Source organism: Rhinatrema bivittatum, chromosome 4, assembly GCF_901001135.1.
Source record: "Rhinatrema bivittatum chromosome 4, aRhiBiv1.1, whole genome shotgun sequence".
NCBI lineage: Eukaryota > Metazoa > Chordata > Amphibia > Gymnophiona > Rhinatrematidae > Rhinatrema > Rhinatrema bivittatum.
In genome coordinates this window covers 471,394,879-471,466,967 of record NC_042618.1, presented here as the reverse complement: position 1 = coordinate 471,466,967, position 72,089 = coordinate 471,394,879, and the positions used below count along the sequence as shown (strand labels likewise).

The window sequence follows — 72,089 nt, the reverse complement described above, 5'->3', positions numbered from 1 at the left end:
TGTGTGTGTGTGAGGGAGCCTGTGAGAGTGAGAGCCTGTGTGAGTGTCTGTGTGAGTGAGAGAGAGCACATGGGAGTGAGTGTGTGTGTGTGAGGGAGCCTGTGAGAGTGAGAGCCTGTAGGAGTGTCTGTGTGAGTGAGAGAGAGCACACATGGGAGTAAGTGTGTGTGTGTGTGTGAGGGAGCCTGTGAGAGTGAGAGCCTGTAGGAGTGTCTGTGTGAGTGAGAGAGAGCACATGGGAGTGAGTGTGTGTGTGTGAGGGAGCCTGTGAGAGTGAGAGCCTGTAGGAGTGTCTGTGTGAGTGAGAGAGAGCACATGGGAGTGAGTGTGTGTGTGTGTGTGTGTGTGAGGGAGCCTGTGAGAGTGAGAGCCTGTAGGAGTGTGCGTGGGAGGGAGCCTATGAGGCTGAGAACATATATATGTGCGTAACCTTTACTGGAGGTTTTAATCCCAAGGGCACACAAACAAATTTATTTTTCTTCGGGACTGCTCTGGCAAGCAATTTACTCCCATACTTAACTCTTTGTCCTGATGGGATTCCTTTTTATGGGGGAAAGCTCTCGTTTATGGCCCTGATGTGGGTGTCTTGGGAGTGAGTGCCAAGGTGGTGGCATGGATAACAAACTGGTTGAAGGACAGAAGTCAATGTGTGATGGTAAATGGAACTTACTCGGAAGAGAGAGCGGTGATGAGCGGAGTGCCGCAAGGGTCGGTGTTGGGACCGGTCATGTTCAATATCTTTGTGAGCGACATCGCGGACAGGATAGAAGGCAAGATCTGCAACAGAGTGGACACGCCGGAAGGAGTGGAGAGAATGAGACGGGATTTAAGGAAGCTGGAAGAATGGTTGAAGATATGGCAGCTGAGATTCAATGCCAAGAAGTGCAGAGTCATGCATATGGGCTGTGGAAATCCGAAAGAAATGTATTTGATGGGAGATGAAGGACTGATGTGCACAGAGCATATTGGTGTTTTAGGTCCTAGCGTAATATTTGTAGTGTTGCTTTTTCATAGGTAGTGTTGCTACTATTTGAGTCTGGCAGTCAGGATGTTATGGTATGGCAGGTTTTCTATAGGTTCTGAGTAAACAGTTGTATTATTATGCAATGCTCAAGATAGTGAATATTTATTTTATTTATTTAAGAGTTTTTATATACCGTCATTAAGTAATACACCATCATAACGGTTTACAGATGGGCACCTATAACAAAGTAAATATAGTTTATAAATAACATGGGTGGTGCCGTTAGAAATCGGTAACATATAAGAGTTTATATCAAGCGACATTGATTGTGGTTGGGTGTTTTATAGATATTCATCTTATTGGTTGTCTACAGTTAAAATAAGTTGAAACTAATTCCATTGAGCGCTGGAATTAAGACGTTGGGTGCTTTGAGCCACTTAACCTTAAATTGTTCTCTTTAGTTGCCTGTGTCGTTCTCCTTTTTGAAGGCTTTTTTGAAGAGCCAGGTTTTGAGTTGTGTTTTGAAGAATTTATGATTGCTCTGAAGTCTGAGGTCAAGGGGCATGGAGTTCCATAATGTGGGACTGGCTAGAGATAAAGCGCGTTCCCGCACCTGGGTAAGTCTTGCTGTTTTTACAGATGGAATAGGTAGGAGTGCTCTGTTTGCAGACCTTAAATTTCTGTGTGGGACGTGTACTTTAAGTGCGGTGTTAAGCCACTCTGCTTTTTCATCGTGAATGAGTTTGTGTAATAGGCACAGTGCTTTGAATTGGATTCTTTGTTCTATGGGTAGCCAATGTAGGGTGGCAAGTGTGTCGGATATGTGATCTCTTTTGCCTTTTCCAGAGAGAACTCTGGCTGCAGCATTCTGTAGAATCTGAAGTGGTCTTAGTGTAGTGTTGGGAAGTCCTAGTAGTAATGCATTGCAGTAGTCTGTGCTGGCAAATATCAGGGATTGAAGGACAGTGCGAAAGTTTGGCAGGGATAGTAATGGTTTAAGTTTTCTAAGTGTCAGTAGTTTTGCGTATCCTTCCTTTACCTTTAGTGCTATGTGTTGTTTGAGATTTAGTTCATTGTCAATAATTACTCCGAGGTTGCAAACTTTCTTAGTTAAGTCAATTTTTTGGGTGTTACTGGGAAATATTGGAGTTTGTGAAATATTCGTGCTTTTCCTTTCTAAGTGTATGAATTCGGTCTTGTCAATGTTGATTATCAGCTCCATTTGGTTTAGTAGTTGCTTTATTATGTCCAGGTACATCAGGGCTAAGCCTATTGTTTTTTCAATGGTTTCATCAATTGGTAGGATTAACTGGATGTCATCGGCGTAAATGTAGTGTGTGATTCCAAGTCCAGCAAGAAGGTGGCATAGTGGCAGTAGGTATATATTAAACAGTGTAGCAGATAGTGCTGACCACTGTGGGACACCAGTTTTTAGGGTGATTTTATCGGATAGGTTGTTTTTGATTTGGACTTGAATAGAGTTTGTGTTGCTGAATATTATGTTTCTATGGTGAGTGGTAAGGGGAAGTGTCTTCGTTCTGCTCTGCAGCCTTTGTTGAGGGAGTTCCTGTGAACTCAGAGTATTGTAGAACTCGAGGTGCAGGTTTTATATTGGAATTCTGTCCTATCCTGTATGGATCCCAGGCTTCCCTGGCCAGAGGTTTCTTTGCTATTTAGAAGGTTCTTCTATCTACAGATTGCTGTGTGGGAACGTAGAACAGAGATATTTGTGGGATGTCCAATTATGTGTTTTTATAGGATTGTTCATGGGGAGAGGGGAAGCTGCTGATCACGATTGAGTTAATTATCAAAATCTGAGAGGGAGGGAAAAGAAGGGCTTATGGGTCTGTGCCCTGGATCTCTTAGGTACCTGGCAACACCTCTGCTGACAGTGCTGGTGCCACCAACACTTCTACCCCCACCTCACACCTCCCAATCCCCTCCATCCTCTACACCTGCTTCCTCCTCCTCCAGAACAGACCTTGGAATAACCTCCTCCACCCTGTAGATCTCGGAATATTTCCCCCATTCCACAAACCTTCTCCAGAGCGGACCTCTGATCATTGCTGGAGCCCGCCACGGACTTCCCATCATATTGCTCTCTTTCCCATCCATCCCACCACCCCCTGCTGACCACGTGGCTCTGGTGGTAGTATCAACAGCAGGCTGAGTATGCACAGGGACCGAGTAAGCTTGCACTCATGGGCCCCAAACCCCCCTGTCCCCTTTGACCTGTGACCCTCGAGAGGAAGGGACCACAGAGGTGCAGTAAGTTTGGGCCTTTTCACTCCCCATACTCAGCCTGCTCTTGATACCTCTGCAGGAGCCAGAGCCATGAGGTCAGTAGGGGGCAGTGGGGTGAAAGTGACATGAGATCCAGGGCACGAGGCGAGGGGAGAAGACGTTTGGAAGAAGTGATTCGAGGTTGGTGGGGGGAGGAATTTTGACATTCTCAGAATGTAGCCGTCCTAGGTACAGGCTTAGTAAAGCAATGCACAAATCCCGACCTGGAACGCCTCACATATGTTTTTCTCTTAAAGAACCTCTGTAACGTTCTCTCCCTACCTTCCCCTGTGTTCCAGAAGCCTTTCACCCTTCACTGTACCGGAGGGCTCTGAAAGAAATTGAAACAGGCCTTTGGCAGCCATTTTAGAAGTTACAAGTCTCGTGGCTGCACAGAAATAATGCTGCAATTAGCTGAAAGCTGCACTTTTGCAAAAGCTGACCCATAACAGATTAGGGAATGCCTTGTACAAGTATGGTGTCATTATAGCATAGGGCAGGACGCTCCAAACGTCCCGTCGGGTTTTCAGGATATGCACAATGAATATGCGGGAGACAAATAAGCACACACCGGAGGCTCAGTATCTGCAAATGTATCTCATGCACATTTAGTGCGGATACCCTGAAAGCCCAATTAGCTGTGGGGTCCCTAGGAAAGGTTTGGAAAATCCTGATATTTCCAAAAAGCACTCAGTGTTTCACATAAGCGCCTCGGTTTTCAGCTGAAACTTTCCTAAATGCAGGTTCCTAAAATTGGGTACATTTACTTTTTCCGCACCCTAACTCCATCTCTGTGCTCTCCCACTCATTAGGAGCCTAAATTTTGGTGCCTGGTGAAAACAGACAAATACATTTAGTCACTGACTAGAGGTTTTCAAAGGGGCCGGTTTGGGCACATAAGCCCCTAAGTTAGGCTCCTAGAGCCTTTGAAAATGGATCCCCTACGGGATATGTTGGCCAAGTTTCCTGGGTCCGGTCGTGTGCATCTATGACGTGAAAACAGAAGTAGCCCTTCCCTAGACTGTAAGGCTTTCTGGATGGGTCCTGCTGTCCAGGGTTAAGGAGGTCTCTCGGGCCCTCTGCAAACATCCCTGTGAGGAGGGGGATGCGGCCATGCTGGTTGCAGAGCTCATGCAGGCCTGCTCTCCCTCCCTTAACCCTTCCTGGGGCGGGGGATAGGAGAGTAGTGAAGGCTGAGATAAGGTAGAAGATTCGTTCCCGCCTCGTGGAGATGGGTGGGGTATGAGAATCTCCATAAGGTGCCCCTCAGGGACCGAGGGTTGTTGTTCTCAGCAGTCCTGGGAACAGAAAAGGCTTCTGAGGTGTTCGGGTCTGGTGCAGCAAGGAGCAGAAGAAATTCCAAGTTGCAGTTTTAATGTCAGGATAAGAAGCCCCCTGAAGGAAAAAGGGCAGAATCATTCCTGGGACTGCTCCAGCAGAGTGAATAAGCTGCCCGGAAGGATTAAGGGCTTCAGGTATTCGTGAGAGGGCTCCTTCCTAAGAGTGAAGACTGGGAGTTTCACTGAAGGAGGCCAGCAGTACAAGATTCATCCGATCGTTTGATCCCTTTTCGGATTAACAATAAACCTTTCTTTGGAACCAACCCTTGGTGTGGGCAGTGACCTTGGTGGAATCCGGCTGAGTCTTCCCCTAGGCCTCCCAGATTAATTTCTGATCCCCGAGCAGCGATCCCTGGTGGACCCTGACTGATCCCGGGGCTGCAGGAGGAAGCACAACTCACCTGCAGTCCCTGAGGGCGACCTCCGGAAAGATTCGATGACTCTCTGGGTCAGTGCAAGTGCCAGTGCTTTCTCCGTACCTTCTTCTTCCTCTCCTCCTCCTCTCCCTTAGGACTCTAGCCCTCTCCTTCGCTCTTGTGAACTGACATGGTGACCCGCTTACAGTTTTGGCTCACGACGCTGTTCCCCTAACCAAGCAATACCCAATGAAGAACCTAGAGCAATGCGTTCTGCCATATTTAAACCAATAAACCTGCACCCAGCTGGCAGGTAGGGTTTACAGTCCCAGGCCTAGACCAGCTAGGAGATGGGTGGGGTATGAGAATCTCCATAAGGTTTTCAGACCATCTCGAGTGTAAAAAATTGCCTGTTTTATATTTGCTGCAGTAGAATTCAAAGTGGTAATTATTCTAACCTTATCATCTTTCCCGAAATCTTTAGATTGTTTTTCTTGTGCTATGGCTTTTCTTAATGTATTCTTCCTTGAAAGTAATGATCTAGATGATTTAATTCTATCATAGGCCATTTCACAATTTTATAAGTGTATTCCTTTCTGCTAAGCCTTATACATTAAATCCTTTAGCTCAAAGATACGATCTTTTGAGCAGCTCAGTCTATAGCACAATGGGTGTATTGGAGATGACAGAATAGCTTGACCACCGTCAGGGTTACTCTGATAACAAGTCTAACTAAGGCCCCAAGGATGGAGATATTAGCTTTGTACGTTTTGGCTTTCCTTCCACACCTCGGGCATAGATTTATACCTTTACTGTGGCTTAGAGCGACTCTGCATATTATGGGCCGATGCAATCTCAGCGTGCGAAAAGCGTGCGCTCTCCCAACACGCACCGCTCGACCGATGCAATATCCGAATGAGCTGCCGCTGAAAAAAGGCGTCACTAGGGGAAACGGAGCACCCCTGGCGCCTCCTCGGCAGCGGGCACCCAGGAGAGGTCGGCTGTCAGCCGGTTAGGAAAATGGAAGATCAGTTTTACGAGCATCGGTTTTCCTAACCAGAGCCCCAGAACACTTTTGTATTATTATTATTATTTTCTGGACAGTTCTAATCTTTCAGTTCCTCCGACTTAATTTCGCCACTTTTTGGGCGTCTCAAAAATGAATGTCTACCCTGGGGAAGACATTACTTTTGCCACACGTTTTTTGTTTTTTTTGCATCGGGGGAAATAGGTAATAGCCTCATCAACATGACTTAACAGGTGATGAGTGCTACTGGCTACGCGCGCGATTGGACGTGCGTTTTGGATGCGCTAACCCCCGTCTTGCATCGGGGTTTATGGATGCGCCTCCAGTCGCGCATCGAGCCGTGCGTTATTGCATCGGCCCAATAATATCTAACTCTTCCACAAAATTGTCCTGTCTGGTATATTTGGTAACCCAGCTACCGGTGTCACAGTTGGAGGTTTGCATTAAACAAGTCGTGCAGCGCAGCTTTAAATATGATATCCACCTGGGATAATTTTGTGGCTCCTCGGTTCAGGAATTACTTCCTGCAGTCTGTCGCTGCTGTGTGACACTGGATTTGGATTTAATCACCTTTCTGCATACAAGCTCAAGGTGAATTACACATTCAGGTAGAGGAGGGTTTACAATCTAAAACTGTGCGGCAGTCATCTCTTCTCCAAGCTGATCAGCCCTAACCTCCTTAGTCTTTCCTCATAGGGGAGTTGTTCCATTCCCTTTATCACTTTGGTTGACCTTCTCTGTACCTTCTCTATTGCAATTATATCTTTTTTGAGATGCGGCGACCAGAATTGTACACAGTATTCAAGGTGCGGTCTCACCATGGAGCGATACAGAGGCATTATGACATTTTCTGTTTTATTCATCATTCCCTTCCTAATAATTCCCAACATTCTGTTTGCTTTTTTGACTGCCGCAGCACACTGAGCCGACGATTTCAATGTGTTATCCACTATGACACCTAGATCTCTTTCCTGGGTGGTAGCTCCTAATGTGGAACCCAACATTGTGTAATTATAGCATGGGTTATTTTTCCCTATATGCATCACCTTGCACTTATCCACATTAAATTTCATCTGCCATTTGGATGCCCAATCTTCCAGTCTTGCAAGGTCCTCCTGCAATTTATCACAATCTGCTTGTGATTTATTTTGTATCATCTGCAAATTTGATAACCTCACTCGTCGTATTGCTTTCCAGATCATTTGTAAATACATTGAAAAGCACCAGTCCAAGTATAGATCTCTGAGGCACTCCACTGCCCACTCCCTTCCACTGAGAAAATTGTCCATTTAATCCTACTCTCTGTTTCCTGTCCTTTAGCCAGTTTGTAATCCACGAAAGGACATCGCCACCTATCCCATGACTTTTTACTTTTCCTAGAAGCCTCTCATGAGGAACTTTGTCAAACGCCTTCTGAAAATCCAAGTATACTATATCTACCGGTTCACCTTTATCCACATGTTTATTAACTCCTTCAAAAAAGTGAAGCAGATTTGTGAGGCAAGACTTGCCCTGGGTAAAGCCATGCTGACTTTGTTCCATTAAACCATGCCTTTCTATATGTTCTGTGATTTTGATGTTTAGAACACTTTCCACTATTTTTCCCTGCACTGAAGTCAGCCTCACTGGTCTGTAGTTTCCCGGATCGCCCCTGGAGCCCTTTTTAAATATTAGGGGACATTTATTATATTGAAAATGTAATTCAATTTACTCATGGCTTTCTGAGGCCAAGCCCACACCCAATGCATGTTAAGCCTAATACTAATTCCAAGGGTCTTTTATAGGTTCTTTTTGTTGTGTTTTCTGGTTGGCACCACAGAAGTGCATATAAATGTAATATACATATTGTGATATTTGTAACTCAGAAGACTGTACTTTGAATGTTCTTGTTCATGTAAAATCTATTGTAGATGCATAATTTTTAATTGTGTGTGGGGAGGGAGTAACGAGGGTGGGGGGGGGGGGTAGGCCGACTGTAAGTTTCACCTAGGGTGCCTAATACCCTTGCACCGGCCCAACCCTCCCCTAACTTTGAGCCTTTATAAAGAGTTTCAGATTGCTCAGGATGGTCTTACACAGGACCATCACCAGGCTAGGTAGTGCCCTGAATGATGGGGTTGGGGATTCCCTCCCCAGAGTCACAGCCAGCTCTCTGATAGCATCTCCAGAAGGTTGGCAAGTCCCCTTCTAATAACACAGTCACTTCTGACGCCTCTGTCATGATGGTGGTGGCAGCAGTAGTGTGGCTCCCTCTCCCAGCCTAGAACCCTGGGCTGTGCCCTCCTCTTCCAACAGCCCTGGTGTTATAAACCCACGCAACCTCTTATAGACTCAGAGACTTACTCAACAACTCAATAGAAACTCAATGGTGCCCTGCAGCCACCAGTTGTATTACCAGGACAAATTTTGCGACATTTCCAAATGTCAGCAAGGCTGATTACCATCAGGCACTGAGAATCATTGGAGGCAGCAGGTATGATGGACTGCAGACCGTTTCCACTTTGGCCACTGTCACATAGTCCACTTCATGGTCACTTGCATGGCTAGATTCAAATTAGTGTGACAATCCTCAGTCATCCAGCTCCCCATCCCCTCCTCCTTCACCATAAGTCTTGAAGGTACATAAAACAGGAAGTTAACACAAACTCTGTAGAGTCTGCCAGCATGGATAAATAAAATCCCCAGTATAGTTATTTTCAGTAATGACTGTGTCAACAGAATGCTATAATTACCTGATGGGAGATTAACACATGTGCTATTATGATGCACTGTTGTTGTTATTTATGGGGTCCTCGCTGAGCACCTAGCGTCTGTTCTGCATTGAATGTTCACACCTCAGCAATCAAATAACTTCTTGCAGCAACACATTCACTGCAGGCTTTATTTATCACTGCTCAGCTCTACCTGCAGGTTGGCCAAAAGGGCCACTAGCCAATTAGAAAGCTTCATTGCTTTGTGTGTCTGAGAACCTCGTGTTTCTTAAACCCTTCTCATATAAGTTATTCACATCACAAGTAAGTGCAGGACAGACCCCCTTTAGCATGGAATTGCAAGTCTGCATAATTGCATTCAAAGGACACATGCAATTCTGGAAAGCCCCGGAGAAGCACAGAGGATCCTTTGTTGTGAGGAAGTAGGAAGGCGAAAGCCAGAGATGCAGTGGGTAATTTGGCAGGAGGCAGACCAGAAGGATCTTGCTGACTTGGGTTTATTTCTATTCCAACTTTCATGACCGGTCAGTCACTGCAAAGCATTTTTTTTTCCATAGACACAGAATGGGAGAAAGCCTTCGTAAATCAGGCTCTAAATCTGACCTGAGGCAGCAAAAGTTAAAGTGACTTGCCCAAGGTCACATGGAGCGTCAGCACAGCTTATGGAAACGGCTTTTCGCCTTTAACCCAGCACACAAACCAGAGTCAGAGGAAATAGCAAAAGATGACTTGAAAAGAGCTGTGGTAAAGGTCAAAGGAGAATCACTGAGATGAGAAGGGAGCTGCACTATAACTGCATATTTAGCACACTTCCGTTTAAATTCAATCACTTCAGACGAAGCATTAGCCCTCCAGGCTGGGCTTCTAAATGACGTTTGCTGTGACTATGCAGGATGGAGCAGGATTGGAAGACTCTGCCCCCCCGCCCCCCCTTCCAGTGCATCCATGTGTAACCTCCTTTCTGTACCAGACCTGGACAAGGGGGCACCGCTGGGAGTTGCTGGGTCATCGTGGAGCTCCCATGGTTTCCTCTGACAGGGCACTTTGGGGCTTGGGCACTCTCTTGGAATCCAGGAACAAAAGACACGTCCGCAATAGCATGGGTTGTTTGAAAAAAAAAAAAGACAATTTACTGAGCCCAGTAATCAGGTGACAAAACACGTTTCTTCTGGGTGATATCCATACATGAAATGCAACAGACACAAAAACAGTTCTTAAACAAGCAGTGGCCTTCCTTGTACTCCACACCCCTTCAGGCTGTTCCCAGGGAACTTCAACGCCTGGCAGGAATCCCCTTTCTGGGTAAAATATCCTCCTCTCCTGAAACTTCTGAAAGACCACAGTAGGACTCTTGTGTTAGCCTTTTCACTCTTGTGGCTCCTCCAGCGAATCTCCACTGGAAGGTCTTTTCTGTAGAGTCACTCGCCTGGGTCGCAGTCCCTCAGCAGTGATTGACACGCTGTATACATTCCTCGCCATCACGACGCACATGTAAACCCGCCACCCGCCTTTGCGAGGGTGGCGGGTTTACATGTGCACACATCGAAATCCCGCTGAGCCTTCCTGATCCACCTGCTACAGGGTTGGGGACATGGGTTCTATGATGGGGACAGGATAAACCTGAGGGACCCTAAAATGGATCAGACTCCAAAAATAGTCCACAGATACAAAAATAAACACAGTCCACATTACAAAAAAACCACAAGCAAGAAAACAGTTTCTTAATGTGGGATCCTACAAGGTGTGGAGGAGGAGGAGGAAGAACGTATCATCTGTGCCCCAGCACCCCCATGTCAGGCTGCTGTAATGGTTGCTTCTTGGACCTGTAGTAGAGAGAGACCCCCTTCACGGAGAGGGTGGTGGATGCCTGGGATGCCCTTCCGGAGGAGGTGGTGAAGACAATAACAGTGAAGGAATTCAGAGGGGCATGGGATAAGATAAACACCGTGGATCCCTAAAGGCCAGAGGACGGAAATGAAGAAAAGAGTGCATGGGGGTAACTTGCTGGTGTGGTTATTACCCTTAACCAATAAGCCTTGATACTGTTGATGCAACTCCATCACAGCTCTCTGCTTCAACGGCAGGGGGAAAAGGGGAATTGGATTCGTTCAGCAACCGAGGCCCCGACTTTTACCATCTGGGTTAACAAGTATAGGGGTAACTTGCTGATGTGGCGGTTACTGCCCTTAACCAATAAGGCTGATACTTTGATGCAACTCAAACATTGCTCTCTGCTTCAACAGCAGGGGGAAAAGGGGAATTGGAATCAACAGCAACCAACAAGGGCCTGACTTTTATGGACTGGGAAACAGAGAAGCATGGGGTAACCTACACGGCACAGCAGGCACTACCATAAGCTTACTGGGCAGACTGGATGGACCATTTGGTCCTTTTCTGCCGTCATTTCTATGTTTAGAACAGATATGGATTTTTTAGTTGAAAATCTAAGAGAGAGGAGTGGTTCTTTTCAGTTTCCTTTATCCTGTAGAAATCCTGGGCCCAGGATAAAGGAAACTGATTTTGCCTTTCGAGGTCAGAGAAGACTTCTTCATTTTGGAGCCTCAGTGTGAAAGGACGTTTTTTTTCCCACTTTTCCTTGCTCTTTTGTTTGGGGACTTGTCCATCACCCGTCTGATTCACTTAAGCCAGCGGTACGACTCTTGGAGAACGTGAGGAGACTCGCCCAGGATCCAGAGGAAGCAGGAGAGAGAAAGGTGGCAAACACCAGAGAGCTAAGGAGGCACCTCCCTGACCGGTGAGAGAGCTAAGGAGGCACCTCCCTGACCGGTGCTGTAACAGTGCGACTGGAGCACATATAAAATTACTTGGAAAAAAAACCCCCTGAGTAACAAAAAGTGGTGTTTGAAGCCCTGGAGGAGTTGGAGCACTTGGGCCCAAGTAAATGTTGGATGCTCTGAATAGTTTTATTTATCCCCTAAAGAGTTAAAGAGAATTTTTTTCAGGGGGGGGGGGGGGGGTTAATACAACTTTGTGAAGCGTGGGCACTGTTTGGGGTGGTGTTCACCGCACAGAGTAAGAGAAAACAAAGCAGGGGTCTGGCGTGCGGCTTAACTGAAACCATGGGTGGCAGAGAAATTGTGCGGGATCCCCCTGGCTAAGAGGAAGAACAGACAGAGAAGGAAGGAAGGGCTTTGCAGTGAATGCTGTGGGAATTGGCTGGTGTAACCGAGAGGTAGAAGAAACTGGGTCCGGGTTTGAAAAGAAGCTGTCTGAATTGTCCCTTAAGAAGCTGTTTAATGAAAAAGTACAATTTTGACTTTCTGGAGAAAGAGAATTTTGTGTTCATTCAAAGCTTGGGTTTGAATGTGTGCACGACTGCCTGTGAAATGTGCTCTCTAACACATTGTGGATAGAGCAGATAAAGTAAATTGGAGCAGCCTGCAGGATGTAATCCCTGCTCCATTTTAGAGTTTGCTTGAGAACGTGTGGAAGCTAAATGAAAAGTCAAAAGTGGGAAGCTGACCAGATAAATACTGCTAATCCATATTAAGAGAAGTCCAGAGTGATTTTTTCTTTTACATCTCTTTAGGAGCAATTGCCTACTCCCCTAGGAAATCATTTGTCCAGCACAGAGAGAAGGGGAACACTGTAACATTTGTTCTCTTTGGGAGAGATGATTCTAGAGGTCTTTTTGCAGTGCCTGCTGCCTTAATGCAAAGCTGTTTTTTGTTGTCTGTACACTGAAGGTACAGGCTACAGACTCAGGTAACAGTGTCAGGCTACAGTCTGTAGATACCTGCCAGAGATCATTCCCATCAATAGTTCCAGAAACAAAAGATAAGCTTGGGGTTTGAGTGGTTGGATGAAAGATTGCTCTAAAGAGGAAGCTAAGAGATGTAGAGTGGGAGAGTGCCCATATAAGTTGTACCAATATCCTTTGCGGAAAAAATTCTTTACTAGTGTTGTGAGGTTTACCTGAAATAAATACCAGAGAAAAAAGACAGAGATTACACTCCTTTTATTGTTTATTTCGTAACTAGCTATTAGAACTCACAATTCAACAAGGTTCCAGATTTATGTTAACAATATTCATACAAAGCTTTTTTTGCAGAATATTGGCACAAATAGCATAGCAGAGGTTTTGCTTCTTTTATTTCTGTAAAGTCAGGGAGTAGGTACCCAAGGAGAAATGGACCAAACATTATACTGAGACAAGTCTGCATTCCAGAGGTCGCTGCATCCAGAGGAGGCAAGGTAACTGCAGAGAGAATCAGGACAGAAATAAATGTGTACACACTTGACACACATGTTTTTTTTGTCTGCCCAGACTTCAGAAACAGACTATTAGTGCTAATACTACAGACTATGAATGACAGAAACACAGTCAAATAATACTGATTAGTGACAGAGCAGATACATAGACTGGATGAAATGAAACATTTTGTTTGTCAAACATATACTTACTTGCCTGTGTGAGTTTTCTGGATTCTCTTGCAATAGGAAGGAAAAACACTGGAAGAAAAACAAGGACTGAAAGGATCAATCTTTATAATACTGGAGTGTCACTAAGGATCTTAAATTTTGCAACCAGATAAGATAATAAACAAGATTCTTACCTTTATTTAGTTTTAGGTGAAGGACTTTCAGTTTGTAGTGCTCTTTGAAAGATTTCAGCTAAAATCAGAAAGCAACAAAGGGAAGAGAGTTTTTTTGTGCATACTTTTACTACTTGGTGTCATTTTTATTATTATTGTTGTTATTGTTCATTTATATTACACATTTTGACATTTCAGTAATATAACTGATAATTCTTACATTGTTTGATCTCTGTGTATTTGTGCTATCAAATATTATGAAGTATATTTTATCCAATGCACTAAGCTCACTGGTTTCTTGTTTCTAAATTTTTTATAAATATTCAAAAACATTTTTTATTTTTTATTTTTTATTAATTATTCTTCTTCAAGGTTCACATGTGTACTGCCTAACTATCCACATTGTACTGTCTTTTTTTTTTTCTTCCACTTTCTCGCATGATCAATGCATCAATAGTATCACTACCACATGAATACAATTAATTACATTCACTTGTATTTTCAATGAAAAGGAAAAACCTCATACAGCACTTGCACTAGAGACTCAAGAAACATTAGGATAAATGGTGGGACGTATTGTTCTGAACAATGGATATTTTAAGTATTCAAATGGATCGAAGAGGTTGGTCAAAAGAAGTTGACTCAGAAATTTGATCATTAATTGGCTGAAAAATTCTATTTGGTGATTGGTTGGGATTTTATTTCTAGAAAAAGGAAAGAAGCTGAATGGGGTAGTAGAGAAAAACATCACAATAAGCAGTAGAATTGATTCTCCAATTGGTCCAGGTGGATCATATGTTAAAATTCAAGCTGATGATTGGTAGAGAGGTTAGCTGTAAAGAGCCATTAAAAATTAACATTCTAGGGAGAAAGGGAGGAGACTGAGTGCCGGAGAGAGAAATACTTTTCGCTTTCTATTTCCTGCAGCTTAATCAAGCTTTGATATCGGAGGTGAGGACCCGGTTCGAGGGGGGAACCCGGAAGTGACGTCAGCGGGAGGCGTCCCACAGGACTGATAAAAGCAAGCGTCCTGCGATGCTCAGATGGTAGAAAGGGAGGAGACTGAGTGCCGGAGAGAGAAATACCTTTCGCTTTCTATTTCCTGCAGCTTAATCGAGCTTTGATATCAGAGCTTAATCAAGCTTTGATATTGGAGGTGAGGACCCAGTTCGAGGGCGGAACCCGGAAGTGACGTCAGCGGGAAGCGTCCCACGGGGCTGATAAAAGCAAGCGCCCTGCAGTGTGCAGCCGCCGGTGCGCGGCCAAAGCCGCGCGACAAAGGGGCATGCCCCTTATAAAGAAAATATTATGGGCAGAAAATGCAAGTAAAAAAAAAATTATACTTCATCCCCTATCTCTCCACAGTCAAAAAGGATTGGACCAATGGACTCCCACATAATAAGAGTGAGGGAGTCCATTCAGGGGGGGATGGCGGAGGGGAACTCTTCTTTAGGAGCACCTCTGACCCCCAAGTCCAAACAACATTCTTCCCTAAATCCCACTATGGAAGGTACAATGGTTGAAGGTAGTAATATTGTACCTCAAGTGAATGGAAACCACACTGTGACAAGAGTGGTTGACAACACTGGGGGCAATATAGAAGTAGGTATAGATAATATGGGAAGTGAGACTACCACGCGAAATAATATTGTTCCATGTCCATCAGTCCTTGATTTGGGAAGCATGGTAGAAGAAAATCTGTCTGAACTTGAAAACGTATCAATGTTAGACTTGTGGAGGTTGGTAATGAATATTAGGGATGTGAATCGGGCATAGGATGATTGAAAATATTGGACAATATTTTCAAAATCGTCAGAAATCGGGGGCTCCCCCAAAATGATAGGAAAACCGCATGATATTGATCGTGGGGGTTCTCTTATCATTTTGGGGGAGGGCGGGAAAAACAGCACACAAAATAACCCCTAAACCCACCCCGACCCTTTAAAACTAATTCCTTAGCTTCCCCCACCCTCCCGACCCCCCCAAAAAACTTTTTTACAGGTACCTGGTGGTCCAGTGTGGGTCCCTGGAGTGATCTCCCACTCCTGGGCCGTCGACTGCCACTAATCAAAATGGCTCCGATGGCCCTTTGCCCTTACCATGTGACAGGGTATCCATGCCATTGGCCGGACCCTGTCACATGGTAGGAGCACTGGATGGCCAGCGCCATCTTGTGCTCTTACCATGTGACAGGGACTGACCATTGGCACCGGTAGCCCCTGTGACATAGTAAGGGCAAAGGCTATCGGCGCCATTTTGAATACTGGCAGCCGACGGTCCGAGTGCAGGAGGTCGCTCCCAGACCCCCGCTGGACTTTTGGCAAGTCTTGTGGGGGTCAGGAGGGTCCCCCAAGACTTGCCAAAAGCCCCTGGTGGTCCAGCGGGGGTCCAGGAGCGATCTCCTGCACTCGGGCCATCGGCTGCCAGTAATCAAAACGGCGCCGATAGCCTTTGCCCTTACTGTGTCACAGGGGCTACCGGTGCCATTGATCAGCCCCTGTCACATGGTAGGAGCACAAGATGGCGTGGGCCATCCAGTGCTCCTACCACGTGACAGGGTCCGGCCAATGGCACGGATACCCTGTCACATGGTAAGGGCAAAGGGCCATCGGCGCCATTTTGATTAGTGGCAGCCGACGGAGTGGGAGATCGCTCCAGGGACCCCCACTGGACCACCAGGTACCTGTAAAAAGTTTTTGGGGGGTTGGGAGGGTGGGGGAAGCTAAGGTATTAGTTTTAAAGGGTCAGGGTGGGTTTTTTGTTTATCGGCTCGGGCGCAGCCGATAAACAAAACCACGATCGAGCCCGATGGAAAAAAAAACCACATGTGAATTGGAATCGGAATCCGAACCGATTCCGGTTCCGATTCACATCTCTAATGAATATAGACAAGAAATTGTCAGATATTGTTTCTAAAGTTCATATGTATTCAGTAGAGACAAGGGAGAAACTGGTGGACCTAGATCAGGGGTCAGGAACCTTTTTGGCTGAGAGAGCCATAAACGCCACATATTTTAAAATGTAATTCCATGAGAGCCATACAATATGTTTAAAATTAAATACAAGTAAATGTGTGCATTTTATGTAAGATCACACTTTTAAAGTACAATAAGTCTCTGAAAATATTACACCAGGCCTTAAGACCCCAATACATCTCCTATTAGGAAAACGGACCAAGTCAGGCTGCTATAGAGTCCTACACAGAAACTATACGCCAGCAGAAAACCACACCTGAATCACGTGCTGTCCCTCACCAAAAATAGAATAAAGAGACCAAAACGCATAACAAGAAGCATGCAGAAAAAACTGAATTGGAAACTGCAACAAGCCAGAGTCTCTGTATGCAGTGTAACAAAGGAAAAAAGAAACATCACCCATCCTTATAAAACAAATCAAGAAATATAAAATCATCAGCAGTAAAACTGTACTAACAAAAAGAACATATTTCGAAACAGCTGATGAGTGGAATATCCAATAATTAAAAACTCATATAAAACATTTCCAGATACCAACAAAATATTTCAAAATAGCAGACACAAAGACCCAGTAATGAAAAATAATAAGGATACAAACATTTTTTTGCTCTGCATACCTGGGAACGTTTGATATCCAGGTGTCCTGAGATTGTTCTGAATTAGCAGGAGGCGGGGTGGTTTGCTTGGAACTTTCTCCTCTCTCAGTCACATACCAGCACTCTCTCTCACACTGGCTCTCAATGACACGCCTATACACACATGCTCTCAGTACTCACATATACACATGTTTTTTCTCTCTCACTTATATAGGCTCTTAATTACACATTTACACACATGCTGTCTATCTTTTCACGCTTACACACACACACAGGCTTTCAATCACATAAATACATGCTGTCTTTTTCTCTAACACACAGACTCTCATTCACATGCTTACAAACATGTCCTCTCTTTCTCTCATTTACACACAGGCTCTCAATCACATACTCACATGCTCCCTCACCTAAATCAGCTCTCAATCACACACAGACACACATGATCTCTCTCTTACTTATACACACGGGCTCTTAATCATACATACACATGATTTCTCTCACACACAAAGGATCTCAATCATACACACATACGCTTTCACACAAACAGGTTTTCAATCACAAACTTACACATACAAGTTCCCAATGGTAAACTTACATTCATGCTCTCTCTCTCTCTCACAGGCAGGCTCTCAATCACAGACATACTCTCTTTCACATATACAGGCTCTCAATCATTCACATACATGCAATCTCTCTCACACACACACACACACAGCCCCCCCCCCCCCGCGGCCCGGAAGAGGAAGTGGAGAGTATCGGGTGCGTGCGCGGCAAGAAGAGGCCACGCTAGTGCGCTCGGCATCGGCCCGAAGAAAAGAAGACTGCAGCGCGGCTCGAGGAAAATGAAGAGGTTCAGCCGCGGCCGATGGGACTCCGCCTCCGCGAGGGCTGAGCTTGCTCGCTCATTCACTCTCTCTCTCTCCCCCACCCCGGGAACTCGCGGCAGCAGCAGCCTCCTCCCAACGCTAACCTCTTCATTTTCAGCCCTCGCTGAGGCGGAGTCCCATCGGCCGCGGCTGAACCTCTTCATTTTCCTCGAGCCGCGCGGCAGTCTTCTTTTCTTCGGGCCGATGCCGAGCGCACTAGCGTGGCCTCTTCTTGTCGCGCACGCACCCGATACTCTCCACTTCCTCTTCCGGGCCGCGGGGGGGGGGCGGGAAGAAGAGAGCTCGCCGGTGCCGCTGACTCCAGCTGTCCTGCCGCGTTCCGCCCGGGCTGACAGCATTTTAAGCCCGGGCGGAGGAGGACCGGGGAGCAGCTGGGTCAGCGGGAAAGTGTGGCGACTGTCTGCGAGCCAGATGCAGCCCTCAAAAGAGCCATATCTGGCTCGCGAGCCATGGGTTCCCGACCCCTGACCTAGATGATAGAACTGATAAAGTGGAGCAGGCATTGGCAAGTTTGAATCCTATGGTAAAAAATATGCAAGCAACCAATGTATCCTTCATAAAAGATAATTTGGTATTACATACTAGAATGGAATTAATAGAAAATGAAATGAGATCTCATAATTTACGAATATTAAATTTTCCAATATCTAGATTGATGTCAGATTACGAACTTTTCAAGAAATACATAGTTGAAATTGTTTCCTATGAAAATCAGAATATTCCAGTGATTTCTAAAATGTATTATTTACCCCAAAGGAAAACACCTCAAGTTGTTGAAGGAGGTGTTGATACACTACGGAGTCCTGGAGTGTCAACTTTCCTGGAGGATTCATTGGACAATATAGCATCCCGAGCTACCTTGCTGGTTACCTTTTTGTTAAAAAAAAGATAAGGATCTATTTTTCAGCAAATACTTTCAAAATAAAACCTTTGGGGCAGATTTTCAAAGGCCCGCGCGCGTAAATCCTGAAGGATTTACGCGCGCAGGGCCCTCGCGCGCCGGCGCGCCTATTTTGCATAGGCCGCCGGCGCGCATAAAGCCCCAGGACGCGCTTAAGTCCCGGGGCTTTTGACAAGGGGCGGGAGGGGGCGTGTCCAGGGGCGTCCCCGAAACGATGCGGCGTTTTGGGGGCGGGCCCCGGCGTTTCGGGGGCGGGCCCGGGGCGTGGCGCCGGCCCGGGGGCGTGGTCGAGGCCTCCGGACCACGCCCCTGGGACCGGAGGACGGAGCAGGGCTGCCGGCGACGCGCGCAAAGGTAAGGGGGGGTTTAGATAGGGCCGGGGGGGGGGTTAGGTAGGGGAAGGGAGGGGAAGGTGGGGGGAGGGCAAAGAAAAGTTCCCTCCGAGGCCGCTCCGAAATCGGAGCAGCCTCGGAGGGAACAGGCAGGCCGCGCTGGGCTCGGCGCGCGCAGGTTGCACAAATGTGCACCCCCTTGCGCGCGCCGACCCCGGATTTTATAAGATACGCGCGACTACGCGCATATCTTATAAAATCTGGTGTACTTTTGTTCGCGCCACTGGCGCGAACAAAAGTACCGGCACTCATAGGGGTAGATTTTCAAATACCGCGAATAGGCGTACTTTTGCTGGCGCATCAGGCGCAAGCAAAAGTACATGGGATTTTAGTAGATACGCGCGTAGCCGCTAAAATCCTGGATCGGCGCGCGCAAGGCTATCGATTTCGTATAGCCGGCGCGCGCCGAGCCGCGCAGCCTACCCCCGTTCCCTCCGAGGCCGCTCCAAAATCGGAGTGGCCTCGGAGGGAACTTCCTTTTGCCCTCCCCTCACCTTCCCCTCCCTTCCCCTACCTAACCCACCCGCCCGGCCCTGTCTAAACCCCCCCCTTACCTTTGTCAGGGGATTTACGCCTCCCGGAGGGAGGCGTAAATCCCCGTGCGCCAGCGGGCCCCTAGCGCGCCGGGATGCGACCTGGGGGCGGGTACGGAGGGTGCGGCCATGCCCCCGGACCGCCCCGGGCCATAACCACGCCCCCGGGCCCGCCCCCAAAACGCTGCCGACACGCCCCGAAAACGGCACGGCGCTCAGCCCCGCCCCCGACACGCCCCCCCTCCGAAAACCCCGGGACTTACGTGAGTCCCGGGGCTCTGCATGCGCCGGTAGGCCTATGTAAAATAGGCTCACCGGCATGCAGGGCCCTGCTCGCCTAAATCCGCCCGGATTTGGGCGGATTTAGGCGAGCAGGGCTCTTAAAATCCGTCCCATAGTGTTTGAAAATCCTCCCCTTTGATTTTTGTGGTCAAAAAATTCAGGTTTTTCCTGATATATCTCGGGCCACACAAGCAAGACGGAAACAATTCCTGTCTTTAAAGCAAGCAGCTTTGGATATAGGTGCTACATACTTTTTAAAGTTTCCGTGTAAGTGTCAAATTACTTACGAAACAAATACATTTATTTTCTTTGATCCTTCACAACTTCAGCGTTTCATAAGGGATAAGACTCATAATTCTTAGACAGGATATAGGAGTAGGATGTGATGATAAAATGACAAGCACTCGTGTTCTTTTTTCTTTTTCTCCCCTAGACGTGGGCTAGATCAGATGTTTTTAGTTATTGTAGTAGTCATGTACTGAAATATCTTTATACACGATTATATCATTTTGTTATAAATGTTATAAGTGATAAAAATAAAATTAAAAAAAAAAAATTACCATGCTTCTCCTTTGCAGATAAAAGATAGCAGCTGACGCATAGACAGAAGGTGGTCCACCTAAAAATGCCAAAATGACCGTTGTGAAGTAAAGCCCTGAGGCAGCTGATTTATGAGTGAAACATGGCCATGTTAGCATTATAAAAGTACTGGCATTGCAAAGATACAAGGCTAAGCACTGGACCTTCATCCAAAAGGAAAACAGCAGTTGGTAATGTCACACTGTCGTAGTATAGCAGAATATAAATCACAAACATTCAAGTTGATTAAATTATGAAAATATAAGAAACCGCAGCAGCACAATGCTTGAAAGGGTGTTTTTTTTTTTTTTTACATTAAGCGCTGGGAGAAACAGAGATCTTTGTAAGAGTGCTGTCTGAGGTTTTTCCCTTTTATTGAAACTATAAGTGAATTGAATTCATTGTATTAACCTGGTAGTGAGGCTATTGATACATTGATGATGCAAGAAAGGAAAAACAGAAAATACAATTTGGATGGTTAGGCAGTATATGTGTGGTCCTTAAAGAAGATTAATTTTAAAAATATATAGAAACATAAAAAATGGGGAAAAAAAGTGTTGTGAACATTTATAAAAACTATAGAAAAGAGAGACCGGTGAGCTTAGTGCATTGGGCGCGATATTGTAACACTGGGATATTAACATTGATAGTTGGTGATGAAGTATATTCTGCCAACTCTTTTATTAAAATTTCTTCATCTTAAAATAAAAGGAAAAATATATTTGAAGTGTTACAATAATAAATTGTCATTCTTCCATCCAAAATGTGTGTGGCTCTTGTTCCCCCTCCCTACTTCCGGGAGACTAGATCTGGTGGGTTTCCGGGTTCCTTTAATTTACAGAACCTAACAGGGAAAAGGAGGGGTTTATTGTGGCAGCCAGCGAGAGAATGCAAACCTCTCAGATTAATGACCATAACAATTTCCCCAGTCACTGTTATGTGGGAGGGCTTTTCTGTCCCTCTCTGCCTTACAGTCTAAAGAGAAACAGAGGCAATAAAGAGGATTCAGCTAGACCCTCAGCGTTACTTAAGTACTGTTTACCAAGGAACTCTAAACTGAAGGGAGTGTCCATCGTACACAGTCCTGACAGACCTTAAATTCCAGTTAGAATAGCTAGTGGAGGCTCTAAATTTCAGAAAGTACATAAGAACATGAAAATTGCCATAACAGGTCAAACCGAGGGTCCATCAACCATCCTGTTTCCGACAGTGGCCAGTCCAGGTCACATGTACCTGGCAGGATGCCAGACAGTAAATAGATCCCATGCTGCTAACGCCCAGGGATAAGTAGTGGCTTTCCCAACTCTCTGGTTAATAGCAGTTTATAGACTTCTCCTCCAGGAACTTGTCCAAGTCTTTTTTAAACCCAGCTATGTTAGCTGCCTTTACCACGTCCTCCAGCAATGAATTCCAGAGCTTAATTGTGCATTGAGAGAAAAATAATTTACTCTGATTTGTTTTAAATGTGCTACTTACTAACCCCTACATTTTGTATTTTTTGAAGAGTAAATAACCAATATACATTTACCCATTCTATTCCACTCAAGATTTTGTAGACCTCTATCATATCCCCCTCAGCCGTCTCTTCTCCAAGCTGAACAGACCTAACTTCTTTAGCCTTTCCTCATAGGGCAGTCGATAAATGGTCAATAAATGGTGAATCACCATTTATTGCTGATCCAACCCCCTGAGGATGAACCCACCTGTCATGACTCCCATGACCACCACTCTCTGGGAATATTCCTAAAGAAAGTCCATGGGGAAAACCCTAATCCAACCTAATTCTAAACCCCCCCCCCCTAAAATAAAAGAGCTTGGGATAGGCTTCCTTTCAGTAGGAATCGTATGAAGATCCAGCTTGAAGCCCCTCATGGCTTCTCTAGTACATCCAGGGGCTCCGACCTTGAGCTCGGTTTTATTCAGTCTCCCAATCTTTCAGGCACCTTTGAGCCCTCTGCTGAATGTGTCTGCGGAGGCATAAACCCCCTTACACATGTCCATGGGCAGGACCACTGCGAGGGTATCAGGCACCCTGGGTGAACTCCAATCTTGCGCCCTCTCTGGCACAGCATCCCCCCTCTCTCACCCCATTCAGCATCCACCCTCAGCCAAGTCCTGCATCTCTCTCCCTTTATCCCCTGTCCACAGTGCCCATCAACCCTTCTTTCCATCCCCCCGTCCAGCATCTGATCTCTCTTCCCCCCCCCCCCCCCATCCTCCTTTTTACTCCCTGCTCAGTACAGCAGTATCACCCTAATCTCTTTGCCTCCTTGTTGCAAGGCCCAGCATCCTCCTATCTCCACATCTACCTGACCAGAATCCTCTTTCTCCCTCTCCACTCCACACTCACCTGCCCAGCACCCTCCCTCCACAGCCCACCCCCCCACCACTACACTATCTCTCTGTCTGTACCCCAGCATCTGTTCCCTTCTCTATTGTGCTGCTCTTTCTTAGAAGTGGGTTAGAAAACTCCTGGAGATTTTTGCCACTCCCATGGCGAGCATGGAGTTCACTTGCTGGTGTGGCAGATACCACCCTTAACCAATAAGCCTCGATACTTTTGATGCAACTCCAACATTTCTCTCTGTTTCAACGGATTCAGACAGTAACCAGTGAGGGTCCCGACTTTTACGGTCTGTGGAACTGATAAGCACGAGGGTAACCTGCAGGGAGCAGCAGTTACCACCCTTACCAGAAGGCATGGGATCACTACCCTTAACCAATAAGCCTCGATGCTTTTGATGCAACTACAACATTGCTCTCGGCTTCGAAGGAGGGGGTTGGAGGATTAAAGGAAAGAGGACTTTGGATTCAGAGACAACCAACACGAGCCCTGACTTTTACAGTCTGAGGTACTGATGCTCAGACATTAAGGAAAAAACACAGGACTGCTTCTTCAGCCAAGTCCATAAGCAAAGCCCGTCAAGCAGCACTGACTGATGCATGGGGATAACCTGCACGGCTCAGCAGATACTGCCATGGGAAGCTTGCTGGGCAGTCTGGATGGACCTCTGGTCCTTTTCTTCCATCATTTCTATGTTTCTATAAGCCTGGCAGCTGCACCTTCCAGAGCCCCCCTAATACAACACAAGGGCCGGGCAGCTGCACCTTCCAGAGATCCCCAGTCCTAACCAGCCGTCCTCACTCGTGACATTCCCCAAAGCGTTCTGCTTCCTCTTTCTGAATTGTTCTTTTTTTTTGTTTGTTTTTGGTGGGTCCATGCTGGGAGATAAGCAGGTTTATAACTGGGAAATGCTATTTAAGCCTCAAGTAGCAGGAGAGGGTCTTATAAGCCAAACGCTCCTCGGCATCCAGATAAGTCACACCGCAGCCTCGGTGGCCAGAATCGGCCAGACATGTCCCTGGCTCCCGCTTCCCCCCCTCCCTCCCAGAAGGAGAAATGCCTGGCACCCACTGCTTCCCCTTAGATAATCCTACCAGGATGGTGGCAGAGAGATTGGGACATTTCAGATGGAGTGTTTCAGGCAGATTGTCTGAGGAACTCACCCAAGCAAAAATAAAGTTGATCTGCCAGCTCATTAACTTTTTAATTACTGAAGTCTGGAATTTGTTTTTCAGCCTATGCGAAAGCAAGCCAGAGCCCGGATTAGGGGGGGAGGGGAGAAGCTTCCCTCTCGGTGGCTACTGGTAAGCACGAGAGTGCCAGCCCAGAAATACTAAGTCGGCAACGCTTCTCGCTTGCCCGCAGGCATGGTTTAACCAGTGGCAATTTTCTAAACAGAACTGGTACCGGATCGGGTCCAGCGGCGCACTCCACATAAGAACATAAAACTTGCCGTACTGGATCAGAGGTCCATCAAACCCAGTATCTTGTTTCCAACAGTGGCCAATCCAGGTCACAAGGAACTGGGGTAAACAGATTCCAGGCTTTTTTTTCCAAAGAATAAGCAGTGGATTTCTGCACCTCTACCTTAATAACTGTTTATGGACTTTTCCTCCAGGAACTTGTTCAAATCTTTTTTTAAATGCAGCTACACTAATAGCAATGAATTCCAGAGCTTAATTATGCGTTGAGAAAAAAAATTATTTTCTCTTATTAGTTTTAAATGTATCACCCAGGAACTTCATTGTGTGTCCCCTGGTCTTTGTACTTTTCGAAAGAGTAAACAACTGATTAATGTTTACTCGTTCTATTCCACTCATTATTTTAGAGTCCTCTGTAATGTCTCCCCTCAGCCGTCTCTTCTCCAAGCTGAAGAGTCCTAACCTATTTAGCTTTTCCTCTTAGGGGAATTGTTCCATCCCCTTTATCATTTTGGTTGCCCTTCTCTGTACCTTTTCTAATTCTGCTGTATCTTTTTTGAGATGTGGTGACCAGAACTGCACACAATACTCAAGATGAGGTTGCACCATGGAGCGATACAGATGCATTCTCTGTTTTATTCTCCATTCCTTCCTAATAATCCCGAGCATTCTTGGCTGCTCTGCACACTGAGCAGAAGATTTCAACATATAATCAATGTTGATACCTAGATCCTTTTTCTGAATGGCGACTCCTAATGTGGAACCTTGCATTGTGTAGCTATAATTTGGGTTATTCTTCCCGAAGGGGTGGATTTTCGAAGGGTTACGCGTGTAATCCCACTCCTGCGCGCACCGAGCCTATTTTGCATAACCCCTCTGGCAGGCATAACTTGCGTGCGCTGGCAGCCTGCCAGCACGTGAACTTCCGGCATTGCCAATGTGCTGGAGGATTTGGGAACGCTCCTGGCCCACCGCCACACCCTAGCCTGCCCAGTTTTGAAAGCCCTGGGACATACGCACATCCCGGGGCTTGTGCGCACCGCGGAGACTATGCAAAATAGGCTTGGTGTGCGCAGGGGTAGATAGATAGGTATTTATATCTCTATGGGAGGCCCACCTAGTAACTCGAGGTGAGGTTTAAGTATTAGTGTAGGGGTTAGGGGCCAGTTGGACATTCAAAGTGAGACGTATGAACAAAACAGTGCTCTCTTGTGAAGATTTGATGACCTTCAGAGAGAGGAAACTCACCCAAAGATGAGATTTGTGCAATGTTCTCTCAACCTAGCTTGATGGACTCTCTACCTAGGTCTTTTGAGGCCTTGTAATTCGCATGAAGCACCGTTCACTGCAGAGATAAAGAGTGACTGCAGTACTGTATTTTTACAGACACTTTAGCTCACCATTATATATTTTTTACATATTTGTTTATTTAATTTCAATATCCTTTTTAAAGTCCGTTTTTAACAGCAAATCATTTTTAAAGCCAGCTTGCTTTTTAAGTTTGACCTCTAATACCACTTTTAGTTTCATTTTTAAGTAACCACTTAAGTTTAACTATATTTAAAAAAAAAAAGTTCGTTCTTAACTGTACATTATTTTTCAAGTTTGCCTTTTAAGTTTGCTTTTAATACTTGCTAGTTTCATTTTTTAAGTAACTGCGGTAGTTTAATTTTACAGATATTTTAACATCTTTCAATATTTAACACACCACTTTTTTATATTTTCTTTTATTTTTATAGTCTGTTTTTAACTGTCCATTATTTTCTATATCTTTTAATTTTGTTTTTGTTTTAATTTTAATATCTTGTCATTTCATTTTTTAAAGTTTCTTATGAGAAATATATTATTTAAAGATCGTTTAAATAATTGTTACACATCATGTACAAATAAATCCATCTCACTCAACAGATAGCACATAAGAATCATTGAGTTCCAGTGAAGATTCCTATGGAACTAAAAAATCCTTGTTGCCCATTTTTGTAGGAGTAGCCACTAAATCATACAACAAGTGACTAAACAAGGTAACACAAATATTTTTATTTTATTTTTCCTTTATTTTTTCTTTATTTGCTACTTTCCAATTTTCTATTATTTCCACATTGTGCTTTTTCAACTTTGTATTTTCATTTTTAGTGAATACATCCCATAATCATATATGGTGCCCGGACATATACTCTGTATTTTATAAAAAATCAAGTTAATTTTTATAAATATAAGGTATTTTCTCTGTTCTTGATTTAAACATGTAACCTGTTGTCCTCTTTGCTCATTCATTTTAACTGTATTTTATTTTACTCTATCTTATTGTTTAAATTATTTCTTATTTTATCTTTTATTATTTTCTATTGGGTTTTGTTTGAAATTTATTATTATTATTTATTATTAATATTAAAATTTTGTATTCCCAGAGCCCCTGATGCAGCCATAAAAGGCAAAACTTTGGCCAGAGTCAGGCTGATTATATCCAATTGATTAAATTCTCTTTCCAAGGCTCCGGTCTTGCTTTGTTTTTTCACATACCTACCTGAAATGGCAGTGTGTTGGAAAAGGAGGCAGGTGACTCTGCAGGCAATCAGAGAATTCCCACTTGAATGTGTCTGACAGGGGTGACAAGCGTCACAGATTTCCTTTTTCTGAAGTTCATTTGGACTGTCTTTGAGTCTAATTGCTACTAGCAATGGCCTCTTTATCTTAGCATACAGTTCCATGCACAGTGTTTAGGCTGCAGTGTTTTTTCCGTATTTTCATAGTTTCTATGTTGGAATACAGTGCTGGCTGTTTTTTGCATAATTACTTATGCTGGATGATCTGGGGGGGGGGGCTCGGCTCTATTTCCATTTTGGTTGGATCACTTATGTTCCCCAGGAGACGGTGGATCTGCCGAAGAAGTTGGGTGGATTGAATACAGGGTTTTTGGTATTTTTTGGGTGTATTTACATTTGATTTTCCTTTCTGTATGTATAGTTTTCAAAGGGGTTGCTTGCACTACTTGTCTATATCACCAGGGTACAGTTTATGAGGTTTTGCAACTTGGTTTAAGCAAATAAAAATGATGAACAGGTTTTTCTCCTTGAACGTAAAGGGTCTTCTTGTCTTTCGGAAATGTCAACTTTTATTTGCAGAACTCACACAATATAACGCAGCTATTGCTTTTCTACAAGAGACCCATTTACAGAGACAATATGAACGTCTTCTTTTCCATAAAGATTATCCACATCAATTTTTTGCTGCTAGCACTATGGGGACTAAATACTCGGGGGTGGCTATATTGATCTCAAACTCTCTTACTCATGAGGTAGTTTTCCAACTTTCAGATCCAGGTGGCAGATATCTTTTGCAAAAAATCAGAGTGGGTAGTGACACCTTGACTTTAGTAAATCTATATTCCCCTAATTCAGATCAGATTTCCTTTTTTAAAATTCTGGATGAAGTATTACTTTCCCATATGGAAGGACTTTTGATTATATGGGAGGACTTCAATCTCACTAAAAGTCCAGCACTAGATAATTCACACCAGACTTGCACACAGCCACATGGCACAAGGAAATTACTCTGTTCTTTGATTTCTCAATGGGGCGTTGTGGATATTTTGAGACAGAAATGTCCTAACTTCCGAGTTTATACTTTTTTCTCCTCTCCCCATGGGTTGTACTCCCATATCGACAGCTTTCTTACTGATAAACTAAACTATTGCAGGGGCTGATATAGGGAGTATTACCTGGTCCAACCATGCTGCTCTTTGATTTGATGTTTCATTTACAGACTTGGATTATGGCCAGCGATTTTGGCATCTTAATGAAAGTTTATTGAAAGTTGTTATCTGTACTGATATTTTGGGCCAGCAGATGCAGGAGTACTTCCGATTACATGCTCACACCTGTGATGTGAGAGTGCTCTAAGGCAGTTATGAGGGGTCTCTATCTCATGCCACACATTGCATAAAGGTAAAAGAATCTAAATGCTCTGAATGTTTAACAGAGGTGGCACAGTTATCACAAGAGGACGCAATCTAAATTGGCATATCGTAAGTTATCTTCAGCCTGTTTAGAGCTACAGTCATTAGATGATGCTAAAATAGCCCATCAGCTAGAACTAACTAAACAAGAATATTTCGAAGGGGGAAATAAAGCTGGATGAAATTTGGCAGAGCATTTAAAAACTTTGCATTTCCAGAACTCCATTGCCAAAGTTAAAAATGCACAAGGAACTGTGGTCACTAAATCAGCTGAAATTCAGAGCTGCTTTAAGCGGTTCTATAAAGACCTTTATAGAACAGATAAATCTATTTCTGATACTACTATCAATTATTATCTCATTTCTATACCGCTCCCTTGTCTTACTCTTAAACAACAGAGTTTTCTCAGCCCAATTAGTACACCTGAGGTTTTACAAGTTATTAAAACTTAAAAGTAGGCAAATCCCCAGGACTGAATAGGTTGTGTTAGGAGTGTTGATCCTTGGACCGATGGGGAAGTTGCTACTACCAGTGGGAAGGACCCCTACGGGTGCCCACTTTCGGCAGGCGAGGCTGGAGAAGCCTGAGACCCCGCTGGGGCTTCACCAATACCAGCCCTCGTTCCACTCAGGTTGAACCCTTGGGTACAGGGGCCAGCTGGACATCTGTGGGGCCTCAGGCAACGAGTCAGAAGGTCTGAACGGACAATGACTCTCCAGGTCAGGCAGGTGAGGGTATTGGCAGGCGGTGCATCTCTTAGTCAGGCAGACAAGGGTCTTTGCAGGCGGTGCATCTCGTAGTCAGGCAGGCAAGGGTCTTTGCAGGCGGTGTATCTCATAGGCAGGCAAGGGTCTTGGCACGAAGCAGTCAGAGGATCAGGAACACAGGAACAACGGCGTGAAGCTTCCAAAGACGAGCAGGAGCCAGGACTAGCTCCTGTGCGCCTGGGAGCCCGAGGGTCAGCTGGGAGGCCCGAGTGGAGCCTGGCTGCGGCTTGTTCAGCGCACGGTGTCGGTGTGGGCGGCCCGGCGAGGAGGCAGTGCGGAGCGGTGCGCCGGCAGCAGTTCCCAGCCGCTGCGAGTTTTCGGGTCCGGCAAGATGGAGGCGGCTGCGCTGGTGAGTGAAGGGAGCCGGTGGCTGGCCTCCGCGGCCAGTTCCCATAACAGGTCGTGTAGCTGCTATTATAAACAACTCTCCCAAGTTTTGATTTCTCCTCTGAGAGATATGTTCAGTTCTTTGCGAGACGGGGGCTCACTTGCAGCCAACTCTAACATGGCAGGCCTTTCTGTCATTGAGAAGCCTGGAAGAGATCCCACCCTCTGCGGCTCGTATGGTCCGATTTCTCTAATTAACTTAGGGCCTCATTTTCTAAAGTATCGCAGGCCTGCGATACTTTAAAAAAATTGCACTAATGGGGGGCGGGGGGTCGAAGTGGGGGGGTGGGGCAGTCCTGCACTAGCCGGCAGCGATCGCACCGCCGCAGTGCGATCGCTGCCGGTTTCGCACCCAATAGCGCCACCATAGAAGGTGTAGTTATTGGGCGCGAAGTAGGACACGAAAAGGCCCTTACCTTTTCACCGTCTGCGGCGTCTTCGCGGAGTGGGCCCCGGTGATGCCCCGACTCCTCCTCTTCCGGGGCCGACTCCGCCCCGATGTAGGTAGCGCAGGCGTGCAATAGCCTTGGAAAATAAGGCCCTTAGACCTCAAAACCCTGGCCAAAGTTCTAGCAGAGCGCTTGAATAAGATATTATCCTAACTAGGGCACCATGATCAAGTGGGTTTTATTCCACACCGCTGGGCAGCCGACAGTGTTCGCAGAATTGTTGGTTTGTTATGGTGGGTCAGTAAGGAGAATGTGCTGGCAGCATTGATTTCTATTGATGCCGAGAAGGCATTCGGCATGGTGCACTGGTCCTTCTTATTTAAAACTCTACGGAAAATGCAGTTTGGTTCCTTCTTTTTACGTTGGGTTGAGAAATTATATGATTTTCCAGAAGCCAGGGTAAAGATAAATGGAGGATATAGGGACCGTTTTGCAGTAGGCCTTGGAACAAGACAAGGGGGCCCTTTAGAGCCCTTCACCACTCGAGTTAGGCTTTCAGACCAGATTAGGGGTGTTAGGGTGGGTGACCAACAGCTTAATATGTCATTATTTGCTGATGATATTCTATTCACTAGCACCAAGCCAACCTTTTCCCTAATAGGGGTCCTGAATGAATTGCGCTGTTTTAGCGAGGTCTCTGGGTTCAAAGTCAATTTGGAAAAATCTGAGCTCTTGAATGTTAATTTGGATGTGACTACCCTGAATGGACTCAGTCGAAAGTTTCCCTTTCGTTGGGCCAAATCTTCTCTGAAGTTCCTAGGAGTCTATATCGGACCCAATGTGGATGACCTATTTCATTTAAACTATAACCCATTAATACGAGCTGTTTGTAGAGATTTGGATAATTGCTTTTCTTGGCTAGGCAGAATAGCCATTATCAAAATGAAGGTACTACCTAGATTTCTTTATTTATTTATAACTCTTCCTTTATTTTGTCTGCTGCTCTTTTGCGCTCGTGGCAAAAGAAATTTTTTAATTTTATTTGGAAAAGGCAACCACCTCGGGTAGCACGTTCAATTTTATATCAACCCAAATTAAGAGGTGGCTTGGGAATTCCACATTTATTATGGTATTTTACAGCATCACAGCTAAGAGTGCTTCTTGATTTTCAAAGGTCCTCTGAGGTAAAACAGTGGACTTTATTGGATCAGAATATGGTAGGATCTATGCCTCTGTCGGCACTTCCATGGCAGCCTCCTTCCACTTGGTGTTCTCTACAATGCCTACCCACAACTTTGTAAACAACGCTGCGAGTCTGGTCCCAGTGGAAACATAGGGCTGTGGGTAACACCTCTTATGTTTATTTTCCACAACTTTTCCACAATATGGCTTTTCCCATTTGCAAGTCTCTTAAAGTATTGGATGATTGGAAGACGCATGGGATAACACGAATTGGTCATTTATTGCTGCAAGGTAAGGCTATGAAGCCCACGTGGTATTGTTAATTATTATCACACGATAAACTTGAACTTTTTGGAATACGCCCAAAGAAGTCACTTCCTAATTGCACAACAAAAAGTTTTGGATGTGAGGCAGGGCAAATCCTTATTTGAAAATGATTGCGAGCAAGTGGATAAGATGAAAGGTTTGGTGTCCAAGGTGTAAGCCATTCTCAGTCACCGTACAGTTGATAAATTCCCACATCTTCGGGCTTGGCAGCTGGATTTGGGAGGGAGTTTGAGTCTGGAGGACTGGGATTCAATTTACTCTAGCACTAGCAAACGTTCCATTTCAGCTAATCTCCAAGAAAATGATTATGAAATGTTGTTTCGTTGGCATTTAACACCATCAAAAATACATCGTATGTATCACTCGGTGAGTAATTTATGCTGGAGAAATTGTGGGAGTGTAGGCACCTACGTACATGTACACTGACTGAACCCTGCTGGCGCCAAATATTTGATGCTTGCTCTACACTATTGGGGCTACCAGTTGTGGGCGTTCCAAAACATCAACAACGTCTTTTCCAACAGATTTCTTTTTCATAGTAACCCGGTGTGAGATTGGCTTATTACGGAAACGTACATACTTATTATCACTTAGTCCACATTACAGCTTTACACCATAATCGTTTCAAGTCCTTTAGGACTATTTGGGATGCTTTCGTGCAATGGAGACGACCCCAGGGATTGGACAGTAATTAACATGAGACTTATTCTCACTGATGTACCCTTACTGCTCTATATTGGCAAGCCTAGGCGATTCGTTTTGAATACCCTTCTATTTGTTATATCTGATGTGTTATTATACCTGAGCAGAACTGCCTTTAATGTATGTTTATATCATTTTCTTATTTTCTTATGATTTGTTACTTGTTTTGCTTTGTTTAAAAGTAATTTCATTTAATTTTTCTTTTCAATTGTAGCATGGGGGGGTTGGGTTTGGGATTTATATTGGAAAATTTGTGGATGACTGTTCACTATTGTTTTTGGCCATTGTATTGGATTACTTTTATGCTGATATCCATTAAGAAACTTTCAATATAAAAAAAAAAAAAATGGTTTCTAAACGTGTGAAATTCATCATGACCACTAGATGGCAGGTTGTTATGGTGAACTTGGGGAGAAGTACCCACCCTGTATCATGGTGGCTAAAAGGTGAATTTTAAAAGCCTGACACTCGCGTCAATTAGGGATGTGTGTGCACCGAGCGGATTTTAAAAGCCACCCGGATACGCGCGTAAATGCCGCTGCCCACACAGATTGGAACGTCTCAAAAAAGGCGGGGTCTGGGCGGGATTTGTGCAGTACATGGGCATTTCAGGACTTTAACCAGAAATTTGCTGGTAAATGCTTTCGTGATCCGCCGCGCCCCGAGGTCTCATGCCGCGTAGCTTTACTTCTGCATGTAAGTCCACATAAAAAAATATCGAGCCATTTCAGAGGGGTTTAAAGGGTCTGGGGTGACTGGGAGGGTTACAGGCTATCAAACCAGGAGGGGGTTGGAAGACCTATCTGTTAACTGGGAACGAATGAGTAAAACAGGCAATGGCGTCGGTGTGCGCCCCGTTTAAAATTCCCCTCACTTACATGGTAGATGCACAGGTGCACGTGCACTTAAACTTGGGCAAACGTGTGCGTGCGGCCAGACTATTTTATTACATGTGCGCATATTTGCACATATGCTATAAAACAGCCACGTCCCTGGGCGCAGGCCGAGGTCCACGTGCGCCCGCGCGCCGCTTTGAAAGTTACCGTCCCTGTGTTTGAGGTCCCTTGCGAAGGTTAGGAAACTACATCGTATATAGAGGGAATGGGGGCTCTTCTTTTATGAAAAGGGTGGTTTAGGATTTTGGCGGGAGCTGAGGGGAGTTGCAATCGTGGATTAGGGGTCGTTGGAGGTAGCACTGCTGGAAAGAGGGTTCAGCTCGGGTCTTTCTCTCAAGTGAGAGGGCCCTGCAGGGATTTTCTCCTCAAGGGAAAAGGCCCGAGGCAGTAGGCGGTTTATCCTCACAGGGAAGCAGTCAGGGAGTGATGTGGTCCCCTACTGGAGAGACAACCGGAGACCTGACCTGAATCCCGACAGTGGAGGGGGAGTTCTGGGGAGAAGCCCTTGGTGAGAGGGGAGCTGGAGTAGAACAATTCTGAAGGGCGAGAGCCTGGACACCGGGGAAGTTCACGACTATTTCCTGGATGAGAGCTGGAAGAGAGAGGCTCTAGATCCTTGGAGAAGGGGATTCCGTGTCACGAGTTCCGAAGTGTTTGCTGCTGTATATGTGGATGGTAGGACGATGACATGCATGGTCTTTCACAGAGCAGGGACACTACTGAATGGCAAAACGTGACGAGGATGAGAAAATTGCATCTTACTGATGATAGTTCTATGAGCTGTTGGATGGCGGGGGTAGAAGATGTTGTAAATGTGAATGTGTTCCCCCTTTTAATAAGGTGACAACTGTGTATAATTGCAAAAGCATTTATACCTGTGTTTTTCTCTGTCTCTTTTGTGACTATCTCAGCTTAGCTGTGTAAGCCCACGGCGCTGATTTAATCAGTGAATCCATTCTGCTCTATGTTATTCCCCGACTGCTGGGTTTTACCAGAACAATAAAAGCTTATCGATGTAGGGTAAACTATGGACTGGGCTTTATTTTCTGGTATTGGAGGGGTGTGGAGGGGTGTGGAAAAGCAGTTAGGGGTGGGGGATCCTAGAGAGCCATGTCCAACTAAAGATGCCAGCTCACCCTATTTATTTGAGGTTTTTTTCCATTTAAAGTTTTATTGATAGCCAGCAAAATACAGGGCAGGCACATGAACACTCAGAAAAGACACTGAAACAGAGTGCGGCAACGCCACACTCACTCACAGCCAAAAAGTCAAATTATCACTGATCTCCCCCTCCCCCACCACCAAACTCCCAAAGAATCACATCCCAGGGAAGGCACCATGCTTGGGTACGAGAGTACAGAGAAAAATAAAACAAAAGCAACTTTCAGCCCAGGGCCAAAGGATAATGTTTAAACGCAGGCATCTGCAACTTCTGATGAAGCACAAAAGAGAAGCTGCAGTGGAGTCTGGAGAGAGTGAGGGGCTGGGGAACTGCGTCCGTCTACCTGCCAGAAAGGATGGAGTTACCTGGGAGCCACGCAATGCGATATGTGAGTAACTGAGCTTGGGAAGAGAATTTGGGGAAAAGATTGTATTGTCATATGGGAGTGCACAGGACCTGGGAAGCAAAAGAAGTAATTAGGATGGGAGAAAGAGGCTGGAAGAGTGTGAAGAGGGATTTTTGAGGCTTGACCTATAAGACTCTGGTTAGGTTTACATTAAAATTACATAATAAAATATCCAAAATAACATTGCATAAACAAAAAAATGTAACTGGAGAGAGCTCTACTGAGACTCGACTAAAGGAGCAAACCATTTGACCAAGTGGGGAGAGAAAAGAGTTAGATCTGCTTCAGTTATGGTCCCCCCCCCCCCCCCATGGAAGAAGGTAATGGTAGAGCCCAGTGACCCCATTCTGTAGGTGTGACCCTCTCTGGAGGCAGCGCACACACTTTCATGCTTGCTCCTGGATTCTCTTTTGTTTTTGAGAAAAGGACCTTTCGATTTGTTGGAAAGAAACTTTGATTATGGACCAGAAGAAAAGTTGCCTTTTTGCCATTTTACAAATTTCAGCTTTTAACCCTTTTGTTTGGAGGCAGAAGTCGTATCCACCCTTCTTTCCCCGTTTTGGGTTACCTTTTGGAAACCAGTTTATTGTTCCCCCCCCCCTGCCTGGGCTCCCAAGGACCCAGAGACTCAGTGGGGCCCATCTAACAGGAGAGTAGGAGCCTCTCACCCCGAGAGATCCCTGGGCCTGGGAAGGTCACTGAAGGAACCATCTCATTCCTTCCTGCCAGGAGGAGAACTGGAATTCAGAGAAGACCAGCGGCACCCGTCCAGTGCCACCCACAAAGCGGTCAGCTGGACAGTGAAGAAAGAAGATTGAACCGGAGAAGAAAGGAGTGCGAACAAAGGTTTGCAACGTGGGACTTTAAAGTGGATCGTCTGAACTGGACGAGAGACAACCTGAATCCTGACATTTAGGAAGGAACTTCGAAATGACCTTCACAATCGGCCAAGGAATCAGGAATCAATTAAAAGATGCATTGAGCATTCCAAAGCCACAGATTTATTGGATGTGCGTGAGGAGCTGTAAGTAGTCATTTTCACTATTTCACCATCAAAGCTGGAAACCATTTTCACTTTCCAGCTGTATACAAAGAGTATCGTAACAAGGCTTAGGGCCTACGAGACCGATCTACGCCCTCTCCTTCCCCAGGGAATCTTCACAACTCCCGAAAGGGACTTAAGAGCTGAATGAGAGTTTTAATACCTTAAGCCCTTGGAATTCAGGGTGTCCCGTGGGCTCCTCAGCGAGGACCTGGGCTCAGGGGTTACGTAACAAAAATATAACAAAAACAGCCAGTATTACATTAAAGAAAAAGATAGGGCATAAAATCAAAACCGTCTGAGAAACAGGTCCCAGTTATTCAGCTTCTAACACTGGGAGGGTCCTATGAAGTGCCGTCGCCTGGGATGATCCATCCCGCAAAGCGAGGGTCAGCGTAGAACAATAAAATGGGGACTCAAGGAGTCCTTGGGCAGGAATCAAATCAGAGCCTGGAAGACCGAGAGATGCCGTGGAGGGAGTCCTGTGAAGAGGCTGTTGTGTTTGGTGGCCCGCGGGCTACCCCCGCGAACTACCGCCCTCACCTGCCCCGGCCGGGCCGGCGGAAGGTCGCCGCTCTTCTCGTCAGGGCAGGATGCCGCCAGCGAGACGATGACACTGACGCCACGCACCGCGCCTGCCCCCCCTCCCCCCCCCCCCAGGAGCGAAGTCCCCGCGGTCCCTAATGATGACGTCGCCCGTACGGCCCTGTACAAGGGCAGCTCCCAGGAAGCAACTCGCCTCAGCCGCAGGTCCCACTACGCACCAAGAAGCGCCAGTCCTCGTCCAGCCGCCGCAGGGCTCCTCAAGCGATCCTGTGGATGACGGGTGCCCCCTTTCCTGCAAGTCGCGTGCGATGGTGCAGAGAGGTCCAACCTTAAGAGAAAAGGAGAGGATTTGACCTGGTCAACCCCAGCCTCCGGCGAGTGACGGTGGAAAGGGAGGACGGACTCTCTAACATTCGTCATCAGGCCTTTTTGAGAGCAATAAGGGAGAAAGCACCTTAAGCAGTGCTGGGTAACCTGAACTGTATTTTGCTCTGATTTACTGCTCCGGGACTGTGGGCCGGCTTTTGTTCCTGATGGTTTTGGTTTCTATTAAGTAAAATCTATTTCTTGTTTGCAACAAATCCCCCTCCAGTGTGGACTGTGTTTATTTCCTTGAACGTGATACTCTTAGGGCTCTGCAGGTTATCCGCATTTCCCCCCACCCTGCACTCAAGGTGAGGGAGCTGCATTATGCGTGTTGCATTGCAGAAGAAAAACCTTTGCTGCTCGAACTCAAGAGTTCTCTAACCCAGGACAACGTCATGCTCTTCGATACCGAGTCTCTTTTGCCTCTAGGCCTCCAGGAACATGGCGGATAGCAGCGTCGAGCCGGTCCGGGAACACCCGAAGACTTGCGGCAGAAGAACGCCGCGGCAGCCAATCTTCCCGCGCTCGGAGAGGGAGGCGCCAGAGAGGTAAGGAGGGCGGAGAGAGGGCGTCAGGCACCGACGGACACAACAGCAAGGAGACGCTACGGACGCCATTCTCCCCAGTCTGGTGGAGAAGGCTGAAATAGAGGTGAGGCATGTCGGGCGAAGCCGCCTGAGACCGACGGACGCAAAAGTCACTCTCTTGGATTAGGTAAAATGGCACTCCCCGGTGGTCAGGATCTCTTTAGACTGGTCAAAAAAAATCCTTCCAATCTGATACGGATGGTAAAAGTCTATGGCACAGACTCTCTCCCCAGTAAATCTCTCTCTCTCCCCAGATGGGTGTTCACAGTGATTTTTGGTTTCCCTTAGTCACAGTTAGCAGATCTTCAGGATCTCTTTGGCTCTTACACCGTCTCTTTATTTCGTCTCTCTAGATCCCTGATGGAAATGATTTCCCTGAAGCAAGCAGCTCTCTTTGCTTCAAACAGGAAGGAAGGGTAGCCAAAACTTCCTCCTCGATCTTGAAATCAAAGGGCCGGATTTTAAGAGGTACGCGCGGGCGTAGATTTGTGCGCGCAACCCGGCACGCACAAATCTACGCCTGATATTATAACATGCATGCGCAGCCGCCTGCATGTTATAAAATCCGGGGTCGGCGCGCACAAGGGGGTGCCCACGTGTGCTCCTTGCGCGCGCCGAACCCTAGGGGAGCCCGGATGGCTTTCCCTGTTCCCTCCGAGGCCGCTCCGAAATCGGAGCGGACTCAAAGGGAACTTTCCTTTCGCCCCCCCCTCCCCCTCCCCTAACTAACCCGCCCCCCAGCCCTACCTAAAACCCCTCCCTGACCTTTGTTTTTAAAGTTGCGCCTGCCTCTGGGCAGGCATAGGTAGTGCGCACCAGCCAAGTGCCGGCACGTGATCCCCCGGCCTAGAGCCCTACGGAGGCCTCTGGCCATGCCCCGGACCGCCCATGCCCCGCCCCTTTTTTCAAGCCCTGGGACAAAATAGGCTCGGCGCGCATAACCCCCCTGCGCGCGTAAATCCAGCTGGATTTACGCTCACAGGGCTTTTAAAATCTGCCCCAAAGTCGTTTATCCCCAAACAAATGTAACACCAGAGTTCCTGCACACAATGGGTCACCATCACTTCAGGGGCAGGTCTTCCCTATCCTGGGCATCCCAGACACAGGGTTTCCCAATCCCGGAGTCCAAGAAAGGCCCAGGTGTCTGGTGAGGCTCCGATCACTTAAAATTTTAAAACCCGAAAAACAGACCCAGAGGGAAAATCCTAACCAGCCAGTGAGTGGAGTGGAAAAGGAAACCCCTCCCGACCCTGGTCAGGTGCACCCACCAGGGCTTGCCTGGCTCCTCTGACTGGGCCTGAAAAAAACAACTCAAGAAAACCTCCTCTCTGCCTCCTAACTCTCAGAAACCTAGGGACTGCCCCCCGAGCTCTCTGTATGGAGCTGTTATATAGACTCTCAGGGGGACGGCCATTCCAGACCCCCTCAAAAGGGAGGGACTGCATTTGAATGGTAACCTCCCCCTCACGCTAACGTGCATTACTCCTGCTGAACCAAGGGCTCACCCAGGCCTTAATGATGACGTCACTGAAGGGTCCATCACGCTTCCTAACGCAATGTGTCTCCCTCGGTGTCCGTGGAACATTTGCAAAGGAAAAATTCTGTTTAGCATCACCTCACAGATGTGCTCGTACTGCCTGCTTAATTCATGTTGTTACGCACTCCCTGTTCGGGGAGCATCACTCAAGGGGTAGCACAGGACGGCAGGATGAGACTTCTCCCTTTCTCCGCAGGTTGGGCCTTTGGGTGCTAGGGGCCAAACGGGGTCCAGAGCGGCAGCAGTGCATGGGAAGTCTGAGAACAGGCTGGATCAGGCAAGGCTGTGGCCAGGCTAGATGCGGCGAAGCTGTAAACAGGCTGGGTAGGCAAGGCTGTAGACAGGCTGGATGAAGGCTGGGTCTGGGAGCAAACACAGACATAACCAGGGCTGAGCAAGGCAACACGGATCACATACAACTGAAGGCAGCTAGGCAGAAGGCCAGTAGGCCACTAGATAGTAGAATAAGGCCAGATAGGTCACAAGACAGACAAGGCAAGGAGCGAGAAGGCCAGATGGCCACAAGGCAAGGCCAAAAGGAAAGTAGTGAGAAAGACCAGGACAAGGAGCCAAAGGTAACTCCATGAACCGATAAGGTGGCTATGGCAGGGCTGGATTACATTGGGTAGAGACCTTGGTGTGTTAAGAACATAGAGGAGAAGCTTGGCCCACATGGAGAGTATGTTCGCTGAGGTCCTCTGGTGGTGGGGAGGTTACAAGACAGGCCGAGTCATGAGACCAGGGACGAGAGAGAAGGTGAGAACAGTTCTGAGCGGGGCTCACCGGCGGCCTCTGCTGGTAGGGAGGTGCCATAGGTAGGGTATGGTAAGGCTGCATAGCAGCTGAAATCGTAACACACATGCACATGAATGCAGCCCAAGGAAATTGTAATGCTCTTTCCAGCTTTTCTCGTTTCTACATTAACAGGGCTGCAAGTCACTGGAAATTCTTCACTGGGACATAAAAAAAAAAAAATGTAATTTAACTGTTAGTTACAAAAGCACCTTGACTGAAGTGCAATATTTCTCCACGTGCCTTCTGTCAACAAGTTCATTCCCAGTGAGAACAAAATTCTATGAAAACCGCGTGACCTTTCAGGGGTCAGGGGAGGAAGACTGGAGAGGTCTTTATTTCTTTACCAAATGTAATTTCGGTGGGAAAATAAGCTGCCCGTGTACGGAATTTGTCTTAGCCTGCAGTCAGCGGCTATCGCTGGCACTGAGATTGTGTCCAGATGGAAAAGGGGAAAAGCTGTGAATTCCCTTTCTGATTGCAGAGAAAGAATGACAGGGGGATTTGACTGCATTACTGCACATCTTTCATATCGCCAAAGAGCATTTTGAGATTAAAAGAAAGCTGCACGGGATTGTTCCTGTCTGCCTAGCCCAACATTTAATATTATGACCCTAGAACTGCCATGAAATAAATATACCTTAATATTCCAAATGCATAGCAATTTGCATAGGGATGCTATACTGCAGGGAGCCAAATATGAGCACAACAGGATTGCCAGAGTATGATATACCAAATGCACAACATTACAACACGAGCACTGTACAATGGTGTAAAGAAGCACAACATTACAGCAATAGCACTGCACTATGGTGTACAGATGCAAATTACAACACGAGCACTATACAGTGGTGCACATATGCACAATACAACACGAGCACTGTACAATCGTGTACAGATGCACAACATAACAACACGAGCACTGTACAATGGTGCACATATGCACATTACATCATGAGCACTGTACAATGGTGCACATATGCATATTACAACACGAGTACTGTACAATGGTGCACATATGCACATTACATCATGAGCACTGTACAATGGTGCACATATGCACATTACAACACGAGCACTGTACAATGGTGTAAAGAAGCACAACATTACAGCAATAGCACTGCACTATGGTGTACAGATGCACATTACAACACGAGCACTATACAGTGGTGCACATATGCACAATACAACACGAGCACTGTACAATGGTGTACAGATGCACAACATAACAACACGAGCACTGTACAATGGTGCACATATGCACATTACAACATGAGCACTATACAATGGTGCACATATGCATATTACAACACGAGTACTGTACAATGGTGCACATATGCACATTACATCATGAGCACTGTACAATGGTGCTCATATGCACATTACAACACGAGTACTGTACAATGGTGCACATATGCATATTACATCATGAGCACTGTACAATGGTGTACAGATGCACATTACAACACGAGCACTATACAATGGTGCACATATGCACATTACATCACGAGCACTGTACAATGGTGTACACATGCACAACATAACAACACGAGCACTGTACAATGGTGCACATATGCACATTACAACATGAGCACTATACAATGGTGCACATATGCATATTACAACACGAGTACTGTACAATGGTGCACATATGCACATTACATCATGAGCACTGTACAATGGTGCTCATATGCACATTACAACACGAGTACTGTACAATGGTGCACATATGCATATTACATCATGAGCACTGTACAATGGTGTACAGATGCACATTACAACACGAGCACTATACAATGGTGCACATATGCACATTACATCACGAGCACTGTACAATGGTGTACACATGCACAACATAACAACACGAGCACTGTACAATGGTGCACATATGCATATTACAACACGAGCACTGTACAATGGTGCACATATGCACATTACATCATGAGCACTATACAATGGTGCACATATGCATATTACAACACGAGCACTGTACAATGGTGCACATATGCACATTACATCATGAGCACTATACAATGGTGTTCAGATGCATAACATTACAACACAAGCACTGTACAATGAGGCAAGGTGAGGGGGCTACCTCAGGTGGCAAAATCTGGGGAGCAGCAAAACCTGCTCCCCAGATTCTTCTATGGCAGCCACCTCACTTTTCCTAAGTGCCCATAGCCAGATGTGAGGCCCAGTGGTGTCTCAAGAGCAGAGTGGCCACAGCGGGAGCCCATCCCACCATGGCCAGAAGACTAGCCCCGGTGGGCCTCAAGAGTGGCGTAGCCCATCCCGCCGCTGCCAGAAGATTAGACCCAGCTTGGCTGGAAAACTAGGCTCAGCGGGGCCTCAGGAGCTTCGTGGCCCATCCCACCGTGGCTGGAATACTAGGCTCAGCGGGGCCCATCCCTCCTAGCCTAGAAGACTAGGCCCGGCGAGGCCTCAGGACTGGCGTGGCTGCGATGGAGCCCAACCTGCTGTGGCCAGAAAACTAGGCTCAGCGGGGCCTCAGGAGCTTCGTGGCCCATCCCACCATGGCTGGAATACTAGGCTCAGCGGGGCCCATCCCTCCTAGCCTAGAAGACTAGGCCCGGCGAGGCCTCAGGACTGGCGTGGCTGCGATGGAGCCCAACCTGCTGTGGCCAGAAAACTAGGCTCAGCGGGGCCTCAGGAGCTTCGTGGCCCATCCCACCGTGGCTGGAATACTAGGCTCAGCAGGGCCCATCCCTCCTAGCCTAGAAGACTAGGCCCGGCGAGGCCTCAGGACTGGCGTGGCTGCGATGGAGCCCAACCTGCTGTGGCCAGAAAACTAGGCTCAGCGGGGCCTCAGGAGCTTCATGGCCCATCCCACCGTGGCTGGAATACTAGGCTCAGCAGGGCCCATCCCTCCTAATCTACAAGACTAGGCCCGGCGAGGCCTCAGGACTGGCGTGGCTGCGATGGAGCCCAACCTGCTGTGGCCAGAAAACTAGGCTCAGCGGGGCCTCAGGAGCTTCGTGGCCCATCCCACCGTGGCTGGAATACTAGGCTCAGCAGGGCCCATCCCTCCTAGCCTAGAAGACTAGGCCCGGCGAGGCCTCAGGACTGGCGTGGCTGCAATGGAGCCCAACCTGCTGTGGCCAGAAAACTAGGCTCAGCGGGGCCTCAGGAGCTTCGTGGCCCATCACACCGTGGCTGGAATACTAGGCTCAGCGGGGCCCATCCCTCCTAGTCTAGAAGACTAGGCCTGGCGAGGCCTCAGGACTGGCGTGGCTACGATGGAGCCCAACCTGCTGTGGCCAGAAGAATAGGCCCAGTGGGGCTTCAGGAGTGTTGTGGTTGCGGCGGAGCCCATCCCGCTGCGGCTGGAAGTCTAGGTACATAAAGAGGGGTGTGGTCACGGCCGGAAGAAGAGACTCGTTTTTCTTTCTATATAGAAAAAAGTGTCATAAAAAATATAATAAAATTTAAAAAAAACCCATAGGTAAAATTGTATTTGGATAAATAGGGTTATCTACCACGTGTGTATATTTGGTAGGAATAGAAATAAAAACATAAGACTTGCCATATTACTGGGTCAGACCAAAGGTCCATCAAGCCAATTTTCCTGTTTCCAACAGTGGCCAATCCAGGTCATAGGTACCTGGCAAGATCCTAAGGGGTAGAGAAATTGCAAACTGCTTATTCCAGAGATAAGCCATGAATTTCTGCAACTCCACCTTAATAATGGTTTATGGAGTTTTCTTCTAGGAACTTGTCCAAACCTTTTTTAAACAAAGCTACACTAACAGCTTTCATCACATCCTCTGGCAATGAATTCTGGAGCTTAATTTTGTGTTGAGTAAAAAAATATTTTCTCTTATTAGTTTTAAATTATCACCTAGCAACATCATTGTGTGTCCCCTGGTCTTTGTGCTTTTTGAAAGAGTAAACAACTGATTAACATTTACTTGTTTCATTCCATTCATTATTTTATAAACCTCTATCATATTGACTGATTTTTAAATAAATAAATAGCTACTCCAAGCAGGAAATGCACTCCATTTAGCTAACTAATTATGAAGTTTGCCAACCATATCTTTTATTAAAATGTCACATCCTACCTATGCTACCTCAGTCTGGCCCCAAAGGGTCTTTGATACACTATTAATGCTTGCCAGGTTATTTGTATCTTGGATTGGCCATTGTTGGAGTCAGGTTGCTGGGCTTGATGGACCCTTGGTCTGACCCAGTATAGCCACTTCTTATGTTCTAATGTAGTGGATCTCTCCAGAGAGAAATCTGGGACCTCGTACATCCCCAGCCCAGACACAACCTGTCTCCTATGCACTCACATCCCCCAGCCCATGCACACACCTCTATGTTCCAGACAGAGTCACATGGCTGCGAATGTTCTGACAGCACAACTCTATGTTCCAGACAGAGTCACATGGCTGCGAATGTTCTGACAGCACACCTCTATGTTCCAGATAGAGTCACATGGCTGCGAAGATTCTGACAGCACACCTCTATGTTCCAGACAGAGTCTCTTGGCTGCGAATGTTCTGACAGCACACCTCTATGTTCCAGACAGAGTCACATGGCTGCGAAGGTTCTGACAGCACAACTCTATGTTCCAGACAGAGTCACATGGCTGCGAATGTTCTGACAGCACAACTCTATGTTCCAGACAGAGTCACACGGCTGCGAAGGTTCTGACAGCACAACTCTATGTTCCAGACAGAGTCACATGGCTGCGAATGTTCTGACAGCACACCTCTATGTTCCAGACAGAGTCACATGGCTGCGAAGGTTCTGACAGCACACCTCTATGTTCCAGACAGAGTCACATGGCTGCGAATGTTCTGACAGCACACCTCTATGTTCCAGACAGAGTCACATGGCTGCGAAGGTTCTGACAGCACAACTCTATGTTCCAGACAGAGTCACATGGCTGCGAATGTTCTGACAGCACAACTCTATGTTCCAGACAGAGTCACACGGCTGCGAAGGTTCTGACAGCACAACTCTATGTTCCAGACAGAGTCACATGGCTGCGAATGTTCTGACAGCACACCTCTATGTTCCAGACAGAGTCACATGGCTGCGAAGGTTCTGACAGCACACCTCTATGTTCCAGACAGAGTCTCTTGGCTGCGAATGTTCTGACAGCACAACTCTATGTTCCAGACAGAGTCACATGGCTGCGAAGGTTCTGACAGCACAACTCTATGTTCCAGACAGAGTCACATGGCTGCGAATGTTCTGACAGCACAACTCTATGTTCCAGACAGAGTCACACGGCTGCGAAGGTTCTGACAGCACAACTCTATGTTCCAGACAGAGTCACATGGCTGCGAATGTTCTGACAGCACACCTCTATGTTCCAGACAGAGTCACATGGCTGCGAAGGTTCTGACAGCACACCTCTATGTTCCAGACAGAGTCTCTTGGCTGCGAATGTTCTGACAGCACACCTCTATGTTCCAGACAGAGTCACATGGCTGCGAAGGTTCTGACAGCACAACTCTATGTTCCAGACAGAGTCACATGGCTGCGAATGTTCTGACAGCACAACTCTATGTTCCAGACAGAGTCACACGGCTGCGAAGGTTCTGACAGCACAACTCTATGTTCCAGACAGAGTCACATGGCTGCGAATGTTCTGACAGCACAACTCTATGTTCCAGACAGAGTCTCGTGCCTGCGAAGGTTCTGACAGCACAACTCTATGTTCCAGACAGAGTCACATGGCTGCGAATGTTCTGACAGCACAACTCTATGTTCCAGACAGAGTCACATGGCTGCGAATGTTCTGACAGCACAACTCTATGTTCCAGACAGAGTCACATGGCTGCGAATGTTCTGACAGCACAACTCTATGTTCCAGACAGAGTCTCGTGCCTGCGAAGGTTCTGACAGCACAACTCTATGTTCCAGACAGAGTCTCTTGGCTGCGAAGGTTCTGACAGCACACCTCTATGCTCCAGACAGAGTCACATGGCTGCGAAGGTTCTGACAGCACACCTCTATGCTCCAGACAGAGTCACACGGCTGCGAAGGTTCTGACAGCACACCTCTATGTTCCAGACAGAGTCACACGGCTGCGAAGGCTCTGACAGCACACCTCTATGCTCCAGACAGAGTCACATGGCTGCGAAGGTTCTGACAGCACACCTCTATGTTCCAGACAGAGTCTCGTGGCTGCAAAGGTTCTGACAGCACGACTCTATGTTCCAGACAGAGTCACGTGGCTGCGAAGGTTCTGACAGCACACCTCTATGCTCCAGACAGAGTCACGTGGCTGCGAAGGTTCTGACAGCACACCTCTATGTTCCAGACAGAGTCACGTGGCTGCGAAGGTTCTGACAGCACGACTCTATGTTCCAGACAGAGTCACGTGCCTGCGAAGGTTCTGACAGCACACCTCTATGTTCCAGACAGAGTCACGTGGCTGCGAAGGTTCTGACAGCACGCCTCTATGTTCCAGACAGAGTCACGTGGCTGCGAAGGTTCTGACAGCACACCTCTATGTTCCAGACAGAGTCACGTGGCTGCGAAGGTTCTGACAGCACACCTCTATGCTCCAGACAGAGTCACGTGACTGCGAAGGTTCTGACAGAACACCTCTATATTCCAGACAAAGTCACACGGCTGCGAAGGCTCTGACAGCACACCTCTATGTTCCAGACAGAGTCACACGGCTGCGAAGGCTCTGACAGCACACCTCTATGCTCCAGACAGAGTCACATGGCTGCGAAGGTTCTGACAGCACACCTCTATGTTCCAGACAGAGTCTCGTGGCTGCAAAGGTTCTGACAGCACGACTCTATGTTCCAGACAGAATCACGTGGCTGCGAAGGTTCTGACAGCTCGACTCTATGTTCCAGACAGAGTCACGTGCCTGCGAAGGTTCTGACAGTACACCTCTATGTTCCAGACAGAGTCACGTGGCTGCGAAGGTTCTGACGGCGCGCCTCTATGTTCCAGACAGAGTCACGTGCCTGCGAAGGTTCTGACAGTACACCTCTATGTTCCAGACAGAGTCACATGGCTGCGAAGGTTCTGACAGCGCACCTCTATGTTCCAGACAGAGTCACACGGCTGCGAAGGTTCTGACAGCACACCTCTATGTTCCAGACAGAGTCACATGGCTGCGAAGGTTCTGACAGCGCACCTCTATGTTCCAGACAGAGTCACATGGCTGCGAAAGTTCTGACAGCACACCTCTATGTTCCAGACAGAGTCTCGTGGCTGCGAAGGTTCTGACAGCACACCTCTATGTTCCAGACAGAGTCACGTGCCTGCGAAGGTTCTGACAGTACACCTCTATGTTCCAGACAGAGTCACATGGCTGCGAAAGTTCTGACAGCACACCTCTATGTTCCAGACAGAGTCACGTGCCTGCGAAGGTTCTGACAGTACACCTCTATGTTCCAGACAGAGTCACATGGCTGCGAAGGTTCTGACAGCGCACCTCTATGTTCCAGACAGAGTCACATGGCTGCGAAAGTTCTGACAGCACACCTCTATGTTCCAGACAGAGTCACATGGCTGCGAAAGTTCTGACAGCACAACTCTATGCTCCAGACAGAGTCACATGGCTGCGAAGGTTCTGACAGCACACCTCTATGTTCCAGACAGAGTCTCTTGGCTGCGAATGTTCTGACAGCACACCTCTATGTTCCAGACAGAGTCACATGGCTGCGAAGGTTCTGACAGCACAACTCTATGTTCCAGACAGAGTCACATGGCTGCGAATGTTCTGACAGCACAACTCTATGTTCCAGACAGAGTCACACGGCTGCGAAGGTTCTGACAGCACAACTCTATGTTCCAGACAGAGTCACATGGCTGCGAATGTTCTGACAGCACAACTCTATGTTCCAGACAGAGTCTCGTGCCTGCGAAGGTTCTGACAGCACAACTCTATGTTCCAGACAGAGTCACATGGCTGCGAATGTTCTGACAGCACAACTCTATGTTCCAGACAGAGTCACATGGCTGCGAATGTTCTGACAGCACAACTCTATGTTCCAGACAGAGTCACATGGCTGCGAATGTTCTGACAGCACAACTCTATGTTCCAGACAGAGTCTCGTGCCTGCGAAGGTTCTGACAGCACAACTCTATGTTCCAGACAGAGTCTCTTGGCTGCGAAGGTTCTGACAGCACACCTCTATGCTCCAGACAGAGTCACATGGCTGCGAAGGTTCTGACAGCACACCTCTATGCTCCAGACAGAGTCACATGGCTGCGAAGGTTCTGACAGCACACCTCTATGTTCCAGACAGAGTCACACGGCTGCGAAGGCTCTGACAGCACACCTCTATGCTCCAGACAGAGTCACATGGCTGCGAAGGTTCTGACAGCACACCTCTATGTTCCAGACAGAGTCTCGTGGCTGCAAAGGTTCTGACAGCACGACTCTATGTTCCAGACAGAGTCACGTGGCTGCGAAGGTTCTGACAGCACACCTCTATGTTCCAGACAGAGTCACGTGGCTGCGAAGGTTCTGACAGCACACCTCTATGTTCCAGACAGAGTCACGTGGCTGCGAAGGTTCTGACAGCACGACTCTATGTTCCAGACAGAGTCACGTGCCTGCGAAGGTTCTGACAGCACACCTCTATGTTCCAGACAGAGTCACGTGGCTGCGAAGGTTCTGACAGCACGACTCTATGTTCCAGACAGAGTCACGTGGCTGCGAAGGTTCTGACAGCACACCTCTATGTTCCAGACAGAGTCACGTGGCTGCGAAGGTTCTGACAGCACACCTCTATGCTCCAGACAGAGTCACGTGACTGCGAAGGTTCTGACAGAACACCTCTATATTCCAGACAAGGTCACACGGCTGCGAAGGCTCTGACAGCACACCTCTATGTTCCAGACAGAGTCACACGGCTGCGAAGGCTCTGACAGCACACCTCTATGCTCCAGACAGAGTCACATGGCTGCGAAGGTTCTGACAGCACACCTCTATGTTCCAGACAGAGTCTCGTGGCTGCAAAGGTTCTGACAGCACGACTCTATGTTCCAGACAGAATCACGTGGCTGCGAAGGTTCTGACAGCTCGACTCTATGTTCCAGACAGAGTCACGTGCCTGCGAAGGTTCTGACAGTACACCTCTATGTTCCAGACAGAGTCACGTGGCTGCGAAGGTTCTGACGGCGCGCCTCTATGTTCCAGACAGAGTCACGTGCCTGCGAAGGTTCTGACAGTACACCTCTATGTTCCAGACAGAGTCACATGGCTGCGAAGGTTCTGACAGCGCACCTCTATGTTCCAGACAGAGTCACACGGCTGCGAAGGTTCTGACAGCACACCTCTATGTTCCAGACAGAGTCACATGGCTGCGAAGGTTCTGACAGCGCACCTCTATGTTCCAGACAGAGTCACATGGCTGCGAAAGTTCTGACAGCACACCTCTATGTTCCAGACAGAGTCTCGTGGCTGCGAAGGTTCTGACAGCACACCTCTATGTTCCAGACAGAGTCACGTGCCTGCGAAGGTTCTGACAGTACACCTCTATGTTCCAGACAGAGTCACATGGCTGCGAAAGTTCTGACAGCACACCTCTATGTTCCAGACAGAGTCACGTGCCTGCGAAGGTTCTGACAGTACACCTCTATGTTCCAGACAGAGTCACATGGCTGCGAAGGTTCTGACAGCGCACCTCTATGTTCCAGACAGAGTCACATGGCTGCGAAAGTTCTGACAGCACACCTCTATGTTCCAGACAGAGTCACATGGCTGCGAAAGTTCTGACAGCACAACTCTATGCTCCAGACAGAGTCACATGGCTGCGAAGGTTCTGACAGCACAACTGCATTCCCACAATCTGTTTTGCAGTTGGAAATCTCAGGATTTGAGCCAACAAACGTTTGGCTCCAAACCAGGGACTCTGTCACTCAGCTAGTGTCACAGATGCTGGTAACCCTCCCTTGGGCACCTTATTTTAAATCTTAAATTATCATCAAAGCACAAGAATTCGAGGTTAAGGGAGCTTTGGGAATTTATTTATTTATTTATTTTTAATTTTTATATACCGATGTTCCTGTATACAATACATATCGCACCGGTTTACATGGAACTGAACAGTCGCCTCAGGGGCGAGATACATTGGAACAGGTTGACAAAGAACTTTTATGGAGACAATCATAAACACGATTAACTGCAACAAGATACAAACTCTGCAACATATGTACAATGGTCGGGATACCGTCTATCGCAACATAAAGTTTTAGCTCTCAGGGAAGGCTTGGGTGAATAGCCAAGTCTTTAGCTTCTTTTTGAATGTCAAAAGGCAAGGTTCTGGGCGGAGGTCCGGTGAGAGCAAGTTCCAAAGGGGGGGACCTGCAGTGGACAGAGCTCGTTTCCTCAGTGAGGTTTTCGCCGGCTGGGTGTGAAGCATGTTCTGGTAAGCACTTCTGATCGGTCTCTTGGAAATGTGATGCTGCAATTGAAAAGATAGGTTGAGGGGGGAGATGTTGTGTAGAGCCTTGTGAATCACCATGAGGGATTTAAATTGAATCCTGTATTTTATAGGCAGCCAGTGAAGGTTCTGGAGGATAGGGGAGATGTGTTCCCTTTTTTTGCTGTTAGTGAGGATTCTGGCAGTCGCGTTCTGGACCATCTGAAGTGGTTTGATGGTGCTAGCAGGCAGGCCCAGCAGAGGTGAGTTGCAATAATCCGGTTTCGGGAGGATGATAGATTGTAGAACCAGGCGGAAGTCTTGGAAGTGTAGAAGTGGTTTTAATTTTTTTACTACTTGCAATTTGAAGAAGCATCCTTTGGTGGTGGTGTTTACGAACTTGAGGAAGTTGAGTTGGTTTTCTATAAGCACACCGAGGTCTCTTACTTGCGGAGTGTGGTCGATCGATGTGAGGGAGAGTTGGGAAGAGATAGGCGGATTGAGCGGGGTGCAGTTGTCTGGAGCTATTATGAGGATTTCGGTAATGATAATAAAGAATGATAATATTCGGGAATGATATTATTATCTTTATTATTTATTCATTCGGGAATGATATAAATAATATCATTCGGGAATAAATAATATCATTTGGGAATAATATCATTCGGGAATGATATTATTATTCTTTATAATGATAATAAAGAATGATAATATCATTCGGGAATGATAATAAAGAACAACGGATTTGATTTGCACATACCTAGGCAGGAATGAATCTCGTTGGTAAGGAATAATCTCAATAACTTCTAGGGATGTGCATTCATCCAGGATGAATTAGGCAATTTCAATGAAGTTGCCTAATTCGTCCTGGTTCGGGGAGCCCGGAACCCAAACGGAACCGGAGAAAAACTTGTTTTCGGGTTTAGTGCACACTAACGGGGTTAGCGCGTGCTAATGAAAAAATGCTAGCGCGCACTAACCCCGTTAGTACCAATAGGTTCTGGCTTCACACATGCACTTCATTGGCTGGGACTAATCCCAGTCTCTCAGCTTTACTGCTAATGCCCTTCTTAGTACTTGCATTGTGCCAAAGAGAGCCTCCTGCTGGTGTTCTCAGGATGCAAGCTCTGTGCCCTGTCTGGGGAACTCTGGGGTAGGTGTGAAAAAGGCGATTTATTAGGGTTTGTAAAAGTTGAGGGGGCAGCAAGGAAGCCCCTTCCTTCATTGCAGTATCATGTCAGGGGCAGATGACAAGGGCCTGAGGTGTTCCAGTCGCGGAAGGCCACCTCATGGCCAGCACGGTCCAGGGCAGCTACGTTTCCGCTCCCTGTAAGGTCCTTGCCGCAACACAATCACTGCAGGCGTTTATCATCGCCACTGCACCCTGGCCAAGGAGGCCAGCAGCCAGGTAACCACCTTCATCACTTCCTGTGAATGGGAACCTGGGTTTTCTTTATTCTGAACTTGTGAGCTCCACCCCTTTTCTTGTGGTTTGCTTTTCAGTAAATTCATGGCTCTGAGGAAGAGCTGCTCCGACAGCAGAGGAGAGCAGGGCTGGCTGAGCCTTCTCTGATGCGCTTCAAAGTCAGGCTCTCAGATCTGCAAATATCTGACCCAGAATTGCACAGATAATCAACGACAGCAGCAAGCAGGTTTCAACATGACACAGAGGTGTTATCTGGATTATTTTGAATTGATTCATATTTATTCAACCAACTACATATTTTAATTATTTAAAGTATCCTAAAATACGCATTCAAAATATTTAAAGATTACATTTTTGAATGCAACTTTCAAATGCCATCGAAATTTTGAATCTGCAAATATTTTAATAAATTCAAAGCCGATAATGAATAAATCTGCATTTTAAAGACCTGAATTAGACTTAACCGAGCTTAAAGCTTGTTCTTTCCATTCTTACAATAGTAGAGTAAATCTAGGAATATCTTCATTTCATCTTGGTCAAGAAGATCCAGATTGGACACAGATGGACATTTGAATCGAGTCGAACTCGCGCAAATGGTTTGAATTTTTGAGCTGCGTCTAGAAAAGAATGCAGGGGAGAAAACTCAGTGAACATGGAAAAGTAGTGAATTAGCTAAATGCATCCCAGAACATAACATAAGAGGCCCCATTGAGTAATTCTCAGCTTCTCATGGCAGATCCTTCTCCCTGTAACTGGAAGAGAGTTTGGACCGTAACTCAGCGTCCTCAGGGAGTTAACGACATAAGGAAGGGGAGTGAAGTGGCCACTACGGACACTTGTCCAGTATCCAGCAATACCAGTATCATGGACTCCTCTGTTTTTTTAATTATTGTACAAGTCCAAAGGACACCGAGATAATCAATTTACCCCCCTCAATCTCTCTTCTCTCCCAAGCTTTTAAGTCTGCAAAATTCCCCAGCAAAGCATAGATCCTGCTCAGTCACTGCACTGCTAGCTGCTGCTCTCCATACCTCTGCAGAATATATTATTTCTGATAAACGATATATATTTTGCTTTATTATATAATATGATCAGCTGCAGGGTATATTTCTGTTGTTCTGTTGATTGTGCATGAAGGTTTTCTGTTGTGTTGACTGGTCAGTGAGTTACCCTTTGGGTTTTATTTTTTGCTCTTATTTTTTAAGGGGTTTTGTACAATTAAATTGTATTAATTATACTTTATTGATGTTTTATATTGAGTTTTGTCAAAATTGAATTTGTTAATTGATCATGGATCTGTAAGTAACTGCATGTAGTCTGTCAGGTTATAACTGATTGAAATTATAAATCGACTTGAGCTACCCGGGAAGAGAATAGAAGTTGAACTTAAAAAAGAAATACTAAGTGCTTTTTTTTGTGCCTGCAAAGTACATCATTTTTATTCACCTTTTGTTTTGCTGACAGAGAGAGGTCGCCGTCTTTTCGCATTTTTCAGTACACTGAAGATTCTCACCTGATGGAAATGCACGTGTCCCAATTCTCACAAAAGTATTCTTTTCAAGTTTACCCCTGAGGAGGGATTTACAGAAATAATAAGCTTTCTGAAAGGCTTGACATCTATCCGAGGGAACTTCAGACACAAAGGCCACACTTGATGGCTTAACACATTCACAGTATTTGGGCTTTATCCATTCAAGATGCTGGGAGGCTTCAGAAGGTAACGGTGACTGCCCGACTGGTTTTCTCAGGGCAGAGCAGCGCACTTCAATATTTAATTTCATGAATATTTAAGCGTTTTAGTTATGGCTTCTCTCATCTCTTCAGGTCAAGATCTTCGCAGTCCTCTGAAGGCCTTGGTGCCTGGCAGAGCTCACGAGTCCCTCAGGGACCATGGGGGAGACCTCCTGGTGATTGTTTTAGGTCAGAGGATGCCCCAGAGACGGTGTTCTTCACCACTTCAAATGGACTCATATTTTGTCCTGCTCTTGCTTTAGAACTTCCAAAATCTCCTCCTGTCAAAGGAAAGTCATCTGCCAACTTCCATGCTTGCCCGAGAACCTTGGTTCCACAGCAGCCCACAGCTGGTACAGCCCTAGACGGCACCACAGCTCTCCTACTAACCCATGTTACATGCATCCCCTCCACCTCCCTTCTTTAGAGACAGTGCAGACTCTCCCTGGCTGTGTTTCCTAGTAACCACGATCCCTTCGACAACAGCCTGAAATGCATCCTCTCCCTCTCATTCTCAAAAGAAAAAAAAATGCATCAATTTTTACACAACAAATAGAGTCTGACAGGGAAAGTGACCCGTGCCGAAAAGAGACACACTTTGAAAGTGCGCATAAACGTTTCAATCAAGCGTGAGTGAAGAGGTTGCAGGATGGGGGGGAGAATGGCTGCCAGGATTTCATTAACCTCCCTCTCCCAGTAGGGCTGGGAAGGAAATGCTTATGTTCATTACTTTGTGGACTAACATGACTAATTACCTCCAGGCTTTGCAGCAAAGGGATATCTCCCGAGTCGTGTGCTGGTGAAATGGGTGTCTCCCCCCCCTCAGGCTAGCTTAGCCCCCGAGTCCCTTCTCCATCTACCAATCATTAGATGTTAAAGCAAGGTACTTTGCATGTGAGTTTGCTACCGGATTATTCAAGGAGAACAAAAAGCTTAATTTCAGGCCAAGGAAACAAGTAGCCACACGTTCTCCATGAGCTACAGTGCTGGCAAGCACAATTTTATTCTCTGTGCATTTCACGACAGTCCTCAGGCAGATAAAAGCAAGGATTACCGATGGCAGCCGTGTTCCTACTCCTAATCCTAAATGTCTTAGCAAAATATGTCAAAGTGTAAGGCGCAATCAGATGATGCCGTGTCCCGTAATTAATGAAGAATCCACATGGTCTCTTTCAATTGATCTGCATGGATAAGGGTATGGGAGGTAATCTGGGAGTCCATGATGCTAGCAATCAACACGCAAGAGCCGCCAAAAGGAAACACAGATGATAATCTGGAAGCAGGCCAAGTCGCTGGCATCACTGGACAAAGGACCAAATGTCTATGGAGTTCTGTAAGCAGCCCATTATTCTGAACTGATCCCAGAAATATTCGCTAGGAGATAGGCGTCTATTCCAAAGTCCCGAATGAGGGTCACGGGTGGAGGCAAACTGTTTACCCACCGAAAAGGGGAAATCACTCTCAATAATCCGAGCTAGGAACGAAAGGCCTCGTCCCCTCTCGTGGGGGAGGCCACAAGACCTACCTCTTCCTCCTTCAGGATCTCTTGAGAAGCGGAGCTGAAATAGATGAAGAGGTGGAATGGAGGGCAGGCGGGAGCTAGAGATGTTCACGGTTAAAGGAGAAAGTACTTGCAGGGGTTGTTTTTTTTTTAGATCCATGAGGTGACTTCCCGAGATTGCCCGATCCAGTTGTGATTTCAGTTCTGCTCGCCTACTGACTTGCTGTTTAAACCAGACAACACTTCACTGTTATTACCCAATTACAGCATAATTGCACTGTTCCCTCTTACCTCTGCCCTTCAGAAACTGTTGTGCAGGCACCAGAAGTGACAGTGGGGCATTTCACTCCAGCGGGGTGGAACTATGCCCCACGGAATTGCTCAACCTCATAGCATGGAGCCTCTCACCTACCCGAAGGCATTATTAACAGGCCGTTCACCTAGTAAGTGTAATGCTAGCGTGCAGCACTTCCTGTGGAATCATCCAGGCAGATTCTATGCCGCTCTGTATTACTAAGTGTGGCATTATCCTCATCACCGGTGCAAGAGTATTTGGTGCCCTAGGCAAACTTTCGGTCATGCTCCCCCTCACCCAGCAGTAGCTCCAGCACTGCACTCCCTTCTTTGGCAGTATTGGGCTCCGGCACTGCACTCATGCTGGTGGGATTTTGCCGCCCCCAAAATGTTGATGCTCCAGGTGACTGCCTAGTTTGCCTAATGGAGGCACCGGCCCTGACTATCCTAACACCGCAGCCATCAAACTACCACAGTAGAAAATTTTAGGATGTGCCTGGACACGACGCGTTGTGCTTTATAAAATGCAAGTTTATATTTTAGTGTTCATTCAGGATACATTTGAAGGTATTAAAGAAACTAAAGAGTTCTGACAGCTCTTCTGGCTGACCTTTCCAATGCTTATTTATGGACGCTAAATGACTGATTGGGTTAGAAGCTGTTCGAGTGAGAGGCAACAAAGGGTAACGGTAAATGGAGGTTACGTTGAGGAGAAGGGCGTTACCAATGGTGTGCTGCAGGGATAGGTCCTTGGACCAGTTATTGCCAACATTTTCATAAGCGATACTACTGCAGAAGGACTATCAGGAATGGATGATTTTTTTTTTTGGGGGGGGGGAGGGGGTGATATCAAAATCTGCAACAAGGTAGACAGCCAGGGATGTATGGAAAACATGAGGCGGGATCTAGCAAAGCTTGAGAAATGGTCTAAAGTCTGACAGCTAAAATTTAATGCTAAAAAAAAATGCAGTCATGGTTGCAAAAACCCAAGGGAGTCGTGCAGTATAGAGGGTGAACTTCTTCTATGCATGAAACAAGAGCAAGGTCTGGAGGTAACCATATCTGATGATCTTAAGATGGCCAAACGGGTAGACAAGGCAACAGCAAATGCAAAAAAGATATTTGGGTGCATAGAAGAGGAGTGGTCAGTTAAAAAAAAAAAAAAAGGAGGCAATATTGCCCCTGTATAGGTCCCTGGTGAGACCTCACTGGGAATACTGAGTACAGTTCTGGAGACCCCACCTTCCAAACAATATAAACAGGATGGAGTCGCTCCAGAGGGGGCTACTAACTTGGTCAGCGGCCTTCGTTCTAAAGCTTATGGGGTCAGAATTAAAGAAGTAAACATGTACACCCTGGAGGGAAGGCGAGATGGGGGAGATATGAGATACATTTAAATACCTCTGGGGTATCACTGCTCTGGACTCTAGTCTCTTTCAATGAAAAGGGGGCTCTATCTGGAATGAGGAGTCATGGAATGAGGCTGACAGGGGGTAGACTCAGGAGTAATCTAAGGAAATATTTCTTTCCAGGGAGGGTGGTGGTGGATGCCTGGAACGGCCTCCCACCTGAAGTGGTGGAGACAAGGACAGCATCTGAATTCAGGAAAGCTTGGGACAAGCACGGGGGATCTCTGAGGGAGTGCTGGAGATTGCACAGCTGAGCAGTTGGTGTGGATGGGCAAACTAGATAGCCCGTGTGGTCTTTTTCTGCCATCACGATTCTCTGCTTTCTATCTTTTCTTTGTTTTTCCTTTCCTCTTCTCGGGCTCTGCGCCGTGACTCGTACTTTCCATAATCTTCATTTTCTCATATTGTTGTTCACAGTGAGGTCAATTTCATTGCTTGTCCAATTAATTAGTCTCCCTGCTGCCATACAATGCAAGGTGACAGGGGCTTAGCTCTCCAATGCAAATATCAATCCAGAGCTGCTCAGAATTGATCCAAAGATGAAATGGCTGAAGGAAAGATATCGAATGGTTTTAGAATATGAATCTGCTAAACGCGCTGAATATAGATATGGATCTCACTGTAGGGCAGCAAATTGCTGGAGCCGTCACACATTCTAAACATCTGTGACAAATCCAAAAGAAAAATAACGTGCTAGAAATTAATAAAATAGAAAATAAGCAATGGCGCTTGTTGAAAGTGCTTTGGGGAATAAAACCCTTTGCAGTGATAAATCTTACGTAGGAAAGACCCAGCCGGTGAAAACTTGGTGTCTTATCGTGTTACTGTAGCACGCTCTTGCTTATCGGCAGGATTTTAACCTGAAATGCCAGGAGTTTATTAATCAGGTTTAATAGAGTCTCTGATTCCTGCAGATAGGCTCGTGAGCATTTATTCAGTTTCTTCCTTCTGGAAGTTCCCTGGTTTCACCGTGGATAATATTTCGGGCAACCGATGAGGTGTCTTTTTTTACTTTTATTCTCCAGGTCCCCTTAAGGTCAGGCTGGTGGTCATCTGCCCCTAGGTCCTGAGGACCAGAGACGTCAGCCCAGGTTTTTCCACATCCGTTTCAAAGCCTGCCTCTGAGAAATTTCCAGAATGCTTTGAAATGGGAATAGAAAACCTGGGGTTCACATAAATGCTGGTATGCATGGTTTGGTAATCCATCTCTTTTTTTTTCAACTCTTAATGCAAAGGATTCTGGTATTGGAAGTCCTGCCATTTCTATGACCATAAGCAGGGCAACTCAATTGCAATCACGTTTTAAATGTGCGCTACAAACCTGCAGTGATGGGCCAGACCCAGGCTGGCTATTTTTAACCATACAGGCTGCTGCAGTTCATTTTGCTTGTTGATAAAGTGCTTTAGATGGTGAAGGTGGGCCATCTGCTGCATACACAGAGACAGGAACTATTTATTTACTTATTAAAAAAAAAACAAAAAAAACCAACCTTATATTCCGCAATCTCTCAGCAATGCTGGCCGATGAGAAGCACATATAATTTTACATCACAGTCTGCAAAATAAATACATAAAATTAACAGTCACAAAAAATTTAAAATACAAAAATGGCTTCCAACGGTCTCACTCAATGAGGCTCAATCAAAGACAACTCTCAGCCATGTCAGGGAAGGCTTCCTGCGACAATGAAGCCTTTAACCCTTATTTCTAAGTATTCCGGGCAAATTATTCCAGAAGGTTGGGCCAAGCACCAATAGCACCCTGTTTTGAGCCCTACACAAATGACAACATTTCACCATTACCGTCTTCTGTTCTGAAGAATGTAGCACTCTAAGGAACCAACAAATTGCACAGATAACGTGAAAAATTAGAGTTTTCTGCTTATACAAGAGCATGGAGAGTGATGTGACTTAAAAATTGGGGCCCCATCTCTCTTCTCAATATGGGCTACCAGATCCTGACAAAGGTAACGGCTACTGGTCTAAAGGGCAAGGCCACTGCTTCCATTAGGCAAAGCAAGGGGTCGCCTGGCGTGCCAACATTTTAGGAGTGGCTAAATCTCACCAGCACATGACCTATAGGGGTGCTGGGCCAGAGCCAATACTGGCCAAGAAGGGAGTGCGGTGCTCGAGTTACTGCTGCTGGCAGAAGGAAGAGGTGAAGTGGGTGAGGGGGGGGGGGGTGTATGTCCGAAGGTTTTCCTGGGGTGCTAAATACTCTTGTACCAGGCCCGAAGCATCCTAGGACATAAGATCATGGACTGCCTGAATATGAACAGGGACACGACTCAGCATGTGAAGGACTGCTGCATCCTAATGGCTTTCAGGAACCTGTCCCAGGAGCATGAACTGCGAAAAATCAGAGTTCATACTGGTTGTGCAGTGGGACCCAGTTCCTTCCCCACTCCCCTTCCCCTTAATCAAGATCTTTGGGGTGTGGTTGGGGGGAGATGCAGAAGCCCAGATGTATTCGGGGGGGGGGGGGGGGTCTTGTGAAACTGAATCTGAGGTTGGGAGTATGAAGACTGAAAAAAATGGCCATCAAGGAAGAAGTCCTGACATGCGTAGAATGAGGCCTTACCTGTGCTCTAGGATGCAGCGCAGGTGAGAGCCATCCCCAAGGCAGCCCTTGACGTCAGCTGGAATTCCGAGATGAATTTTGTGAAATGTGTAGCTTCCAAGAAACACCTAAAGCAGGGGTGGCCAGCTGTGGTCCCCAAGAGCCACAAACGGGCCAGGTTTTCAGGATGCCCACAATAAACACACATGAGGTATGTTTCTATACAATCCAGGCAGTGCATGCAAATCTATCTCAAGCTTATTCATTGCAGATAACCTGAAAACCTGGCCTGTCTGTGGCTCTTGGGGACCAGAGTTGGCCATCCCTGAAGGTGGCGAGTCCCTGATCTCACCACCGAAGCTTCTTTGTCTACAACTGTACCATAGTCACCCTGAGAAGACCCAACAAAAACCAAGTGCGGTATATCTGATACCCTTGTTCTTCCTCCTCCCAGGCTGTAGGAGGTGGACTGGGGCAAGAGGGGGAGTTTATTGTCCCATAACTGAAGTGAAAGGAGTTAGAAAGGATTGTGAAAGAATTTGGACCATAACACATCGCAAGGGCCTCTGGATACGAAGAACCTTCTACAAGTTAATGCGCACATAGGACAGCCTGGAAACCACGCGCCACCTTCCGAAAGCCACCCGCATCATGGTGTGACAGGAATAAATACGATAGATGCAATAACAATGTGTGACCACCAGATAAATATTGCACCCAATCGAACTTATCACACCATCTCTATAGAACTTTTTCTATTTTAGGAGGGAAAGACTTCAGATGCCAGTAAAGACTCATAGACTTGGTGACTAGACAGAATCATGAGTCAGAAAAACTTTTTTTTTTTTTTGCATTTATATGTGAAGAAACCCTACTTAACTGTGACTAAAAAATCATAAATAGATCTGGAAGCCTGTATATCAAGTCAAGGCTTGCATCAAAAATTAGCTCAAAGAAAACTGAGCTTGTGAGTCTGCTAGAAGTTTCTAAAAAGTACTTCGTAAAGGAACCTAGAAACATTTATATCAGTTCAAAGCTTGCATCAAAAATAGCTCAAGAAAAGTACTTAGCTGGCGTTTGCCACGGAAAAGTATCATTTGTTTTACGAGTGACACAACGTCAAGTTTGGAAAACAAGGAACACAGAATGGCGTTTGAACATCGTTAGTTTTACATCAAGATGCGCAGTGCAATACTATGTGAAATTCAATGCAAGGGGTTTTTTTATATAAAGTCCAATACAAAATGCTACAAAGCTCAATGTAAAAATGTTACAAAGCTCAATGTAAAATACTACAAACTTAACCCAAAATGTTACAATGTTTCAATGTAAGACAACAAGTCTACATCGAAAGGCTCCTCCGTTACCCTGTAAACCGGCGTGATATGTCCGATGAACAGCGGTATAGAAAAACAAACAAATAAATAAATAAATAAGATGTTTGGAAGTTAACTAACTCGCTGATGCAGCCGTTTCAGGCGAAACCCTGGCCAGGTTGGAGGGTCTGGAGTGGCTTGGAGTCTTTAATAGAAGAGCGGTTTACAACCTGGAAAGGACACTAAATCAATCTTAAGTCACCTTAGAAGCTTAAGTTATTTTTTTGAGCTGTTTTTGATGCAAGCCTTGACTGATATGTTTCTAGGTTCATTTAGGCAGGACAAGGCACTGGATGTTAAATTAAGTATTTACTGATTTTTAACAATTAAAGTCCATTTTCCATAAAGGTGAATTCACAGCCGTCTTGAGTACAAAGGTGATTTTTCCTCTTCTGGGATGGTGTCCTCTTCTGCAGGAATCAGGGTAAAGCTTCCCAGGGTGATTTTAAAGGGCACAAACCTTTCCCAGCAGGGGGTGCCCTCACACGTGGGAAAGTCCTACCTGAGTCCCCCAGCCTGTCCTGGTCCCATGGGGGTGGAGATCCGATTGGGAAGCTCCAGACGCCTGGGCCTTCTCCTCGATGCTGGTCCTGGTGACCTCTGGCAGGAAAAGGCTTTAGAACGTGGGAACCAGGCTCTGCCAGCCCTGGAACCCTGGGGAGAGGGGGAGTATGAATACTTTACTTGCTCTCCGAAAATCTCTCGGTGGCCGCTGCTTTACTGCCACTGGTGCTTGCCCCATCTAGGGAGCAGATTAGGGCTCCCGGGTCTTCAGCCCTTCTGCTTTGTGTCAGGGGAGAGGGTGCAAGCTTTAAGCAGGAGGTCCCTTCTGGAAAAAAAAATCGGGATACATCTTGGGGGCAGAGTGGGTTCCCAGGTCTTCAGGCCTCTGGGTTGAGAGCTCCCTTGCCCCAAAGGGAATCCGCCAAAAACCTATCTCACTGCAGCTAAATACAACACAACCCTCTGGCAGGGTGTGCACAGACTAGAGAGGAAACTCGTCAAAAATGAAGTTCATGATAAGGTTGGGAGGATTTCATCCGGGAATGGAAAAATTGCATCCTGTCTGGTTTTAACCCACTGCATGCTGGAACTTATTCTGATTTCCTATTGCATTCCCTAGGAAATGCAAGACTATAAGGGCCAGACTTTAATAGCTACGCGCGGGCGTACATTGGTGCACGCAACCCGGCGTGCACCAATGTACGCCCGATTTTATAACATGCGTGCGCAGCCACGCGCATCTTATAAAATCCAGGTTCAGCGCGTGCAAGGGGGTGCACAATAGTGCACCTTGCGCACGCCGAGCCCTGCTGGCTTTCCCCGTTCCCTCCAAGGCTGATCCGAAATCGGAGCAGCCTCGGAGGGAACTTTCCTTCCACCCCCCACCCCCCAACTTCCCCTCCCTAACCCGCCCCCCAGTCCTACCTAAAAACCCTCCTAACCTTTAATTTATAAGTTGCGCCTGCCTCCAGTGTGCTGGAGGCCTCAGCTCCGCCCACAACCCGCTCCGCCCAGCCCCGCCCCTTGCCCGCCCATTCAGTAAAGCCCAGGGAGTTACACGCATCCTGGGCTTCAAGCGCGCCGCTGGGCCTTTTGAAAATAGGCCCGGCACGCGGATCCCGCCTATGCGCGTAAATCATCCTGGATTTACGCGCGTAGGGCTTTTAAAATCTGCCCCTAAGTACCTGCATGCAGGGGAGTAAAACCAGGACTGGATCAACCTGTCCTGAAAATCTGGAGCCAGTTGGCAACTCTACCTAAGCTCCCTGAATGGGTGAAGACATGCCATGAAGTCCTTTGCAGAAGATTCACCTTGCGGGTAGCTGGGAGTTGGTATGGCACCCGGACGGGTTAGCCACTAGGTGGCACTAGCCCCCTGCTTAGAGCCTTCCATCCCTGCCCAACCTGCAGAGCTTAGGGTAAGGTACAAATAGCCCTGTGGGGATAGGGAAATACCTACAGTTACCTGAACGTAATCCGCTTTGAAGTGCTGAAAAAAAGTGAGAAAAGCGGAATATTAAAAATCTAAATAAATAAATAAATGAAATGTATCATTTCTTCTGATCAGGGAAACCATGGAAACGGAATATAGAGCTGAGAAGAGGCAAGAAAGTATTTGCAAAGTATCATGAATTATATCACCTTTAATAAACACTTCTTCTCTTCAACTCTGTCACTCTCCTTTCATGCAAAAAATTGCTTTTTTTTTTTTTCATAAACCTGCATTTACTTCTGTTTACGCCTCGAAGCACTGAATGCAGTGTCACCCAGAGAAAGCCACGCAGTAATGCACCAGACACACACACATGCACACACACACACACACACCACACACACTCACCACACACACACACACACCACACACACACACACTCACCACACACCACACACACTCACCACACACAACATGCACGCACACACACACTCACCACACACACACACCACACACGCACACACACACTCACCACACACCACACACACTCACCACACACACCACACACCACACCACACACACACACCACACACACACCACACACACACACACACCACACACACACACACACACCACCACACACCACACACACACACCACACACCACACCACACCACCACACACACACACACCACACACCACACACACTCACCACACACACATGCACACACACACACCCACACACACTCACCACACACACACACACACCACACACGCCACACACACACTCACCACACACCACACACACTCACCACACACACCACACACCACACCACACACACAGCACACACCACACACACCACCCACACACACACACACCACACACCACACACACCACACACACTCACCACACACACACACACACACCACACACACACACCACACACCACACACACACACACACACCACACACACACACACACACTCACCACACACACACACACACACACCACACACACACACACACTCACCACACACCACACACCACATGCACACACACAAAATCAAATACCTCCTGACAGCAGACACAGACATCGACCCACAAGCACCCACGACCCAGGCCCGGAGCCGCCCCGGATCTCCTCCCTCTGGCGGGGTACCAGGGGTACAGCTGGCCAGATGCAAAGGAAATGTCTCCGCATTTCACTCACCAGTGCCAAAAACAGAGGGCAGAGAGCTGGAGAGAGAGAGAGAGAGAGAAAGAAGAAGTGGCTGAGACAGAGAGAAGCGGGGGGGGGGGGGGGGGATGCTCAGACAGAATAATTCCCCAAGACACTTTTTTTTAAAAAGAAAAAAGAACAGACGGTTGTCTAGATTCATTTTCCCATAACCATGTTCAAATTTTTAAGCGGAAATGAGGAGATCCAAGATTTAAAAGGAGCAGTATCTACTCACTCACAAATATAGGAGAAGACAAAAAATAGAGGAGGATAAATAATGCAGTGCTACTTAGCTTGAGACCGTTAGGTTTCGATCCCCTCAATCTTATGGCTACCCAAAAATAAACGTAACTGCTCTGGTTCGTAAAATATACAGCGAGCATTATTCATGTTTAGTACACATTTGCACGGATACCTTATCATTATCCTAGCACCCGGCTGCCTGGCCTCTTGGCACATCTCTTAACATTTTTTTTCGACGGATTTGTGTCGATTTAGTAACGTCTGGGAACATCCAGATCCTTCGCCCATTGAACATCTTGCCCCTGTTTCGAAGAAAAAGCTTCAGAATCATATCTCTGTCCGCAGGGAACACCAAGGAAATCAAGACTGTTCCTCGGGCCTCTATCTGCTCCTCCATTGTAGTTTCCAGGAAGGCAGTTAAATCCTGAGGTAGGTAGGCCGGTGCTGTACTCGAGGTAAAGTAGATATTTGAAATCGGGGGAATTGCCTCCGGTGGAACTTTCAATATCTCCAGTAAGTATTTTTTTAAATTGATCTCTCAAGGAGATGAATCTTGTTCGAGGAACGTTTAAAGCCCTCAAATTCACATACCTCTGGGAATTCTCCAGGTTTTTTAATTTTTTAGAAGTAACCGTCTCGGATTGCACTAAATTTGACTGAACTTTCTTGCATCTCTGTAATTTTTAAGTCTACTTCCTTGATCTTGGTATCATGCTGTATCACTACAGGTTCAATTTTTTGAACAGTTTCTTGCTTTTTTTTTTTTGTTAACGCCAAAGTTAAGGATGAAATTGTCTTCTCAAGTATAATCAGAGCGTTCCATACCGATTCGAGCGTTATCTCTCGCGGCTTAACCAGTTTCTGATTGAGGTTTGCGCCTACCTTACTTCCACGACAAACCTCTGAAATCCTTTCGGTTTCGCTGGTCGAGTCCTCTTTCCCCCGTAGAGATAGTAAGGACAGCACTCTGGTCTGCGTCGGCCTGCCCCTTCCATGGCGGCTCTCACCTCCTGAGATCTTTTATCCACCACCGCAGTGCTTCCAGCATTTTCACAAGCAGTAAACAATCCTTCCTCCCGCCTCTGCGGCAAGACCTACCCCGGTATTCATCTGCCGGGAGAGCCAGCCCGGGTCTTGGTTATTGCTGGGGATCGGGGGAGAGGGTGTCTCGGGCGCTCCGGGGGCTTAATGAAGTTTGTACGTCCTGGAGCGACGGGGTGTGCTTCTGACCCGGCATCTCCCGGAGCTGATGCATTAGTCGGTGCAAAAAAAGCCCTCTGTTGTCGGCTGGGAGGGAGTTATCACAGCCGGCACAGAGGATTCCGGCCGGATCCTGCCTTTCCTCTTGGTGTGAGACATTGAAAGTACACGGTAAGATTCAAACTAGAGGAGCCGAATTTGCAGCGACCTCTCCTCAGGACGCCATCTTGGATCTGCAATTGCAGAGAGATTTTGACAACAGGCCAGGCATCCAGGATACCATTTGTACGTATATATATGTGTGTGCGTGTCTGCATGCATGCGTAAATGTGCATATGTGTGTGCACCTGTGAGTGTGTGTCTGTATGTGTGCGCACCTGCATGTGCACGTGTGCGTGTGCGTGCCTGCGAGTGTGTGTCTGTATGTGTGCGCACCTGCATGTGCATGTGTGCATGTGTACGCGCCTGCGAGTGTGTCTGTATGTGTGCCTGTGTGTGCATGTGTACGCGCCTGCGAGTGTGTCTGTATGTGTGCGTACCTGCATGTGCATGTGTGCGTGTGTACGTGCCTGCGAGTGTGTCTGTATGTGTGCCTGTGTGTGCATGTGTACGCGCCTGCGAGTGTGTCTGTATGTGAGCGTACCTGCATGTGCATGTGTGCGTGTGTACGCGCCTGCGAGTGTGTCTGTATGTGTGCGTACCTGCATGTGCATGTATGCGTGTGTATGCACCTGCGAGTGTGTCTGTATGTGTGCCTGTGTGTGCATGTGTACGCGCCTGCGAGTGTGTCTGTATGTGTGGGTACCTGCATGTGCATGTGTGCGTGTGTACGCGCCTGCGAGTGTGTCTGTATGTGTGCCAGTGTGTGCATGTGTACGCGCCTGCGAGTGTGTCTGTATGTGTGCGTACTTGCATGTGCATGTGTGCATGTGTACGCGCCTGCGAGAGTGTCTGTATGTGTGCCTGTGTGTGCATGTGTACGCGCCTGCGAGTGTGTCTGTATGTGTGCGTACCTGCATGTGTGTGTGTGTACGCGCCTGCGAGTGTGTCTGTATGTGTGCGCACCTGCGTGTGCGTGCCTGCGAGTGTGTCTGTATGTGTGTGTACCTGCATGTGCATGTGTGAGTGTGTACGCGCCTGCGAGTGTGTCTGTATGTGTGCCTGCGTGTGGATGTGTGCGCGCCTGCGAATGTGTCTGTATGTGTGCGTACCTGCATGTGTGTGTGTGTACGCGCCTGCGAGTGTGTCTGTATGTGTGCGCACCTGCGTGGGCATGCCTGCGAGTGTGTCTGTATGTGTGTGTACCTGCATGTGCATGTGTGCGTGTGTACGCGCCTGCGAGTGTGTCTGTATGTGTGCCTGCGTGTGCATGTGTGCGCGCCTGCGAGTGTGTGTGTGTGTATATGTGTGTATATGTGTGCATAGATAGACAGATGAAGTAACTCAGCTTGGGGAGGGGTCCTCAGCAATTGCATGGATGGAAAGGGGGGAGCTCAGCACAAAACGTTTGCTCGCCTCTCATGTACGTTATAAAATCGACGACATGATGTTAAACAAAACATTGCTCCATCGCAAATCATTCACTGTGCATCAATATAAGCCCTCAGGAGAGAAAGGAATCCAAGAAAAGAATACAAAAGAACCAAGAATAGAAACCCATGTGTGAGCAGGCTGCAGAAAACACTGTTTGACAGAGAAAGCACAATGGGGCCGATGCAAAACATTGCACTCAGCCGAGCGCACTGTTTAAGCTGCGGCTGGATGCGCGTTTTGGTGGTGTATCCACAGCCCCTTATGCTTTAAGGGGATTAGTGCGTCCACAACACGCGTCCAATGCACAGAAAAACTAAAAGCGCTCATCACATGCAAAAACAAAATGTGTGCCCAATCTGCACACTTTTACGCTCAGAAATTATTGCCTACCCAGAGCAGGCGTTTGTTGAGAAGGGGCCTCAAAAGGCCTTGCATTCTGTTGAGAAGGGGTGTTTTAGTGTGCCCATGGGCCTCAGCCCGACCCCAGATGCATCCAGGACCGAACCGAGGGTTGACGGCGTGAGCCACCATGGCAGACGGTCTTACCCTCTGCCAGGCCTGCAAGCTCCCAAAGCCAACAACAGGATGATGTTGGAATGTGAATGGTCCTCCGACCATTCCAAGCCCTTTCGGACCTGCCGCTTAGATCAGCATGGAGCAGCAGGCCTGGCCTGAGGATGAGGGCAGACGGGCCTTGACACGAAGACATGGCAGACTAGGATTGATGCGACGGCATCACAGACGAGACTTGGGTTGATGCAACGGCATCACAAACATGACGAGGAACTTGAAATCCAAACAAGACAAGACGCAAGGCAGGAGGACATTGGCACTGTCTCTCAGGGCACCCTACTCATTCCACCCGCGGAACTGAGTTGCGGACCACCCTGTCCCACTGTGCGCCCTACACAGCCCGAGGAAGCTGGTCATGGACCACGCTGGGAGCGAGAGAAGCGCAGGAAAGATCCAGTCGAGGTGGGACTCCAGCTGCTGCAAGCAGCCTCGAGGGCTGCTCCAGCCGCCAGGAAAGACCGAGGGTTTTGCGGCCTCCAGCCACGAGAGTGGTATCGGTGTCGGCAGCAGTCCCGGCCGCGCTGAAGATGGCAGGAAGTCTGCGGCTCCAGCCACGGCAAAGAGGAGCAGCACCGGCGGCCTCCAGGCCACAGGGAGAACACAGTCCACGGCTCCAGCCACGCAGGAGGCCCGACGGCGGCGTCCTGCCACGTGTCGATGAAGCAGCGGCAGCATGGGGCGAGTGAGTGCCTGCCTGCTCGTGGGGAGACCCGCGGGCAGAGGTTCATAACAGCGTTAGTTTCTGAGCAGCCCAAAAAAGTGTACAGAAAAACAGAAAATGCTGCTTTTCTGTACATCCTCCGACTTAATATCGTGGAGATATTAAGTCAGAGGAACGAAAAGTTTAAAAGAATAAGGAAAAACCCTGCTCCCTGCTGGAGCATGGCTGGGTGGGGATCTAATCATCTGTGCCTCCTGGTTTGCATACCGCAGGCTAGATCTGGAAAAAAGCAAAGCTACAATTTCAGGAAAGAAATCATCCTTTTTCTGGAAAAATCATCTTAAAATCCAGTTCCTATCAGCAGAGGCGTACCTAGAGTATTTGGCACCCGGGGCGGATACTTCTTTGGCACCCCCTCCCCCCAACATATAATTTTAAAATGTCCTAAACATTGATAAAATATTTTAAAACAGCAGACATATTAAATAAAACCCAATAATTAAAACTATTAAGGATTTTAAAAATCTCCCGCTCTCCATATCTGTCATCCTAAGATTGTTGAATACCGCGAGCACGCATGCACACATACAAACACACACACACACACAATATGCTCCTCATATACACACATACATGCTTGGTGAGAGACGGAGCATGTGTGTGTGTGAGAGAGGCACACTCACACACACACTTTCTCTGTAACTCTCTTACACACACTTCCTCTGTGTCTCTCTCACACACAGACATGCTTCTCCCATCTCTCTCTCACACACACACACACACGCTTCCTCTGTACCTCTCCCGCACACTAACACACACATACACACACACACACACTTCCTCTCTCTCACACGCACACATGCAGACAAATACTGAACTGAAAGCCACAAGCCAGATGCTGTATGCAGTGCAAGCATGGAAAAGCAGAAAATTACTATTCCTCAAAACAATGCAATAAAGAAATATAAATCAATCAGAATAGTAAAACCATACTAAAAAATATACATTTCAAAACAGCTGATGATGGGAATAATATTCAATAATTAGAACCTCCTGCACAAATTGTTAAAAATGTTCTAAACAAAATAGCAGACATCAAATAACACCCAGTAATTAAAACTAATAAGGGTTTTAAAAATCCCCCACTCTCCATACCTGTCACCCTGAGATTGTTGTGAACTGGGGGTACACACACACACACACACACACACAAACGAAATATGCTCTCTCTGTCTCTCACCCATGCACACTTGGTGAGCGACAGAGGGAGCTTGCAGCTGAGATTCACACATTTCCTCCATCTCTCTCTCTCACATACACGCTTCCTCTGTATCTCTCACACACAATTTCTGTCTCACCCAGGCACACACACAGGCACCCTCTTACACATATGCACCCACAGGCACATACACTCACTCTTCTATACATTCACCGTCTCATACACCCAGAGGCATCCTCTTACACACACACACTCACACACATAGGATCTCACCCATGCACACACACACACAGGCACCCTGTCACACATATGCACCCACAGGCACATACAGTCACTCTTCTATACACTCACCGTCTCATACACACACAGGCATCCTCTTTACACACACACTCACACTCACACACACCACACACACACACACCCTCATACACTGGCACTCACAGGACCAGTCTTTCCCTTCTTCGGCCACCGTCTCCAGGAGTGCCAGCGGCAACGCTGGGTCTATTCTTCTGTTTTCGGCTCCCGGAGCACCGGCGGCAAGGCTGGGCCTGTTCTTTGCCACCTCATCGGCTCCACAAAATGTTGGAGGCGCCGTTGGCCTCTGCCACTGCAGGTCCTTGCTTCTGCTGGCGGGGTTTCCCCTGCCACGTCACTGTTCCGCGCCACCGCAGGTCCTTCCTGCCGGCGGCAATGGCACCCCTCCCACTGTTGCCACCCGGGGCAGACCGCCCCCTTGCACCCCCCCCCCCCCCCTTTAATTCACCTCTGCCTATCAGACTGAAACAGGAAAGTCACAGGAATAGGAGGCCTTCCCACAGAAATCTTTCCCACTAACCAGACTAGCAGGACATAGACACAGGAGAGAGCAACCAGTGGCGCTATAAAATGTATTCTATCCCGGGTATATAAACAAAGCAAAAAAGCCAGCTCCACGCAGAAATGTCTTTCCATGGAAGAGGAGTTACCTCTCACCCGAGCCCGTCTGCTCCCCCAAGGGACACAGGAATGCCCACGTCCGCTCATTGGGTATTGCTGCGGAGGTTGGTGCTCTGGCTGCTGCTGTACCCTCGGATGCTGCTGGACTGTGTGTGTTTGTGTTTCACACGCGCATTTATCTAGCCCTCTGTTTCACGGGCTGTGCTGTATCCCAGGCCAGAGTTTTGACTCTTTTATCTTTTCCAATTAACAGCGGCTGAGGGATCTCAGAGGCTGGTTATCTCCTTCCAGGGAATCGGGGAAGAGATGTCTTTGAGGCCAGGGGAGAGACATGGGAGACCATCTTTCTAGCTGTCCTTGAGTTAATCAGGTAGCTTGTTAGCATGCTGGAGAAAATATCCTTTTGTAGGTGGTTATTAATTCTCCATGTACCATGCCAAATGTCCTTGAAGCTGCTGGGCATAATTCTCCTCTTCCGTGATAACCGTGCATTATGCAGAGGGGTTTTTTTCCTGCGTACTGGCTCAAAGCAGGGAATAGGCCGACAATCCCTAACCTGACTAGGCCTCCTGCTGATGCTCAGGTCTACCCCAGCGGCTATGTTAACCCTAACACCACCATCTCAATCTTCTGGGTCCAATTCATGGAAAAATCATCCCCCTGAAGCCCAGATCACTCCTCCTTGGGGCTCGGGAGAGGGGGAGAGCTTGATCCAAATGTCTTTTAAATAAACCAACGAGTAAAACATTTTAAGCGCAGGAAATCTCATCAAGTGCAAATTCTTTGACGTCAAAGAATTCTCCATTATTTTCCAGCCGATACTCGGTGACCTGATCCTGGGTTTCCTGAATTAAGGAAGAATCCCCTGCCTGCAGTGTTACTCTTTTATCTTCTAGGACCTGGGTTTTCCCCACAATATCAGAAACCTTTTCATTCTGAGAAGACAAATCCGTATCCAAAAGGTGTGACGGGGATGGTGGGGGGTGAGGGAGAGGGAGAGCCAGGTCCAGAGATTGGGAGGGGGAAGGGTTTAAGAGAGAGAAAGTGGGGTGATGAGGGTGGGGGTTAGTATGTGAGACCATAAGGGGAGGTGTGGAGAGGGAGGAGAGCACAGTATGTAAGGGGATGACTGGGGATGAGAGGGTGATGGGGAGAAGTATGAGAGGGGATAATGGGGGGTAAGGGAGTCAGAGTGTGGATGATGGAGTAAGGGAGAGAAGCCGGAGGGAACGTCAGAAGGAGAAAGGAGGTGAGTACAAGCAGAGGGAATGGTTGCGAGAGGGTGAGAAGGTTAAGGTGAGGATGATGGGGAGTCGGGCAGGAGGGGGGGGGTGGCTGTCTGGAGAGAAGGGAGCTGGATAGCAGATTGATGGGGGAGGGGGAGAGTTGGGGAAGTCAAGTGGGACATGGCAACCTGGGGGGGGGGGGGGGGCAAGAGATGAAGGATAGGAGCAGGCACGGCTCGAGGCAAATCTGCTGCCCCTTCCCCCTTCCATGGCACGGCACAGGTCAAGGGCCAAGACAGGATCCCCTTGGTGGGGCCGTTTCGGAGATTCGGAAAACTGCCGAAAGGGGCAAGCAGGGGGTCAGGGCTCCCAGAGGAGTGGCAGATAAGAGTGCAACCCTGTCATACTCCCACACCCTACCACCTGCATTTACCCCCCGGAGAAGTGGGAGATGGGAGAACGGTGGGGGGGGGGGGTCTGTGTGTGTGGTGCGCACTCTTCAGATTGGTGCAAGGGTATTAGGCACCCTAGGCAAACCTTAGAGCCTTGCGCCCTCTCTCTCTCTCTCCCAGCCCTCACCGCACATGCCCCATCCATTCTTGTCAAGATGGTTTCTGCTTCGTTTTGTTTTTTTTATTTAAAAAATATCCTTTGCCTGGCGCTGGTCTGACTGCAGCAGCCACAGCAGAAGAAGAGGAGAACATCGGGTGCCGGTGCTGCAAGCCTTGGGCCCAGGACGGTTGATTCTGGATCGAGGCCCGAGGGAAGGGGGGGGCGGTGGCGGTGGAAGTGATGGGGGCCAAGGCAGAGCTGTGGCCGAGGGACTGGGAAAAGGGACGTCAGTGCTGGCAGCCAGGGAGGGGAAAAGTCAGGCGGGACCGTGGGAGTAGCCCCCGTGCCAGGTGAAGGCAAAGCAGAGGCTGCAGCCTGCACAGAGGAGTGGGCTCCATCGAGCTGAGAGGGAGGGAGGGAAGCAGCGGCAGAGATGAGAGATGAGCAGCGCACCGGGGGAATGGCCTTTCTTGCAGCTTGAGCACGCCGTCTCCCCGCTCCCGTCTTCTGCAGCTTGACAGCAACCTGCCGGGAAGACGCAGGAAGCTGACGGGTGCGGCGTGTGGTGGGGGGGGGGGGGGGGGAGCAGTCACGCTTCGGGGAGGAGCAAGACACGATAAACCGGCAAACAGTCCGGACTTTGTAACGGTGTCTCGGTTTGGGGGGGTCAATGACGCACCCCTCTTGTCGGTTGCTGGTGCCTACGCACCATTGTGTACTAGGGATGTTACATCATCTACCCCATGTTACTGATCCCCTTGATGGGGCCGTTTCGGAGATTCGGAAAACTGCCGAAAGGGGCAAGCAGGGGGTCAGGCCTCCCAGAGGAGTGGCAGATAAGAGTGCAACCCTGTCATACTCCCACACCCTACCACCTGCATTTACCCCCTGGAGAAGTGGGAGATGGGAGAATGGTGGGAGGTCTGTGT

General features: G+C 47.3%; 1 long non-coding RNA gene across 2 annotated transcripts; it reads right to left on the bottom strand.

Moving 5' to 3' along the window:
* Positions 1-12,673: 12,673 nt before the first annotated feature.
* Positions 12,674-69,122, bottom strand: LOC115089197. Of its 2 annotated transcripts, XR_003856024.1 has the most exons (7): positions 68,888-69,122; positions 61,832-61,855; positions 57,418-57,482; positions 51,488-51,609; positions 13,259-13,316; positions 13,107-13,154; positions 12,674-12,900 (listed from the first exon to the last, which is right to left on the bottom strand). It is a non-coding gene; the product is annotated as an uncharacterized LOC115089197 (long non-coding RNA). The 2 variants fall into 2 exon arrangements; XR_003856023.1 differs by lacking the exons at positions 12,674-12,900; positions 13,107-13,154; positions 13,259-13,316 and having other exon boundaries at positions 49,191-51,609.
* Between the last annotated feature and the right edge of the window lie 2,967 nt (positions 69,123-72,089).